Below are 72,089 nucleotides of genomic sequence, written 5' to 3' on the forward strand. Positions count from 1 at the left end.
AATCCTGAACTGGAAACATTTTTTCCCCTAAAAATTAATACCTGTGGTGCCTTTTTTATCCTCACAGAATAATGACTACATTCCTATTTGTGAAGTATCACTTCACTTCATAGCATGTCATATTTGGAAGGGAGGGTGGAGAATATCTACTGAGTCTTGGTTAGGGAAAGCTTTTAAAATACATATGCTAAGCTCATTGTCGATCACTAAGGTTTAGCAGTGGGTATATGTGTGTGTGTGGGGGGAGGGGAAGCGATGTCTTGTGGGGAGGGGTTGGAATCTATTTCTCAGCTTCAGAAAACTTTTTTTTTAAAAATCTAGGATTGAGGAAGGCCTTTCACAGCAAACCATAAACTAAACAATATAAGGAAAATGTATCATTTGGCTCTGTAAAAGTTATTAATTTATATGAACAAAAATATAACTACAGTCAAGAGGGAAAAAAAACAAGCTGGGGAAAATGCTTACCAAGTCATTTCCATAATAGATAAAGAGCACTTACAAATCAAAAAGAGTTTCCACCCAAACTCATTTATAAAAGCTGTACACTAAAACAATAAAATGTTACATAGCTAATCAGCAAAGATTAAAACATTTAGAAGTTTACACACTCTGTCTTGGCAGAGTGCACACTGGTGTTATCACTTCTATGGATAGCTTCCAATATTTATAATGGACAATATTTTTAGGCACAAACTAATGGCAGATTAAAACAGCTCCCCACTCACATCTAACAAAATGAGCAATAACAACTCTCAAAATGATGGTAATATCTATATATTTGTGTGTGTGTGTGATACTTCAAAATGAAATCAATAAAAGAGGGTGCTGCAGCTTTTCATCACTCATCACCATATTTGACTTCCCAGACAGGTAACTGGGGAAAAAGGTAAGAAAACCAATTTTAAAAGCTCATAAATATTCCCCAACTTAGAGAGAAGCACATTGAGGGGGTAGGTAAACAGTCTGGGGAGATGGTAGGAACAAAAAGCTACCATAATGAGGCTGCTCCCCTCCCTTGAAGATCGTCTATCATGGAAAAAGACAGGCATTATCTCAATGAGTAGAACAAACTGGAGCATTAAATTTAATAAAAGACATTTTAAATTCCATGTGGAGAAAAATGAAAGGAAAAGTAGAACCTAATAATAATATGAATTAATTTCAAGGCTGAGATGGGGGGAGATAATAAAGTATACAAAATGAAAAATAAAGGGAACTTACAGAGATAAAGAAATAAACTGAGAACTAAAAAATAGCATACAGATTTAACAGAAATTATAGAAACAGGGGCCTCCTGGTAGTGGAGGGGTTAAGTCTCAGCGTTATTACTGCTCCTGCCTGAGTTTTGAGTTCAATCCTGGCCAAGGATCTGACCCATATATGGCACAGAAGACTTCTCCTATCTCTCTGCTGCTCCTCTTAGTAGTGTATTTCAGTAGATCTGCCTGTTCTGCTCCCCACTCTGTCTCTGGTGAATCCTCTCATCCTCACACCTCTGGCCTACACTCCAACTTTTCTATGCATAAATAAGTAAATCTTTTTTAAAAAGAAATTACAGGAACAACAAGAGAAAAATCTAAATGCTGAAAATCATATTGCTTGAAGAAAAACTGTAGATGCAACTGAGATTAAAGCATTAATGAGAAGAGAGTGTACGTGAAGGGTCAAAAAATGATTCAATATAAAATAATATCAAGTTAGAACATTTTTCAAAGTAAAAGAGGAAAGTACTGTAAAACACAATGTAAGAAAGATTTCCTTGGAATGAAAGGAGAATTTGCAGTTCATAAATGTATACCATAGTCTAAGAAATTCTGACACAGGAGAAAAATTACATCGAGACATACGCAAGTTAAATTTTCAAGTTTTTATTTTTTTTTTTTTTTATAAGTTTTTTTTTTTTTTTTAAGATTTGTTTATTTATTTATTTATACAAGCACTGGGGGTACAGTCAGAAGCATGGGAGGGTGAGAGAATTCACCAGAGCCAGAGCGGGGAGCAGAACAGGCAGAAGGACCGAAGTACACTGCTGAGGGGAGCAGCGGGCGTCAGGAGAGGTCTGCGCGCCATGTGGGACCCTCCTCTGGTGGCCGGGGAGTAGCCGGGGATCGAACCGGCACTGCAGAGGCTGCGGGCAGCTTCGCAACCCAGCGCTCAACCGCTGCGCCACGGAGGAGACCCTAAATTTTCAAGTTTTTAATGTAAAAAAAAAATCTTCAGGCATCTACACAGCTAAAGCAAGTTATTTGCAAGGTGGAAAGTAAAGGGGAAATCAGACAATTTCCATTGCAACTCTCTATTTTAAAAGGCAGTAGTGTCCAGAAAATTCTGAAGGAAAACGGGACCCAAGAATATCATACTGGGCCAATTTGTCCCTTGTCTATAAAAATAGTTGAATCAAGTTCTCAGACATTCAAGCACCTAGAAAAATAGTAATTTGACTCCTTTTTGAAAAACAAATGTCAATTAAATCCAGGTAGTCAAGAAATAAATCAAAATAAAAACTCAAAAATAGGAAAGCTATGGCTTCTTAAAAAATGTAATGACTCCCAATCCACCAAATTCAGAACTATGACTAAAACTGGGGGAATAACTATTGCAGCAAGACTGTAAAGTTTATAGACTCTGACACATAAAATTTTTAACTTCAACAACGGAGGCGAGGGAAGCAAAGTAGAATATTCTGTAAGAGTGGATTCCATCCTCAATATTTTTAGAATCTTTTTTTAATTTTAGAGGGAACCTTTAGAAATAAGTATCTCTGTGGCAATGAAACATTTATCTCCAATTAAGAGATTTCTTCAGCTTTATCTGTTTCTTTTTATTATTAGATCCAAATAAAAATTAAATGTAATATACTTTTTAAATTAGCATGTACCTCATCATCCTGTTTTAATGAAATTTTATCTAGCTAGCTTCTTTCTACATAAGCATTTATATATGTTTGTTATGACATTCACCTAATATAAAAAGTCTTCAAAGTGATGCCGTTTTATAAAATTCAACCGAAAAGTGAGTATAACATTTTCCTACTTAAGTCAATGAAAATAAAAGTTGCATATCACACATAAATACTTACACATCTAGTTGTAGAAGCATAGGAGATGTGTGTCAACAGGCACAGAATCTGTTAATAGCAGTTGTATCTAGAAAGGGCTATGAGACTGGAATGGGAGAATTTTTTTTTATTTTTGGTTATATATATAGATAGATTTTATATATAATATATAATATATATATATTTCCATTACATTCATTATATTTCCCTTTTGGAGAATATAATTTATATTTTCTGGAGCTGAATCCAATGCTTCCTATATCCTGCCTCACACTTATAACAATGTTGTCACTGATATAACAACAACCATGGGCACCATCTTAATACACAATTTATGGTCTCTCATTGGGATGCTTAGAATTTTAATAATTCCAAAAGGGGCAAGTTACGGCTCAATTAAGCAGGACTCCTGTGGAAACTTGTTGCATGTTAGATGGAACCAAATTGCTAGGAATGATAACGAATGTGATCGCATTTGCCATATTGCCACCCAGATTCTAACATGCTTGTGTGTGATGGTAAAGTCACAGATGGTTTCTACCTTGCTTAATCTCACTAGGCTTTAAAGATCAATTTATCTGTGCCTAAAGAGAAAAAAATGAGAGTCCATATCGAAACAGAAGATTTCACAGTGTGGTTTTAAATACATCGCTTTGAAGTTTACCTTCATATTGCAAATTTGAAAGAGATCACAAAGTTATAACATGGAGAGTGTTCAAGTGTCCTGTTCTCAGAAGTGTGGATATACACAAACCCACACACACGTATAAACCAACATGACTTCTGAAAAATACTAACTTTCTAGTCTCCTGTGAAGTTTTTTTAAAATACACAATGAAGTATCTTTTTTTTTAAAAAAAAAAAGATTATTTTGTTTGAATCCTGGTTCTGTCATTTCCTAATTAAATGTTGGTTTCGAGCCATCAGTTTTTTTATCTTTAAAATGAGAATAATAGTTTCAGCTTTTCAGGATTATGAAGAGAATTGAATGAGATAATATGTGACAAGTGTCCCTTAAAAGGTTTTGTCAAAAGGACATACAAAACAAACGCTAATTTCCTCCCCCAACTCTGCCCTGGGTAAAAACAAGCTTAAAGGAATGTAGACATGGATACTTAAAGAAAAGTTATATATAATGAATTGAATTTGAAAGAAATCTGCCTGAAATGGAAATGAACTCAAATTATGAATGTGGTCACTCAGTAAATGGAAACTAAATACACTTCATCTCAGTGAAATCAAAGCTGTCATCAGAAAGAAGGGGAAGATGCATGACTGCCTTGCTCATGTTCTTCTTGTTCTAATATTTGCTACTTTGCTCATAATTATCAAATACTAATGAGGGAAAGTGATTTGGAGTTGTATAATTAAAATGAAAAAAAGGTACTTTTAGGCAAAGTATATGGAAAGTGTTTTGATAATGAGATTGAGAGAAACAAGTATTTTCTAGAGAAAATAATTGAAGCCTCATAATGAGAAACACTAAAGCTAAGGAACCACTGTCTATCCAATACAGGCTACACATATTAGCTCCAATATTCTCATATTATTGTCTTTATCATGAAGCAAGTAATATCCAATAAAATCCCAGGATCTTTTACATTGGATTTTTGTGTATAATACATACATATGGAGCACTAGAGACAGGCATATATTATATATAGGTATATATGGGCATTTATTTATATTGTTAATATGTCATGGTCCATATTCATTTTAGTGACAGGACTTGGGAGGAAATAGAACAATAAAGATATAGAAGCAAAAAAAAAAATAAAATGACATAAGAATTTTAACTTTCAGCCATAAGGAGTGACAGGATCCAGATTTACTTCCTGCCATAAACAACCAAAACACTGAAAAAAATATATAAAACAACTGTCTTCAGATATCAGACAACTGGCAGCACAGGGTTGTAATCTTTGGTGAAAAAAATAAGGTGAGTCTCTCAATTGCACTGACATTCTGTCTAGAAATACTTGAAAAGCTCAAGAACAGAAAATTCAAGCAAAGTTTTATAGCATTACTGAGTTAAAGAGAAAGATAAATAATGGTTCAGAGAGGCAGATGTAGCTAGAACTCATAATGCAGAATTTCAGAGAAGAGAACTAGCTCTAGAAATTTGAACAGGAGTTTTCTTGAGTCTTGGACTATGCAATATAGAATAAAACTCCACAAGTTTGGGTAAGAAAAAGTTCTGAAGAAAAGACAATTACCAGGGAGTTTTTAAAGATTAACATAACAAAACAAAACACAGTATTCACATAAGGCCAGGGATAATTGTATTTCCCGTTGGGTAGAGTAGAAATGCATCATTGGATATATATTTCAGTAGATACTCAAGAAGGGCCCTTCCTTAGAAATGATCCTAAATTAGCCTTAAAGTACAGGTTAATCTAGGCCAGCCCTTAAGAAAGTTGTAAATCCTTGAAACTATCCAACTCACCTGCAAGAAGTTTAGTTATGTGAGAGGGAATACATCTAACAGAATTTAAAATAATACAATAAAATTCAGTACTAAAAGTATCAATCAAATCTAACAACATGTGAAGAAACACGAAAATGAGATTCACATCATAAGAAAAACTAGTCAAAGAAACAGATTTAAAAAATTACAGATTTAATTGATAGGGACATTAACATAGTTATTATTAATGTGCTCAAAAATTTAAAGGGGCACATGTATATCATAAGAAAAGAAACAGAGGCTACAAAGAAAAACAAATGTAACATCTACAAATAAAAAGGACAAATTCTGAAATGAAAAATTTACTGAGGTTGAGAAAAGATTAGATAATATAGAACAAAAACGTTGGTGAAAGTGATGATACAATTTAAACTATTCTAAAGGAAGCACTAAGAAAGGCTGAAAAGAAAAAGAACCAAAAACCTCACTTAGGGGCCTCCCCAGTGGCGCAGCGGTTGAGTGCTGGGTTGCGAAGCTGCCCGCAGCCTCTGCAGCACCAGTTCGATCCCCGGCTGCTCCCCGGCCACCGGAGGAGGGTCCCACATGGCGCGCAGACCTCTCCTGCCGCCCGCTGCTCCCCTCAGCAGTGTACTTCGGTTCTTCTGCCTGCTCTGCTCCCCACTTTGGCTCTGATGAATTCTCTCACCCTCCCCTCCCACGCTTCTGACTGTACCCAGTGCTTGTATAAATAAATAAATAAATCTTTAAAAAAAAAAAAACAAAAAAAACCTCACTTAGTTGAGAAAAAAATATCATTCTATCTAACATAAATATAATTAAAGTCCCAGAAGGTAACTAAAGTGAATCATATTTCCAAATTTGGTGAAAACTCTAACCCCAAGAAGTTAAAAAAATCCCAAGCAGGATAAGTTGGAGGGAGAAAGGAGGAGTCGAGACACATAAGAATCAAATTGCTGAAAAACAGTGAAAAATCTTAAGGGCAATGACAGCAAAAATATCAAATTATGAAAAAAGTCAACATAACATAAAACTTCCAGGAGATTTCTTATCAAAAACAACGTAAGTTAGAAACCACAGGAGGTGGTGGTGGTGGGGAACAACTATCAGCTTAGAATGTTATATCTAGCATAATATATTTTAGAAATAATAGTGAAGTAAAAACTTTAAGAGAAACAAACTCCGAGAGTACTTTACCAGCGGAACACCACTACAAAAATATTAAAGGCAGTTCTTCAAACAAAAGGTAAGATACCAGATGAAAACTGACTTTACTCAAAGGAATGAAGAACAGTGAAATCTACACTTGTGGGGGAATAATAAAAAACTATTATCCTGTTTTTTAAAAATTCTTTAAAATAATGGACTAAGCAGAAACAACAAAAGTTCATTACGGAGCTGCCCGCAACCTCTGCAGCCCCGGTTTGATCCCCAGGCAGACGGCGAGGGTCCCACATGGCGTGCAGACCTCTCCTGCTGCGCCCGCTGCTCCCCTCAGCAGTGTATTTCGTCAGTCTGCCTGTTCTGCTCCCCACTCTGGCTCTGGTGAATCCTCTCACCCTCCCGTGCTTCTGACTGTACCCAGTGCTTGTATAAATAAATACATTTAAAAAAAATTATTGAATGTAGCAAATAAATTTATTATTGGAAATGCATCCTTAAATGAGAATAAGTCTTTGCCTCCCAATTAATATATGTTTCCATGCATGAATATAACTAACAACTAGAATAATATGGAGTTCAGAGTAAAACAAGGGGAAAAAAAGAAAGGATAGGCTACAGGAAGTTCAGAGCTTACAAAAGGTCTATTAATTCCTGTGCTAAATAAATAAATAAATATATGGCAACAATAAATGAAGAGAAAAAATGCTAGTAGCAAGCAAGACATACATGCTTATATTTAAAATAGAAGTTTACGGTATCTAAATGTTCAAGAAAGTATAAACACTAAGTTAATACTAATATATGGTCCATCTTCTAGAAAACATAATATGTTACTATTTTGGGAGTAAACATGGACTATTTCACCTTCTCTTTGAAACTGAAAAAGAGAAGCTGAGATATAGACTGAGGTCTTGGTTTTAGGGGGCTTCAAAGATCCCTTTGTTTGTTGTGCTGGGGAGTCCTAGGCCTTATCTCCTGGATCAGGGCTCTTAAGTAAGCAAGAGATAAAGTTTCCTTTCACAAACTGAAGGAGGGGTTGAGGATAGTGGCCTGGCCAAGCAGAACTAGATACATCCTTAGAACAGTCAGCTTTAGGGAAGAGTGTGCTTGGAAGCTAAGGGTCTGCAAAGCCCCTTTAACACTTGGTGTGCCCCCATTTCAGTGCTCTGTGCCCCACGAGAAACGTTTGCCAGTACCCGGGAGAAGATCTCAAAGTGTGACAAGTTTCATTATATTATTGCCTGAGAAAGGAAAGAAAGGTCACTACTTGGACAAATCCTTCAGATTTACATGGTTCAACTTTACTTAGACATGTTTTCTTTTTCAAAGCTGCTGATCCCAAACAGTCAAAGAATTATGAGACACAGTTAAGAACGCGAAACTAGATCTTTTGTATATTCTAAGGTTGAGTCTACACAATAGCAAAGTGTCGGATGTTTTGTCTCCACTTTGCCAAACATCTGGATTGAATGAAAATGCAACTAAATGGACTGGATGTTCATCTTGTTTGCCTTCTGGAGGGCGGTCTTTTACTCCTTCTGGCTGTGAAGCACCTTTTGATATCAGGAGCAGATCTGAACATGAAATCAACGCACAGAGTGAATAAAAGGAAGCCTTGCTCAATCTTCCCACGAATGTCCTTTCTTTCCTTTCCTTGGGTTCTTTTGGGGACTTTGAGATACAGGCTGTGTCCATCCACCTTCATCTACCAGGTAAGGTAAAATAAGGTTTCCCCTTGTCTGCCACCACCAACATTATTCTCCAGCCTCCATTTGGGGTCTGCACCCTTTCCTGCTCACTCTGCCTCTTCAAGACAGGCAAGTCCTGCTCCCCATGATTTCTCCATCCCTCTGGTCTTGCAGAGACGAAAGGCAGCGGACCCAGCCTATCTCTGAGCACACATTCAACAAAGCAACATAATGAGCTGCCTTTTGTTGAGGGCTCTCCAGGTCCCCCAAATCTTTCTCAAATGTGATTGTTTATAAAATGTTTGATAAAAATAAATGATGCTTTCAATTTAAACAAAATTTCACACTGTTACTGGTTTTAATAACAGTTTTGACAGATGAGATTTTCATCATCTGTTTTTTCTTTGTGAAGGCTTCTTCAATAAACTAAAAATGCTTTAAACTAACAGATGTGACTATAAAGTAAGGCTTGAGTGTGAGACATCAGGAACTAAGGCTTGTCAAATGCTTCAACATAGAAATTTATTCCTAGTGCACGCATCTCCTGGGTACCAGGAAAGTCACCAACCTAATGATTGCCGGCTAACGTGTGAAGCTTGTTTTAGCAGCAAGATGCCATTTGTCCCAAACTGGGAATATGTCTTTGTCTGCCCCTCCTCATTCGCGCTCCAGATCTAGCAATTTCCGCTACCCCAGCTATCAGAAACCTATCGAAAAGTCAACCCAAACTTGTTTGCACTGATGCTGAGGTCTGACAAACTGATGATTCACAATTCTTTTTTCATCAGTTCAAAAATTTGAATTTTCAATGATTGTTTACAATAAAGAAGTTATTTTTGCCTTCTTTAAAGTATGTACATACTTATTTTTTAACAGACTTGAAGGCTTGAAATGAAGATTTCAGTACAGATTTCACAGTAGCTCACTTATCTCCAAAATATAAGTTTGAAGTGTTTTTCCCCCTTTTTTTGGTGGTGTCTGTGTATTTTAAACACTTACTCTTGCACAAAGAAATACAACATTGTGAGGCAAACTGATAAACCAGTTCAGTTTAACAACAAAAGTAATCACGAAGCTTGGTTAAATTAAGGAGTGACATTGTGATTTTGGGTAAATTAAGGAGTGACTTTCTTTAAAACTCTGTCATAGTCCAAATGAAATATCCCCCCATTCCAAAAGGCATATGTCAAAGTTTATTGACATGTTCTCGGGGTTAAAATAAATAATTGAGAAACAATGATTTCCATATGTATATCCTCCATTAACACATAGATATATAGATATTCTTTCAAGGGAATTTCATTCTTTCCTCTAAGTGGGCACAGAATATTTGTTTTTGTGTCACGAAGTTAATTAACAGGTGATAGGTCACTTTTTAATCTCATTAGTCTTCCTCCAGACTTCTCAGTTGAAATCTACAAAGGGTCCCACTTTAGGCCCAAGCTGCTTGGTACAGGAAAAAGTACTCATCCCTTCTTCTAAAGGCATCCGAAGGAAGATTCTGCCAAGGAGGTATAGACAAGGACCAGGTCAGTGCTGGGACTCTGGCAGAGCGAAGTGGGTGGGGCTGTCTTAGATAGACTTTAGCCTGGAATAGGTCAGCTGATTCCAAATAAGGCATTGCATGAAGGAGAGAGGCACAATGAGGAGGGAGGAGAAACCTGGCCTCAATACCAACAACAGCCCTAAATGAGGGTGGTCGGGTGGTCCAAAGTCAGCATGCAAAGGTCATGGCAAGATCAGACATGGTTTAAATATCAGCTAGAACACCATGGTTTGGAGAAGAGGCCAGTTGGGAACATAGAGTCTAGCCACATTGGCCAGGGAAGAAGTAATAGGTGCTTCTGGGAGAGAGACTGGGAAAAATCAAGTTCCAGGGACTCAGAGCTCCAATCCTGGCTAGAGTCTGGGGTTCTAGAGGAGGTCCAAGCTGAGAGCAGTCTTAGTAATGAAGCAGGCAGTCCAGCTGATGCTTTGGGTTGATATGTCAGGGCAGGGAGGGGTCACAAACACTGTGACTCAGGCTTCAGTGCTGTCATAGCACATTAACTCACAGATAGGCATTGAGTGCCTGTCTCCCAGCTAAACTGACAATGAACTTCCTTTGAAAGGAGCCATATCGTGTTCCTTTTTGGATCTTCAACACCCTCATAGCATCACCCACATAACAAGTTTAGTATAAGGCTTAAAAGTATACGAACACATCAAAATTCTGTTTTCAGATCATAAAGAGAATTATCTGATGGTGATAGTGACATTCTTTTCTCAAGGTGAATACTGAAAGACTTAAAATGTAACCCTGTTTCTTCATCTTTTATAGATTCTGGAGCCATTTTGATGATTTCTTACCTGTCATCCCTAGTGGCCAAGTGTTAGGATCAGAAAAGCACTATGCAGAAGACAAATTTTGTGTTAACTATAGTTATTAAAGCACATATAGGGGTTTTTTGGGGTCTTCCCAACATATCAGAGACTCATCATCTATCACTGCGACACTTTTTCCAGGCTCAGAAACTGGGATCTACCCTCTAACCTTTCTTACCCCAGTAACCTCTCAGCTCTATTCAAATAATCATCCTTTCCTCTTCAAACATCTTTAATCCCTCCTCTATCTCTCTCCTTGGCTTCTATTGATTTCTATTTCTAAAAAGCTTATTTATTCATCAGTCGTCACCATTCACTCATTTATTCATTCAAGAAACATTAATTAAGCTCTGTGTCACACACAATCTCAGATACTGAGTATTCAAAGTGAAAAGAAATGATCCTTGTCTTCACGGATAGCCCATAGCGTGGAGGAGAAAAACTCTTAAACACATACAGGAGGGATAGTGCACTCCACTCTTTTTCTCCCATGGAAAATTTCAATCTAGTTCCATCTAATGCTGTTTCAGAAAGAAGGAAGAGCTTCCTTTTCTTGTTATCACTACCCTGGTTTACTGTAAATTAAACAAGGCCTGGACAGGGCTTGGGGATACAGAAACCTAATGCTATATGATATATTAAATGCTATATGACATATTGAATGCTGCCCAAGAATGGGCCTCACCAGTTGGCAATGAGAAGGACAACTGGGTGTTAAGTGGACTTGCACACACAGCCCTGGAGTGGGGACAGAGTGCCTTCCCTGAGGGAGAGCTGTGGTTTCTGTGTCTCCTGCTCTCATTTCTTGTGGTACCTTCTCACCCTCCTCTACCCTGCCCTGGGGGATCTATCTAATCTCTGAAGTAAATTGGTCTCTGGAAGCAGAAAATCTTGCTCAACAAGTATGCATCCAAATCTTTTTGACTTAGACTAAGACCAGAGGATTTTCAAATATGTTCAGCCTTTGTCTGGGGTGATTCACTGTCTAGCTGTCTAGTCCTGGAGGGCAGAAGAACATGGAGGGGGATGAAGAAAGGTATTAGGAAAGAAAGTACTCACATCAGGGGCAGAAAAATATCTATCAACCTACTAAGTATATCGATATTTTAAAATATCACCTCTCCACCTTTTTACTACAAACTCCTGAGCATTAAATGAGAAAGACAGGGAGTTTGGTTGGCACTATGGGACACAGAGGCTGGGCCCCTGACCCAGTCTGCCAGGAAAAAGAACCTTGGTTCTGCCAAAGGTTCTACCTGGTCTTCTTTCCATACCATTACTTCAGAGTTTCTGCACAGCCAACACTTTCTACTTAATCCATTTTTTTCCCTTAATCTCTGCTATCTGGCTTCCATTTTCACTGTGGAACTGAAACCAGGCATTTAAAGGTCACCCATCAAAACCAAGGGATGTTTCTGAGTCCTCACTTACCTCAAACCTCTGAAGTTCTGGTCACTTTATCACACAGTCACAAGCATCACAAGTGCTTACCTACTAAACATCACTCCCTTGGATGGTTTGGTCATGAAAATAACTGGGTACTTAGAATGATTTAAGTATTTTTTTCAAGTCATACTCACCTCCTCTAATGTATGGCAGGCCATCCTGGTGGGGGCAGATGGGATAAAGTTGCCTCCCCTGTCCGATGATTCTTGTTCTGCTGGAAAAACTCCTGGAGCCTGCAGACCTGTATTCTAATCCCAGCTCTACTATCTGCTACTCCACAGTCTTAGCAGTTCACTCAGTGGCTTAAGTGATCAAGTGATTGTAGTGATGAATAGATGGCCCCATGGTGGGAGGGAGCACAGTGGCTAACAGAGCTGATGCCCCAAGACACTGCCCTGGAGCACCAGGACTAATAGAAGACTGCATAGGCATTTCCAGGCCCAGGTCACCCTAGCCCAGAATGAACCAGAAGACTGAACCCAGGGGCCCTAAATGCTGCTGCAAGGACAAATCTCACATTACAAATATGCCTTCAAGGCAAAGGCTGGGAGAGGGAATAAAGGGACAAGCCAGAAGTGAGAAAGTCTGTCTGTGGGCACCAACGGGAAATACCCAGCCTCTATAAAACTGGTAACAGTTCAGGCAGCAGCTTTTGATTCTTTGGTAAACTTGCTCCACCACCACTCCAGAAACAAAAACATGCCCATTTTTTCCCCAGCTCTTTGCTCCTTAATTAAACAGACCCACTCCTCTTGCTCACAGAAGGAAAGACCAGCTTTTAGCTGAATAGAGCTTGCTCACTTTAAAAACTTTTTCAGTATTAATACATCAGAATACAATGAAATAATTCTGCAAAACTCTAAGGCTGACATGTATATATTATTGACCAATGATAGTAATCTCATTTGGTCTTTTATCTTCCATTGCATATAAACTGATGATTTTTTTCTACCTTCTTTCCTTTTGCCTCCTGAGCCTTTATAAAGTCTCATCCAGGAGGCTAACTCAATGCTGGGAGCTTGTCCATCTCTCTGCACTCACCAGCAGCACACTCGAGCTCGGCATCAGCACACCCAACGCAGCTGACAGCGTGCCTGGTACGGTGCTCATTACCTTTGTGCTCCAACCATGCAGCCCAGGACCTTCAGAACATCCTGGCTTCATACAAGTCCAGGTGACCATAGAATTCAAGTCTATAGAAACAAGGAAAATGAAGCATATATGAATATCCTACCCCAAATCACATGTGCTGATTTTCTGATGATCTATAGGTGCTAATCCTCACCACAGTCCATCTGCATGGGCGTCATTTTCCCCATGTTTCAAGTGATAGTACTGAAGCACAGAACAGTGACATTACCAAAGGTTGCCTAGCTAATAAAGCACAGACAACTGGTGTGACCAACTCACTCGCTGTGACCTGACACACACACCAATGAGTTTTTTTTGCCATGCTACTGCCCTCAAAAGTTGAACTTACCGGGGCCTCCCTGGTAGCGCAGCAGGTTGAGCACTGCAGTGTGGAGCTGTCCACAGCCTCTGCAGTGCAGGTTCAATTCCTGGCTGGCAAGGGAGAGTCCCACATGGTGTGGCAGACCTCTCCTGTGTCACCCGCAGCTCCCCACATGGGGCTGACTAACCACAGATGGCTCTGTCCTAAATCACGTTGGGCGCCAAATCTGTTACAGGGCAGGGAGAGGGGCAGCCCAAACCCCGCAAACCTGCTTATTTTAAATGGGTTCTGCCTTCCGCCGCATCAACACAAAACATATGAGACTTTAATGGGAAGGAACTTTAATACAACTAGGAAAAAATACAGGAAAGGCAAAGAATCTAGTTTCTAAATCAGGCACCCAAAGTTACCTGTCCCCTCATGGGTAAAACTCCATCCAAATGATATTGGCCCAGAGCAAGGCCCCAAAGCCTGCCACAAGTCTAAAGCATCTTTCAGTGGAGACCCACAAAAAAGGGTCAAAAACAACCAGACAAGCCCGAAAGAAAAAGAGCAAAATCAAAATCAAAATAAAAGCTGCCATTGTCACCTTCCCAAGAGTCTCACCCATATCTGTGTCACCCAGTCCATGACCAAAAGGCAAACACAGTTTCTTCACGTGTCTCTAGGCTCCATGCACTGCCTTCAGATCTCCTTCTGGTTCCATCCTGCTTCCTTCCTTCCTCAGTCTCCTCTGCAGCTTCTTCTCTCCCTGCTCAGCTCCACCCTCCATTTGGGTAGAACAGGGAACCTAAAACCTCCCCCTTTCCTAGGGACCGCCCTGTTACACCCTCAGCAGTGTGTTTCAGTCAGTCAGTCTGCCTGTTCTGTTCCCTGCTCTGTCTCTGGTTAATCCTCTCACCCTCCCATGCCTCTGGCCTGTACCCCAGTTCTTGTATAAAAATAAGTAATAAATCTTAAAAAAAAAAGTTGAACTTACAAATATTCCTTCGTCTTGGTTTTGATGGAGGACAAGAATAGAAAAAAAAAAAAAAAACAACTAAAAAGGAGGCAAAGGAGGTACCACAAGACCAGAAACCTGGTTCACACAAGGAGGTGGGGGTAGAAGAGATTAGCATAACCATCAACACAGTTGTAGAAACTAGTATCCTTAGGCACTGACAACACTAGTATCCTTGGGCACGGACTATAGATATGGAGATTTAACCCATTTTCATACTAAATAAGCTTTTTCAGGCACCTACTATACCATGATAGGTGACATATACTTGCATTTCCTATGAGAGTAAGATAACTCTAAATTGGAGGAATCAAGTTCAAGTCTTTCTTATGCATGAAACCATCAGTAACTCCTTGATATCTTCTACCCTGAACCTGACCTTCTGCAAAGCACTTACTCAGTGATCAGCTGCCCTTCTCTACTCTACACAACATACTACAACCACCATGCTGCTCAGTTGTTCTAATTGTCTCTTGTGTCTTAATTTTATCGCTGCAATGACACTATAATCTACTTAAGAGCAGGGATCACTGCGTGTAATCATTCTTCTCGGTCACACACAAGACAAGGATTACTTATATGGCTTTGAACCTAAAGAGTGTTTCATCTCATGATTATTTACAGGACTTTAAAAGACTTGTTGATTGATTTCAAGGATTAAATCCAACACTAGAGAATGTTCCTTGTAGTTAAAAATTCTACTTATTTCTTTAATACAAAAGTCATCACTGGATACAACAAAAACTGAGTTTTAAAAAAGATGTTGGGGTAGAAAGAGGATAGAACATCTTGTTAATCATAAGACATCTGAAGTTTAATCTTTGTTCTTCTTACTTATCAACTCCATTTTGATTTTTCTTTCACCCAGTTGCGTCTCTAAACTTGCTAATCAGCCTAAGACTGTATTCCTATTATCTTGCTATTTCAGAGAAATATAAGACCATATCCTTGTGTAATTTGTAACATCTATATAATTACAGGCATATTTATTTTAGCTGTAAAGCTGGGGAAACTGTTTTCTGTGCCTTGCCCATGTTGCCATCTTTACCCCATAGCTGAGCCTAAACCAAGAGCCTAGAGTTAGACAATGCCAACTGAGTGGGTCCAAGACCAGACCTTCATCTGTCTACTGGAGCAGGCAGGCAACCACTGATGAATTTCAGTAGCTAAATTCAATCTGTACTACTGAACAGAGTATCTGATGGGAAGGACAACAGATGTGACCCTGTTAGGAGGAAATAGTATCTACTTTCTAACAGAATAGTCATTGTTATGGGAAACCTAGAAACAAATGAATAGAGGATTCCAGAGAGGTATCTGGGACAAGAGAAGTGGGCCAAAAGGTGGGTAGGCCTGTCCTCAGACTATTTAATTTAAAGACTTGGTAGCATAAGAGAGATCTTCAGGCCTAAGTGGACTAGAAAACCAGTGAATCACCAGCTGAGCCACAGAGACCCGGAGGAACAAGTTAAATGTCCAGTGAAACAAAACAGAGGTAAAATGGTGCTCCAATAATACCTGAGAATTAAATTAGTCTGTCTTGCAGGCAAAGTTAAGGGGCCTTCAGGACATTAGAAATTCAGGCAGATATGGAGTCTATGTTCACTGTCGTATTTCTAATTCACAAAGCAGTATAGATCTTCCTTGACTTAGGATCTTTTCTGACTTACATTCCAATAAACTCATTATAAACTGAAAATATCTTAAATTAAAAATGGATTAAACCTACAAAACATAATACTTTTGCTTTCTACCTTATAAGTGCCGAGAACACTTATATTAGCCAACATTTGGGCAACATCATGTAACACAAAGTCTGTTTTATAATAAAGTGTTGAACAGCTCAGGTAACTTATTGAACACTATACTGAAAGTGAAAAACAGGCAAGAATGGATGTGAAAACACAAACACAATATCTAAAACCACTGTGGCTCCCTGCACTGCTCAGCATCGCTGACATACCTCTAGCCTGGGGAAAGATAAAAATCCAATGTATAGTTTCTACCGAATGCATCTCATTTTTGCACCATTATAAAGTTGAGTCATCCTAAGTCAGGGACCATCTGTCATAAGGGCGACTCATGAGTAAATTCAAGAGCCCAAAATTACAAGTATATTCTAAGTGGAGACTTCCAAAGTCTCCAACAATGATGGTTAGAATCAAATGCCAAGGTAGGTGATAGTCTCTGAGACCCTCAGTCTACACTGCTTTTGCCTACTCAGCAGAAAGGCCTGCTTATTCCAAAATCAAGTGTATCTAGTGGTTTTTCTTGGCCCTGAGGAAGCAGACTGACTAGAATACTGCAGGGATCAGCATGTTACAGCCCAAGAGACGATTCCTACGAACCACCTGTTTTTTATTAAATAAAGCTTTATTGAAAGAGAGTCACACTATTTATTTCCAGGTTATCTATGACTGTGGAGTTGAGTAGTTGCTTGCTTGCTTACAAAAGCTAAACTACTTACTGTCTGGTCCTTGGCCGATAGTGAAGAGTGGAGCTGGGCTGCTGGAGCTCAGTCCCTACTTTCGCTATTTACCAGGCAGGTGTTATGGTCTGATTTTCATGATCCCAAAATTCAAATATTAAAATCTAACCCCCAATCTGATGTTATTAAGAAATGGGACTTTTGGGGGATGATCAGGTTATGAGAGAGGAGCCCTCATAAATGAGATCAGTGCCCTTATAAAGGTCCCCCCAAAAGCTCACTTGCCCACTCCACCGTTTGAATTTATATGAAGGTGCTACCTGCAAACCAGAAAGTGGGGTCTCACCAGAGACAGAACCTGCCAGCACCATGATGCTGAACTTCCCTGCCTCCAGACCTGTGAGAAAAAAAACCTGACCCAAGATACTTTATTATGGCAGTCCAGCAGGTGACTTGGGGCCTATGGCTTTAACGCTGCATGCCATTGAAGTTTTCATCCTTAGAATAGTATATGTATCTTCCTTCATATTGTGTTATAAAATCCCACTGGTATAATACAAGGGCTGTGCCTTGGGTGATATCACTGTTATATAATAAATACTGTGTAAATATTAATGATTTTGCTACCCATCAGGCAAGGGTGGTTTCAGAACTGTATTATTGTAGAATTTGGTTTTAACACAGAGCCTATAAAGTAAAGGCACACACTTGAGAGCGGTACCAACACAGATACTAGCCCAAACCAGTTCAATCTGGATAAGGCACTTGGTTTAATATTGTCAATAAAATTTTTTTTAAGAAGATCACTAATCATTCTTTATTGCTGGGAATCTCTACAATATCTTGTAAATTGCTTTAAACAGGTACTTAGAGTTTTCTGTAGGACTCTGTCAAATGCAGATAAGGGTCGTGAAGAGAAAATTTACATTTCATCAGTATTAACAATTTATTAAAACTCATGAAAATGTACATTATTATGCTTTTTTTTTTGATGTTTTATATTACAATCCCTGGGATGTAGTTTGAAAAAAATCGTTTCACTGTTGCAGCTTAAATCTTAAAACATCTCAAATTCTCTCTTCAACTCAGAATGCCATTCATTAAATTCCTTCTTCTAAGGAACCATAAATGCAGTAATCTAGACCCTGAAAAAGGCTTTAAAGTTGTCCCACAGGATACTCAGGGTGGAGAAAGATGGAACATTAGTGTCAAAGAAGCATATTATTTGATTCTCAATATAATTAATAAACTCTTTCTCTCCCCCACAGGAATCTGCTAAATCTCCAATTCTTATTTGTGTTGAAGCAAAAGATTTAGTTACCTACCTAGCAGAAAAGGGAAAAAAAGATCTGAAAAAGGCTTTAAGTATTTAGTAGTTTAAACCCTGCATAAATTGGAGATTTGAATAAAAAATCAGTCCTGGTATTTTTCTATGAAAATGGTGAACAGAAGGAATATATGTGCTCAGAGGAATAGTGTTTTATGCCAAACATCAATCAACCCGGCTTTAGAAGCCCATTTATAATACTATGGAGGTTCTGGGCAGTTGCACTTCACACTGTGAGGACCCATCCAGGACATTAGATAGTGAACAACTGAAGTCTTTACAAATAATTAAAACTCTGTTTGAAAATGGAGATGTTTTCCACAGCTTTCCCGTGTATGCACGATATCATCGATATTCAAGAGTGTAAATATTGACTAGTTATTGCTGGTAGCCAGAAGGAGCAAAATCCCCTTTGAAATAATAATGTGGAGTGTGTGTATATAACATATACATATGTATGCACACACATATGCATAGAGATGTTAAATATATAGTCATATAGGGAGAGAAAATATAGATTTCACTTTATATGACAGTTGAATAGCTATACTTTAAACAACCAATGTTCACTGCCAGTACAGTTTGAGTGTGAGTGTGTATGTATGTGTGTGTGTCTCTGTGTGATATGCAAAGAAGACGCAAAAATATTTCTGAAATTTTTTATCTGTGACTTTTTTTCTTAACGTGTTAATGAGAGATATTATAAAGCACGCCTTTCACCTTTAAAAAAAACCTCTTCATTGTTTAAATTGGGATCTAGAACTATATGATTTTAGAGCTTGCAGGGACAGAATTAATAATCTTGTCTAGTTTTCATAATATTTTAAGCCCACCTTAAATCCTTTCGGGGTGGTGGCAAAGCACAACTAATACATAAATTAAAATCCTAGAAATGGCTCCTTAACGTGACAACTTTTCATTTAAGAGACATGGGACTTAAAAATTTTTGAGATTAAAAAAATCCCTCAGGATTATTATTTTAATTTACTCACTTAACAGCAAGGTTTACTCACTTAACAGAAGCTCACACTGGTCGTGCGCGAGATACCGGGAAACAAAAGCCATTACCCTTTCTCCACAGAGCTGCTGAGCCACAGCCAGAGCCAGCATGTGCACGTGGCTTTGTCAGTCAGAGTAAACTCCAAGAGTTTACTGTGGGGTACAAACAAGTTCAAAAGGAGTTAGGAAGGGAGTGATTTGTACAGGTGAGAATTGTCAGAAAAGAAGGGGGTATCATGGAGGCGTTGTCGTAAGGCCAGACTCTGGACAGCTGGGGTGGAAGAGAGGAGTCTTGCAGGCCAGAGCAGTGGTGTGAGCAGAGAAGGAAGGGCGTGAGCGTGATGCATGGAAAGAAATAAAAACCCGAGAACAGAATGGATCTGAGATTGTGAAGGAGATTAAGTAAACCATACTGAGGTCTTCCGAGGGGACTGCGGTGTGTTGTGATGAAGGTCAGGGAGACGGACCACACTGGAGATCATGAGAAAAGCAGGATCTTCAGATTCGTTTTTGGTTTTACATGATCCCCACTCAAGCAGGATCACACACGCACACAAAATACTAAATGAAACTAAAGTCCGGCAGTTCCAGTATGAACTGGAAGAAGTATAATAATATTGACCCATCTGCACAGAAACACTAAAGGTTGTCCCTTGGCCCGTCTGACCAGGTGGGCCAGGGTTAACTGTCAAAGATCTTTAAGGTCTCCACGGTGCAGACTGAGAACAGGGTAAACTGTTGAAGGCCACTGCAAAGAATTTACCTGGCATGGAATTTCCTTCACAGTCTTCACAGGTCCCGTGAGTCTACAGAGATCTTTGATCCTGCGTGTTAAAGAGGCCACCAAGAACACAGGCCCTTGTTGGCTCGGACATATGGTTTAGAATTAAAGGCCCCTCTGTCAAGTCTGCTCACGATACCTTTATGACATCTCCATGCACAAAGAGACATGTGCGAAAATTATTCTTTCAAATGGATAAATGTAGAACTAACAAAGAGAACAATTCTGGACAAAAAGTAATCCAATTTGATTCCAAGAGTAATCCCATCCACAGGGCAGTTGCCAAATCCCCACTTCAAATTTTGCTTTGTAAACATGTTCTCTGACAAAGCAAGGATTCCTCCTCCAATGCTTGATGGAAATGACAGGAGCTCCTAAAGCCAGGTCTACACTAACAAGGTGACACCCAGGATCTTGCCCTGATGCATTCTGCTGGTCAGCATGGACGTGGACCTTTCAAAAGGAAATAACCCAGGTAATATTTTCCTTCATGCTGGTGTACAAGTGTTTCCCTGCAATTCCTTTCAGACAGCCTGAATTCAGGAGAGCACCAGGGGGAGCTCACACATCTTCCTTCCCCTTCTCCCCACCACAGAAGGTTGGCTCTTGTATCCCTGAGAAAGGGTGGGTCAAAACAAAAACATATATGAAATGATTCACTAATGTAAGCACAGGTAGCAAAGGTAATTCATTCTGTAAAAATACTCTAGATTCCTTCTGAAGACTCTGCACCACACTCTTCATACTGGGCACACCTACACTCAGCCTGAAGCAAACTCCGGCCTCACCAAGCAGCCTCTTAAAGCTCCTGGATCAAAAAGGAGATAAGAGCTTGTCTCTAAGGTCCCCGTGTCTTCCTAAAATGAAAGCGCGAGATGGGCTCAGCTCCCTTGCAATTTGAAATGAAATTTTCTGAACACTCCAATATTAATCACACTGGAAGGTAATAAAAGAAATTTGAGTCTTTGGTTTTTCGCATTGATAAATACAATTGATTTAAAAAGAAAAAGAGAGAGCGAACCCCCCCCAACCCAATTTTTCCCTTCTGTGCCCCCACCCGCCACTTCCAAGATTGAAAATATGAAGCAAGGAGGAGAAACTCAAAATACATAACTAACTTTGTATTATCAATATTAGTGGAGCAAATCAAGGCCACAAGGATTGAATTGCCACAAAACTAGATAATCCACACAGAGATTTCCTGATTATGGGTTTGTGGCACTGACTTTTAGAGGCCAGTGGCCCTGGGTCTGTCCCAACTGTGAGAGGGCGAGAAAAAGGACCCCCTGCTTCTGATATTTGACTCACAATTAATGCTCTTCACTCACTGCTTTACAGAAATGTTCTATTTCTAATCTTAAATTTCAAATCTACAGATCACAAAGAATCATCCATTTTCTAGCCTGGGAAGATACTTCCTGAGGTCATCTGATCAACTGTTGTAAGGCAGGTGAGACATAACTGTCTGCAATTTTATTTTATAGCTGTAGTTGAGGTTCAGAGAGGCAAAGTCAGAGGTTGGATCATGCAGAGAAATGATGCCCTCCTGTAAATTAAAAACCTATTGAGGAGTCAGTTTCCCAGGCGCACCCACCCTCCTTAAAAGCCTGTGAGCAACGTCTTTTTCAACATTGAAGTCTGAACTTGGAACAATCCTGCAGAGGATGAATCACAAGGGAGAGTGGAATGATGAAAAACTGAAGGAGTAGCTAAGCACTTGGAGGGGGGAGCGCTGGGATTAATCAAATAACCCGTCGGGTGTGGATTTCTCCTGGGCGGAAGGCGGCTGGAAAGCCGCGGGACCAGCCCAGGCGGGGAGGCCATTTGGGTCTCCCGTGCGGCGCTGCCGCGCGATGCGCACAGGCCTGGGGAGGCGGCCGGGGGAGCCTCGCGCGCGGGGCCCGCGGCGACAGCGCCTCGCGGTCGGATCCCGGCGCTTCGGGCAGCGCAGGGGCCCGGAGGGGCGCGCGCCGAGCCCGACTTCGGGGATCGCTTGGCGCTCCGCGGGGCACGAAGTCAGCGCGCCCCAGAAGGGCGCGGGGCGGTCGGGGGTCGCGCCCTGGAAGGGGCCTGGGGTCCCTGCATGGGGACAGCGCCCCGGCCCGCGCCCCGGCCCGCACGGTGCAGGCTCAGCCTCGCCGGGCCGCCCAGGATCGCGCGCGGTGTTAGCAGAGAAGGAGCAAAGCCGAGGCTCAGGGCGCGCGTGCAAAACCAAGCCACCTCGTTGCTGTGAAGGGGCCGGCCAGAGAGCTTCCGAGGAGCTTCGGCCGAGATAACAGCCCTGTGCGTGGTGCAGACTTTTTACCCATAAGGTTGGCGCCCCCGAGGTTCAGATGCCTGGGGCGCGCACTCAGGGCTGCAGTTTCCCTGCAACTGAAGTGGCAGGAGACGGCGCACCCGTGCTTCTGCCTGCCTTAGGGGCAGCAGGGCATGTCCCCATGGCCCTGGGTGTTCCCCTGCGGGGAACAAAATCCGAGCTGTGGAACTGTGGACACCGCACACATTCATTCTCATATCCATCTCCTAGGACAGCACCGTCATGCTCCACTCAGAGATTATTTAGGGAGATGTTCTAGACGGGATGGGTAGACATATTGACAGCCCAAGGAAGATATGTAAAACTTTAAATTGTAGACACTTAAGCACCAACTGTGTGGAGCCCTGAGCAAATTAAAAAAAAAAAAAAAATCAGAAACATCACACTTCCAGGGCCCCTGGCATTTATCAGTGGATGTGTAACAGGAGAGCTGGGGAAGTTTCCTGAACACAGAATTCACATTCCTTAAGCTTAAGTCAGGAAGTGGGTGCTTCAGCTCTCCTCCAACTGCAGGATTCTGCCCCCCACCCCCAATATTAGCAAGAGCATTTCCCTCAAATATTAAAGGGTGGAAAATATACCTTCCTCGAGCCCTCATTGTATCATTTTCACCATAAGCTTTCTGTGGTCCAAGCTGTGAGGTATTGGCCAGGCTTCCACCCGACAGGTGCTAGAAGGGACTTGGTGATGAACAGGAGGTTGGTTAGGAAAAGTTCTCGCCTACCCCTTGACAGTCTTTAACCACTGAAAGAAGATTATCTAATTGGTAACTTTGGGGGCGTTGTTTCTCTGTCACTCTGTGTTCCTTGCTGTTGTTTAAGGGGAGGTTTTTGGGGCGAGGAGAGGGTATCACGGAAAGAGATATGGGAAACCATTTTGCCTTATCCAAAGCTTGTGGGTCTTGTTCTTTAACATAATATGGAATGGAGAGGTTGCAACCAGCACAAGATGGAGAAAAATGGTCTCTTAGGAAGGAATTAAGGAACAGAAATTGTTTAATGTCCTGGAGAAAAAGATCAAACCACCCCTTAGGAAGACAGAGTAATGTTTACATAAAGAAAATACTAAGATGCAAAAGAAACCTGGAGTGAAATAGGGAGAGCACCTTTCTGAACCCCTCCCCCATGTCTCAAGAACTTGACTTGCATCATCTCATTTAATTCTCCCCACAATCGTGGGAGAAGGTAGGGTTTTAAATCCAATTCCCCTTTTACAGAGGAAACCTGTAGCTCAGCGGTCCAAAGTAATTTGCCTAAGGGCGTGCAACTAGTTAGGAGAATTAGAATTGACTAAGGGGTACATACATTCCTTGAGAATTTGTGCTTTTAAGCTGTTAGTTACAGAGGGTAGTTGGGAGGCTCTTTAGATTAGTGGGGAAACGGTGTTAAACTCACAAAAAGACAAGCCAGTGCATTTTCTTATTCTTGATTATGTGGGGTCAGAAAAGGTGTAACAATTTCAAAAACCGAATGATGCCCCGATTCATTTAGTAAGTTTCTTTTCAACTGACAGACCTATTTGATAGAACTGGCGCATGACCTTATTCTTCAGGAAATCTGTATTACTTGAGGAGAAAATGGAAATGCTTTCTACTCTTTGAAAAATAAGAACAATTTCATTTTAGTTGAGAAATAGACAATCTGTTTGATTGCATTTAAGAGGCACAGAGTAGGTTCTGATGGTCCAAAATATTGGCCCCACCCTGTAAGAATAAGCACAGCTTTTGAAGCAGGCAGCTCTGGTTGTGAATTTGAACTGTGCCAGCTATTGCCAGCTGTGTGACCCCAGGCAACTTTTTAACTTCTCTGGGCTTCAGCATCCCTCTGTAAAGCGAGGCAAATAAACCTTTGTTAGGTTATTGTGAGGATAAAATAATACAGTATGGGCAAAAGCCCTGAACAGAATGACTGGTGCATAGTAGATGCTCAAAAGTGTTAGTGTCGCTTAGTGTGATTAAAGCATGTGAGAGCAGATTTTGAGAGGGTGGAAATGCACCAGACGCTGGGCTGGAGAAAGGAAGTGCCACTAACTTCAGCTCTTCCACAATTTTGCCTGGGGCTGGCTCAGGGGAAAGACACGGGTTCTCACTAGTGTGTGAATGTGCTGTGACTCCGTGTACCACTCCTGAGAGGACAGACAGCTCTGAAAGCATTCAGCGAAAGCCTGGGAAGGTGGAGGAGGCGGATTATGACAGCATGGAGGAGTTATCTCCACGCCATAAATCTGCTTGATCTCGAGATCAAACAATACTTTCAGGAACTACAAGAAATTAAGGCTGAAGCAAAATGTCCCCATGTAATTTTTAAACTAGTTAGTAATGATGGCATAAGACAAAAATGTTTTTGTTCTGACTTAAACCTTGAGTTGTTAAGGGGACTGAGAGAATTTTATTCTTCAGTGTTTGCTAGTAGAGGTATTTAGCCATTCTTTCAAACAAAATATTCACAATTTCCCCCTAGTTTTTATCTACTACTCCTTTGCTAAAAAAAAAAAAAAAAGTTATTACTTGGGGCTTGTGTTTAGATAGAACTGTGACATTCTGCTTTAAAAAGTATCACAAAACAATTAGTCAAAATGTTTCCTCTGGTGTTTACTGCAGGGTAAAATTCTAGCTTAATTCAAGATTTTCCTTTAAAATACTGTTTTTTTTTCTGATTATGAATACATCCTCATTATAAACAACTTATCATAAGTAAAAAATGAGAGAATGAACTAGTAAGAAGACAAGTATACCTTTGTTCTCGCCAATACGAGTTAGCTACTTATAGTATTTTGGGGATTTCCTTTCTTACCACCTTTCTTTAGTTAATCTTGGTTTAAACCTACTGTGTATAAAATTTTGTATTCTACTTTTTATACTTATTTCCACCCATGTCACTAATATTATCTGTTCCTTCATTTTTAATGATTGCCTAATGAGCTATCATACCAATACAACATAATTCTCTCTTTTTGGATGCTTATGGATTTTGGTTTTTGCTATTGTAAATTATGCTAAAATGAAAATCTGTGTGTATAAATATTTGAGTTAAACATTATTTTATAGGGTAGACTTCTATAATTAGAACTACTAGCTTTATACACACGCACACACATAATATCTCCTTTTTAAGGCTCTTGACATATATGGTCAAATTGATTTTTAGTAGTTGTAGCAATTTTCAGTCCTAGAAGCAATATTTAGAGAATGTTGCTTTCTCTTCATGTCTGCAGTAATGACTAATATCACTGCCAGAATAAAATCTTTTCTAATTTGATAGGCTAAAAAAAAGAATTTGTTGTTCTATTTGTATTTATTGGGCACTACTGTCATTAAACAACTTTTTCAGATGTTCATTAGCCATTTCCTCTTTTGTGAATTACCTACTAATGGCCTTTGCCCATTTTTCTACTGAGGTCTTAATGCTTTTTTAATTTATTTATATAAACCCTTATATCAGTCCTTTTGTAATTGTCACAAATGTTTTCCCTCATTTTACTCTTTGCCTTTTAATTTTGTTTATGATTTTTTATACATAAAACTTCACATTTTTATTTAGAAAGGCTTATCAAGCATTTGTGATTATTGTGTCTTTTGTTTTCTGTTCCTCTACAGAGAATCATTTCACCTATTTTTTCCTATTTGTATTTAAAAATTTGTTTTATTGAAATAGCACTGATTTAATCTATTATACAGGTTTCAAGTGTACATTGTTATCAGCAACATACATAGTATGTTAAGTCTACCACTAAAAGTCCAGTTTCATTTCTCACCACACAATTCACCCCTTTTAGTCAATTTATCTACCCCATTTTCTCCTTGCCTTCCAGTAACAACTAATTTGGTCCTCTACAATTATTTTTATTTCATTTAGTTGATTTGTTTTGTTTCTTTATGTGGCATATCAATGAAATCTGCATTTGTTTTTATAATGAATTAATTTTTTCCATTTAATTTCATTTCAGTAATTTACTATGCTATATGAGAATATGATTTTCCCCAAAAATAGTTAAGCCCTTTTTCCAATACCATAAATTCAACATCAATCCCTTCCCAATTATTCACTATGTTTCCACAGCAGAGACCCCTTTGGTTGATATAGATGCAGAGATATTCGGCATAAGGTGGGTAGTAAGCTGCCAGTATTAACTGGATATCAGCCAAGCAGAACAGACGCCAATTACCACAAGCATTAGGTTTGCCCAGAGAGTGTATCCCAGATGAGGACCAGCCATACAAACAGGACCTCAGAAATTCCTACACATGCAAAAGAGGTTCCCTATCAAAGAAGGTCTCTTTAATTGAATCAGCATATTTAAAAGGGGACTTTTCCATAGATTCCATTTGGAACGCTTGGAGTTTAAGCAAATCTCACTGTGTTCATTCAACAAATATGCATTAGGTTTCTACTACTGGGAGGCACTACTTTAAGCCTCCCCACCCCTTACTGTCAACAAATGCTGCTGAATGCTGTGAAATTCATTAAATAACAAATATCAATTTCCCGTTTTTTTCATGCCAGATCTTTCTCCCTTTATTTAAAACTACTCCCTATCTTTAAAACATGCTCCTGGTCAGCTTACCTTCTCCTAGCAGGAAACAAAATTAAATCTGTCAGTGATTTTTGGTTCACTTATTTGAAAAGTTAATAAACTTGGTATGCCTTTGGTTTGTCCATCTGTTCCCATACTTTACCTGTTTCTTAAAGAATTTACTTTTTGCCACTTACAAGGTGGCTTTATTTTTCAAGTATTTATGGGTTTTCATTTGCATGATAACAATACCAGAAGGATGTCCCAGTTTAACATTCTACCTTTCCTTTAGTTTTAACAAGATTTGAATCACTTCAAGAGAGATTGATGGAAAAAATCTATTTCTATCAAACTTTTGTGCAATTGTGTTACTGAATTCAAGGGAGGAAACCAGATTTTGTGGTTTTGTTTGTATGGTATAGAATGCCAATACTCCTCTATTGTAGAGAATACGACAGCAGTAGGACAACTACCGCTATGAAGCAAGACCTGTTGATATACTAACACACACTCTAGAGGACAAAGAGGCAGGGGAAGCTGGACCCAGCTGGGCTCTGACATCTGGGATGAGGTGTTTGCCTGGGAGGATTGGCAAAGGGTCTGACTTTGGATAGGCAGCCAGAGCAGAGTATCCCATCATTGGACAGAACAAAGGTTAAGAAATTCAGTGGGCAATTATGACTCCAGAATCTGGCAGGTGAATGCTAAGCACATGGCAGCTAAGGTGCAACACTGAGTGCCTCTGGGAGAAAGACGGGACTGAATGTGGCAGTTCTCACCATGGAGCAAGGGGGAGAAGCAGAGTCCCAAGCTGGCTAAGAATAGAACCAAAATGAGTAAAAAAAATATTGAAGTGATCAGGTAAACAAAAATTAACCAGATTTAGTTGGCAGAATGACAACTCAAGATAAATATCTACTTTAATTTATATCTATCTATCTATCTATCTATCTATCTATCTATCTATCTATCTATCTATCTATCTATACAGAGAGACAGACAGACAGACAGACAGAAGCCAGGGAGTGCTGTTTCTCGCCATCCTAGCTGTGACACTGACACTGGGATGGGTCCTAGGCATAGGCGTGTCTGTGGAGTGTAAACTTCCTGTGTTCCCCAGTATGACTACGGGATTGGACGCCTGCCATTCCCTGAGAACTCAATCCACTCCTGCTAGAAACGGAGCAATGGAGCCCTCTCCCAGCACCTACTCCAAAACAACATTAGCTGCCATCAAGGTGCAGTCACTGCATCTCCATAATCACCTCCTTGAAAGTCAGAATGCCCCATTTTCCCAGACTGCGTTTCTTTGGGACTAGCCTTCATTCAACTGGAGTTGACCATTTCTCCTTCAACAACATGGTGCAGCCTTCTAGTCACTTCCACTGTCCAAAAAGAAAGCTGACATGAACAGGTTAAAACCTTAATGAAAAAAAATTGTCATTGGACACTCACAGCAATGATAGATTTCAGTTGATCTCTATATAGTCAGCCCCTGGGGCCTTTCTAGTAGGCTGGGCCCAGTGATTTGTACCATCTTCAGAGCCCTTTTAACAATATAGTGGCCACTTACCTAAATCACACCATGTCATCTCTCTAGAATACAGTGCAGGACTTTAGTCCCACAGACTTCAACTGTGGAAGGACTATTATTGTGCTCTGTTCTAGACAATGTAATATGGCATTTTATTCTTAAATACCTTTAAAATCTTCTTGACTTTGAACATGTGATTCACTATCACCCCCAGATTTTTCTCACAAGGACAAATGTGAAGCTGTTATTCCTCAGACCTTGAATTTGCACAATTTTTAAATATTCATTCAATTATTGCTACAACTATTATTTTGTTTTTATCAATAAGGTAATATATGTTTACTGTAGAAAAACTGGACAACACTGAAAAGTATAAAGAAACCAAAAAATCTTATTATTTACCTATCCAGGAATATTTTGTTACCATTTTGACATATTATATTTCCTTTCAGCCTCTTCACTTTGCATTCATCTTTTACCATTTGCAAACATACTGTATATATTATTTTATAGTCATGCTTTTACGTAGCAATATATTATGCCACTGAATAATGCCCCAAAGCACAATTGCTTTGGTTTACAAGTTTAAATTAAAAAATTACACTTCTAAGAATTTACTAATAGGCCTTCCCGGTGGCACAGTGGGTTGAGCGCCGCATGGTGAAGCTGTCCCCAGCCTCTGCTGCACCGGTTCGATTCCCTGCTGGCCAGGGAGAAAACCATATGGCGCAGCACACCTCTCCTGCCTCGCCCGCTGCTCCCCTCAGCAGTGTCTTTGGTCCGTCTGCCTGTTCTGCTCCCTACTGTCTCTGGTGAATTCTCTCACCCTCCTGTATCCCAGTTCTTGTATAAATAAATAAATATTTTTTAAAAAGAATTTACCAATAAAGATTTTGATACAAAAAATATATGCTGCAGTTTCATTTACAAGGAAAAGTTGGAATAAATGAAAAATATCTAAAAAGGATATTCACTTACACAGTGACACCACACAGCTATTAAACTATTTTTTCTTATTTTTAAAATAATATTTTATAAGATGAAAAATTTTATTATTGCTAAGAGAGAAAGCACATTATAAGATTTATGTATAGTGTAACTTAATTCTTAATATATTTTAAAACATTAGTTTACAACAGACACTACAACAAAAGTTATAATGGTTATAGCTGGTTATATAAGACTGATTTTGTAATTTTTGTTTCATTTTCAGACTATTTTTCTAAATGCCAATAATGTGTATGTATTTTAAATACAATCATAAAAATAAATTACAATTCATTATTTTAATAAATATTTCACCAATTTAATGTATTAGGACTTATTTAATCAATACCACCAAGCTTGGACATATAGGAAGTCTGTTACTAAATAATGGTGCACCATATTTATAAATTTCTTGTCACCTCTAGAAATAAGGAGGGTTCAGGCAGTATAAATAAAGGATCTTAATTCTTTTGATAACTTATCCCTTGCTAGATGTTGGGTATATGAGTGTTCACTACATTAATTTTCATGCTTTCTCTATCTTTTAAATACCTCATAATGCATTTTAAAAATAATATTCGGGCCTCCCTGGTGGCATAGGCAGTTGAGCGCTGCACTGTGAAGCTGTCCGCAGCCTCTGCAGTGTGGGTTCGATCCTGGCCGGCTGGCGAGAATCCCACATGGCGCGGCAGACCTCTCCTGTCTCACCCGCTGCTCCCCTCCACAGTGCTTTTGGTCCATCTGCCTGTTCTGCCCCCACTCTGTCTCAGGTGAATCCTCTCATCGTCCCGCGCATCTGGCCTATACCCTGGTTCTTGTATAAATAAATAAATCTTTAAAAAAAATACTCTAGCCCTGAATAGCTGAAGCAATCCTGAGAAAAACATGGAGGCATGTTATCTGATTTTTAATTATACTATAAAGCAACAGTAATTGAAACAACATGGCACTGAAGTAAAAACAGACACACAAAGAACAGAATTGAACACCCTGACATAAATGTATACATACGTCAATACCTAATTTATGACATAGGAGACATGACCATACAGAGGAGAAAGAAGAGTCTCCTGAACAAATGGTACTGAAGAAGAACTGGGCAAGTACACTTAAAGAATAAAGTTAAATAAATCCCTAATTCCATACATAAAAAAATCTCAAAATGGATAAAGACTTAGATGTAAGACTCACAACAAAACAATAGATAGAGGACATTGGTGATAACATTTCACAACATCCATGGGAAAAATGCTTTTGGAGATTCAACTCTTATAGCAATGGAAATAAAAGTAAAAATAAATAATTGGGATTGCCTCTAGTTAAAAAGTTTTTGCATAGCTAAAAAAAATACCAGCAGATTAAAAAGCCATCCTACTGAATTCACATATTATACAACTGACCAAGTGTTAATATATAAGAGATATATATGTATATAATATTTAAGCTATATATAAGCTATATATTTAAGATATTTTTTTCTTTTTTTTACATTTTTTAAATTATTTTATGTTTTTTTATTTTTAAACAGTATTTGCTTCCCCCCACCCCCTCAGATTGAGTCCCCATAGAATTTCCTTTCCCAAGACACCCGTGCACCATCACCACAGTCCTCTGTGCTCCTCCCTGCCTCCCTCTGCTCCCTCTCCCTCCTCCTCCCCTGCAGTCTGTCTCTGATTTATAATGGTCTGTTTTTGCTTTGTTGTGTTTTGTACTGTTATTATTTTTTTTACACTGATGTCTTATTTCATTCCCTCATATTCCTGTTATAAATGAAACCATCTGATATTTTTCTTTTTTCCTTCCGGCTTATTTCACTGAGCATAATTCCTTCTAGCTCCATCCACATTGCTTCAAATGACATGAGTTTATAAGATATATATCTTAAATATATATATATTTTAAGTATATATATCTATCTTAAATATATATATAAATTTAAGATATATATATATATAAAACTTTGATTTAACATCAAATAAACGAGCAACCCAATTAATAAGTGGGCAGAACCAAATAGATAATTTGCTAAAGAGGATATCCAGAAGACCAGTAGATGTAAGGGTAACAATACATAGTGAAGAGAATCTGGAGAAAGAGGAACCCAAATACATTGCTGGTGGAATGTAAACTTGGTACAATCATTTTGCAAAGTTATCTGGATTTACCTTAAAATGGAAATACAACATGACCCAACAATTTCCCTTGAGGCATCTATCCAAAGTACATGAAACTATCAACTCAAAAAATTATATGCTCCACATTATTTATTGCAGCATATTTCCAATAGTTAGGGCATGGAAACAACTTAAAGTACCCACTGAAGGAGATTGCATTAAGAAAGGAAATTGCATTAAGAGATTGCAGTATTTCCACACAAAGGAATATTATTTAGCTATAAGGAAAGGCAAAATGTCACCATTTACAACAAAATGGGAGGAGCTTGAGGAAATTATGTGTGGTATATAGCAAGTCAGAAAAATAAAGACACATATTCGACCTTTCAGATTTATGGTTACAACAAGGAGTCATACTGGATGGACTGAGTAAGCAAAATTATAAACTAGTGAACACTCAAACAAAGTGAGGCTTCTGAGCTTAACAGGGAAGTGGGATGGAGAAAGGGTCAAAAGTCTGTAAGGGGTGATGGTGAAAAAGTAATAATAATATAGTAAGCAATTCATCTATATATGAATATATTTTTTTTCATGTGTACACACATTCATAATTATATGTCCTGATATATATTTTATTATTTCTTTGAAATGATTTTTTAAAGTGGAAATGAGAAAATATACTTAAAACTTTTGATATGTATTGCTATATTGTCCTTCAGGAACATTGAGACAATTTATATTGTCACTAGAAGCAAGCTACTGCTTGTTTCACCTTGGTAAAAGTGGTCATTATCATCATTTTATATCTCTACAAAATTAGATAAAAAGTGCTATCTCCTTACTGTATTAATCTGAATTCTAATTAATAGTGAGGAAAACATAAGTGACATCGGTTACTTCTCTTTCTGTTTCCTACTTTGCTTTGACATCTTTTGCCCATTTTTCTCTTGGTAAGGATTCAATTTATTGTTAACCTTTATTTAAAAAACATTTTTCACAGGTGGTAATCTGCTTGTATTTTTGCTATGGTGTTTTGATATCTCAAATTTTAAATTTTTATGCAACACTATATATGACTTCTTTCATCCCTGATTTTGTTTCCTTTACCAGAATGTTTAGAAACACTGTACCTTTTATAGAACCAAACATGTACTCACTGATGAGTTTTGCCAGCTTGTCATCATTTTTGGTGTTTTACATTGAACTCACTAAACAGTCCATGGGTCTGTGCAAAGACCTAACTACATTTTTAGCCAAATAGCTATCTCATAAAATTCCAGTCTGCCATCCTTATTTTATTTTTTGTTTTGTTTTGCTATTTTAAGATTTATTCATTTATGCATACAAGAACTGGGGTACAGGCCAGAGATGTGAGGGGGAGGGATGAAAGGCTTCACCAGTGAAAGAGTGGGGAACAGAACAGGCGGACTGACTGAAATACACTGCTGAGCGGAGCAGCAGGCGAGTCAGGAGAGGTCTGCTGCACCATGTGGGTTCCTCCCTGGCCGGCCAGGGATCAAACTCCTGCTGCAGTGGCTGCAGATAGCTTCATAGGTTGCGTCTTAACCCCTTGAGCCACCAGGGAGGCCCTGTCATCCTTATTTTAAAGTAATGTGTATTTTTCTCACTGATTTGAAATGGCCTTTTATCAATTACTAACTACTAAAGTCCATTTCTTGGTTTTTCTATTCTGTACATTTATGCATCTTTCTGTACAGCCTCACCTTACCCTTTATTTCACCTTTACAAAGTATTTCAATCACGTAAGTCGGGCTTCCTTCATACTGCCTCTAATTTTTAATTCTACTTGTTTAAATTTCACATTTCAAATCTTTCAGACAGAATTTCAAATCATTTTGTAAAGTTCCAAAATAATCTATTGAGCTTTGTTTGGGTGGCATTAAATCTATATATGAATTTAGTAATAATGGGAACATTTGCAGTATTTATTGATCCTGCCAACTTACAAGTATGGCATAACTGAACTGCTGTTCAGTTAACCTTTATATTTTTCTTCATTAAGGTTCTATAAGTCTGGCATAAAATTCATTCCTTGCTATAAATGAAACTTTAACATATTATATAGAGAGTATTTCTATAAGTGGTAGGAAAATATTGAAAAATTGAGGGGCAAAACATGTATCCATCTCACACCATTTTTTTGGTTGGTTGATAGACTAGTTGGTTGGTTGGTCCTGGAGATAGGACAATTGTGCTTATGCAAGAAATTAGTACTTAATTATAGTTTATATAAATATTTCTTTAAAGGGAACTGATTCCTTCCCCAATTTCTTATTTATCCTTTAACTTTTTTTTTTAATGGCTCCTAATCTCTGTCATGTTACCAAGTCTTCCCAGAAGTTCCCATCTTAATGAGGCTTTTTATAATACATGGGTGCTAAACCTGAACAAATGCTTTCTCTACATCTATTGATATTATGTGATTTCTATTTTTATTTTTGCTAAGATGATGTATTACACTAATTTATGTATATTAAACCAGCATTGCAAACCTGGATGAATCCAATTAAATCATAGTGTATAATTCTCATGCTATACTGTTGAATTTGATTTACTAGTATTTTGTTAAAATTGGTTTATCATTTCCTTCCCTTGTTCTGTCTTGGTCTGGTTTCAGTGTTAGATAATGTTGGCATCATAAAATATATTAGGGAACATTCCTTCCTCTTGTATTTCTCAGAACAATTTGAACAAGGTGGGCATTAGTTCCTTAAAAGTTTGATAAAGTTCATTTGTAAAGCTTTCTGGTCCTGGGATTTGGGGTTTTGGGGGAAGATTTTTTATTACTGTTTCAATTTCCATGTTTGTGATTGCTTCGTTCAGTTCATTTATTGCTTCCTGGGTTATTCTTGGTAAATTATGTCAATCCAGAAATTCATCCATTTCTTCAAGATTATTTAATTTATTGACATAAATTATATTTGTATTTATAGTTACTCATAGCAAATTTAATTTTTATTCCTCTGGGTTAACTCATTAATTCATCCATTAATTCATATTCTTTGGATGCAATTATTCAACTAATTATTAATTCAACTAATTACACCATTGTCTAGCCAATATTTTTATATATTTCCAACAACATGGAAATAAAACTTTATCAATTATCTTGCTAAAATAAAGATAGCCTAGGTTTGCTAAATTCTCCTGATCTATCCATGGTTTAGTATAAAATCTGTCCAGTTCTTTTCCCAGGTTCCTACAGAGAGCTGCAAAAAATTCTTGGAATTTTGAGTCATTGTTGTGCTAATGAGGCAACTCTTAGTAAATGCCTAAATAGCTCCAGGATGAGTGCAACTCACAAGAAACACAACCTCAACATTAGAGGGTTATAATTTTCAGCCTCCTCAACCTCCTGGAAAGGAGATGAAGTTCAGTGACATGGCCAATAACTTAACCAATTGTGCTTCAATTTCAATAAAAACTAGAGCTCAGTGGAAAACTTTCTGAATGGTGAACAAATCAATGTGCCTTATTACAAGGGTAGAGAGCATGGAAGTTTTGAGCTACTTTCTAGATCTGGCCTTTATGTATTCTTTACAACAAAACTACAACCATAAATATTATCCCTAAGATCTATAAGTAGTTCTTACAAATTATCAAACTTGGGGTGAGTTAGTTACAGGAATGTCCTGGAAGCATAACCAGTTTGCCAGAAATGTAAGAGTCTTAAGAACCCTGTTTGTAATATGCAACTGAAAGGGAGGCAGCCTTATGCTGGACTAAACCCTCATGGGATTCAATGCTAATTCCAGCTACTTATCAGAATTGCATTGAAGTACAACCAGTTGGTGCTAAGTACTACCCAAATTAGCAATCTATCTAAGAAAAGACAAAGAAATTAGATTGTTTGCTGAGTTCTCATAAACCCATTGTAGTGCCTATGATTATACTTCTTTCCTAAATTAAGTCACCTGTTCAATAACATGCTATGTAATTTTGTTGAGACTGTTCATCAATCCTACTATTCCATAGCTCTTTTCACATTTCACAAAGATTATCATCTGACATGAAGATTTCGTGTGAAATTCAATTCATCTGTAGGAAACTTGGAAAGATTTAAAATGCTTGGATGATCATTTCCAAAATCTTCCTTTTAGTTTCCTGACAGCAATGTTTGCTCAAGTTGGGAAAATGATTGTAGAACAGTTCTATATTTAAAAAAAAAATTATAGTAATTTGTCTAGGACAGTGATTCTCACCAAGCCATTTTGTCCCCCAAGAGACAATTGGTAATGTTTAGAAATATTTTGAGATGTTATAACAGGGAAGAAGGGTGCTACTGGCCTGTAGTGTGCAGAGGTCAAGGAGGCAGCTGAGCATACTGTAACACTCAGATAGCCACTCACAGCAGAGAATTATCTGGCACAATATGTCAGTACTGCCAGGACTGAGAAACCCTCACTGAGGTTACCTCTGGAGTAGGAAACAAAGTAAGGGTACAACCCAGCTCTTCACATCTCCAAAGGTAGATTCTGAAATGACCCCACATTCTGTCTTTAAATTTTATCAATGGTTTCACTTGAAGCCATTTTTAACTTTCTCGTTTGAGATCCACTCTGTTAATAGCCCTTTTTTAGAAACATTATCCAAGGCATAGTATTTATTATTTCTCTACATCTTTGAAATGTTTTATCCTATATGGCTTAAACTTTACTGTAAAGCAAAAGGATTAAAAATAATATGGTATTGGCACCTAAAAGAGATGTGTGGGCCAATGGAATAGAATTGATAGCCCAGAAATAAATCCATGTATATACCAGAAACTAATCCATGATAAAGCATCCACGACCACAGAGTAAGGAAAACACAGTAATTTTTAGTAAGTGGACACAGGAAAAATGGAAAATCACACATAAAAATGAAGTTGGATTACTCACTAGCACCATGCACACACAAAAAATTGATGATATATTCCATGATATCAGCAATAAAGATATTTTTGGTGACTTAACCCCCATGGCAAAGGAATTACAAAAATGAACAACTGGGATTAATTCAAGTTAAAAAAAAAAAAAAAAAAAAACCTTTACACAGTGAAATAAAATACGAGATGATTAAACAGACACCCTACTGAATAGGAGAAAGTATTTACACAACATATAAGTGATAAGGGGTAATAATCCTAGAATACCCTAGAATAGAAAGGTAGAGCCATGCCATCTTGGTCCAAGCATTAATGGCTGTCATGTGAGAGGAAGAGCTATTTCAAAAACAATTGATGGCATTGTCCTTGGCTTCCACCATTCCCACCAAGGACTTCTATCGGACTGCTAAGGAATAAATATGGTAACCAAAAATCTAAATCAATTTTGTAGAAAGCTGATATTTTATGGGGAAAGGTAGCTTGGGCTTTGGTGGAAACACTGAGGCTGACAGAAGAGAGCAGAGACTTAGGGGCTATCTCTTTGTAGCAGGAGACACTGACCCACGTCTCCTGAGCAAGACCCTCAGCTCAGCCCACTTCTGAGCAGTCTGCTGAAGACAAAGAACCACAAGTTCAGACCCAGGTTGCCAGGGAAAAGGAAAAGGCAGGTGTCACATGGAAGTCATTGGTATTACATTTTCAAGCACAAGGTGAACTCTCCTGAGAGGGTAGAGTTTGAAATTACTGAAGGGTCCCTGGGATTCTTCCAGTCACGCTGGAGGAGGATGACCTGGGGAAACAGTGAGCCCAAGGAAACAGGTGATAGTCACGAGGCGTATCGAAAACAGCATGGCTCCTTTCTGTCTGAGCTGCTGTACAAATGAAGCCAGTTAATTCCATCTGAGTTCAGTCAATATGTACCCACAAGAGCTCAAAGGAAGTATTCCCTTTCTGGACATGGAAAGGGCCATGATTATTTTATAATTATTTCAAGGGCTTAACCACATCGATAATCAATTGACTGGCTGATCTTTTATTCCACCTTTTGCAAGGTCTGAAATTTTCTCATTAAGTTCCAAGTTATTAAGTCAAAGCTCTTTAGACATCCAGATACTGATTGCAGAGCCCCCAGGTGAATGTGCTAGCTAACGACATGAACTTGAAGTCAATTTGGAGTCAAACCTGCCTATGAGAAATGATACCCATTGATTACTGGCAGCTGTAAGTCATCTCCGCCCTCTGCATTTCCTTACATACTGTCCTCTCAGCCTTGTGTATGTGGTATTAGAATTATTTATGTGCAAACCTCTTCTTTCTCAGACCTTACTCAGCAAACACACTGAGGGCAGGTTCCAGAGCTGAGTGGTCAATATCCCCTGTTAGGTGACGATTATCTACAACCAACGCATTTGGTTTGCTTGCCATACGTCACCATATGGGCTGTATTTGCATGAGATCAACTGTTTCCTAATATACACAAAAAAATATTCAAATCACTTCATATGGATGACATAGCCAAACCAAATAATGGCTCTTCCGCTCACTTCTCAACTATTTTTTAATGTATTTTATGGACCTTTACTTAAATCAAACATGAAAATGCACACCAGGGAGTTTCTCAGAGAACGGAATCCAATCTGAAAGCTTCTATTGATAGCTATCATTATTTCATTTTTATATAGGATGAAAGATCACTGTAGGGTGGTGCCTTTATGAGGGCACTCACACGGTAACTCCTATTAAATATTATCCCTTAGAGCATCCATTCTAGTTAGACCTAGCCCTCCAAGGTCTCCTAAACTCATTTCAACCTGAATATTTTTGGTCACCCGGATTTTACAGCTTGGCATGCCTTCTCTGTCCCCCGCCCCTTCTTTACACCCTACCTAGCCTCTAAGGCCTATTTCAAGTTCCAACTACATCACACCCTTTCCCTCTCCTCCAGGGCTGCACCAGCTGCCCCTTTTCTGAACCCTTGCTCACACAGTGTATCTCTTAATCGTCCTTTAATTGTTCCATGTTGTGTTGGTGTTGTCTCCCCAAGTTGATCATAAACATTCTGGAACCTATTCCCAAGAAATCCTAGCACAATGTTGGATTTCCTTTCGTGCCAATGAATATTTGTCAATTGAATAACTGGTTCAGAAGCCATCGTAGTAGGCAGTTGGGGCGAGGAAGAACTGAAAGCAATAGGCAGTTCTCAGACATGGTCAGATTTAGATGAAATCTAAACCTATATGTTTCTTTAAAAACGAATATTCCAGTAGTTGGCAATGCAGCTAGCAGATTGGTCCATGGAGTCCCGGATTTCAGGGTGTTATTGTTTATTTGGCTTTCCTGGGATGTAACTTTGAGAAGATGGATTATAGTGTGCTCCTAATACACTACACAGCCTATTGATTTTATATGTCATCAATGTATATTGTATGTCTACACTATTACCAAGAGAAGCAGGAGGTGCATGTAGTTATGCCACTGCCTCAGCCCGTCATCTCATGCTGTGCCCTATGGGAAGCCACTGATTCTTACACTTGGAGCTGGGACAATGCAACTTAATCAGACTGACAGGAAACAGGCAGCAATTACAGTGTGCTGCTACATCTGCTGGGTTCCACTTCACTGAAGGAAGAGTTATCTCAATTTTAATGTACATCCCTTTTTCATGTTTCATTTAACCTCTGCTGTATTATTAAACACATCAAAATATAATGACACTCGTTAAAGAAGAAAAAGAGGACAGTTGGGATATTTTGGACTCTATCTCCTATATTTGTAACTTAATTGTATCATTTTTGCTTCTCTTCAACATCTCCCCCTGGTGAATAACTAATTCAGTATATAGGTATTTAAATAGCGAGTTGGGAACTGGCTGTTTAAACACCTACATCAACACTGAGTTCAGCTACAATGAAATGTCCCTCAATCATTTGTCTGTTTTCACTAGAAGTGTTTCTCTTTTCAAAAACATTCTTTTGCAATGTGTCAAAATAGCTAGTTTACCCATTACTGCTGTGCACATAAACTGCTTCAAAAGCAGCTCAATAAAATTCCCCAGGAATCTATTTGTAATAGGACTCGGAAGACCTTTGGAACTTAAACTAGCAGGTGTCTCTTTTGCTGGCCCACCCTAGAACAGCCAGAGCTCCAACGGCCGGCCAAGCCCACTGAGCTGAGATGTTGGACTCATTAAACCGTTCATTTCTGCAAGATAAATGGGCTGACGCACCAGGCCGAGCCTGTCATCTGCAGGGCTGTCTGATTTGGTTTGGTTTTTTGCTTTACACTTTGATTCTCTGTTTCCTATCTTTCTTTGAACTCCAGTTTTATAATTGCATCTGAAGTATATGATAAACCACACTAAGAATTAAGAGTCTATCGGAGATTAATAATGACCTCCAAATGTAGACTTTCTCCCTGAGCAAGTTTCTAGAGGAACATTACAGACATGACACTAGGCTTCCACTTGAATGCCTAAGATGTTATGGGGTCAGTAGAAATTGCAAGATGTTTGGGAGAATTTGTGCACACTAGGAAAAATTAAGGGCTAAAGCTAAATAGCTAAAGATAGGGTTCTACATGAGCAGATATTCTGGCACCCAATTTTAAAAAAAAAAAAACTTAGATTTTTTTCATTAGAGTAACCTAAAGTATTAGCCATATTTATCATCAATAACAAACAGGTTGCTATGAGCTAGGATGATGCAAAGTAGTACAAGAAAGGGTCTGTATTTTCAAGGAGCTAACCATGTAGTTGTAGAATCAAAATAAATACAGGGAAAGATAAGCTAGAGCCCAAACAGGTTCTTATCAGTATTGGGGAACTAATTATAGGGTAACATTCTAATGACTTCAGTTCATAGTTAGGTGAACAAGAAGGAGCTGAGGCCCCTGAGATCTGCTTTGGGATAGAAGTAACCTGGTGACCAGTCAGCCAGCAGCTAAACGGGCCTCCTGAATATCCATCTTCAGTACTACTTGGCTTTTTCACTCCCCTGCCATGTGGTTGCTAAAAGGCTATATATTATTCCTGGATAAAAGAATCTACAAAAAGCAACAGTGCTTAACTCCTATTCAACTTACATGCTAAATTCAGGATCATAATCAACCTTAAAAAGACAGAATAACTATCATTAAGAGAAAAGAGGCAGATGAGCTTGGAAGAATAAATACAAGTAGCCATGCTGACTGTATTCAAATCTTCAGGCCCAAATGAAATAGATCCCTGGATGCCCAAAATGCATGCAAGTGTTATTACAAAGTGTCAAAAGTCTTTAAAATAATGGAGAGAAGGAACGTACCAGAACAATATAAGGAACTATTGTCTTATCTTTCCAAGAAAAAGGAAGAAGAAAAAATGAAAAATTTCAGGAACTACTAGACCAGTGAGTTTAATGCCTATCATCATTAATATTTCCAATGAATTATTAATAGTTGACTTAAATAACATTGAAAAAGGTGATGTCTGGGAGCTAACAAAAATTCACTAAGAACAAGTAAATCCAACAATAACATAATTCTCTACACCTACTAGTATGGCCCAAGTATGGAATGTTAACAACAGCAAATGCTGGCAAGGATGTAAAGAGAGAGAAACACTCATGCACTGCTGGTAGAGATGCAAAATGGTTCAGTCAGTTTGGAAGACAGTCCAAAGGTTTCTTACAAAAATAAACATACCCTAACCATATGATCCAGCAATCACATTCCTGGGAGTTGAAAACTCCAAAGGAGTCGAAATATTATGTCCAGACAGAAAAATTGCACACTTATATTTATGGCAGATTTGTTCATAATTGCCAAAATTTGTAAGCAAATAAGATTTCCCATGGGCCTCCCCTGGTGGTACAGCAGTTGAGCGCTGGGCTGTGAATGCCCGCAGCCTCTGCAGTGCTGGTTTGATCCCTGGCCGCCGGCGAGGGTCCCACATGGTGCGCAGACCTCTCCTGCCGCCCGCTGCTCCCCTCAGCAGTGTATTTCAGCAGTCTGCCTGCTCTGTTCCCCGCTCTGGCTCTGGTGAATTCTCTCACCCTCCCGCGCTTCTGACTGTACCCCAGTGCATGTATAAATAAATAAATCTTAAAAAAGAAAAAAAGATTTCCCTCAGCAGGAGAATGGGTAAGTTATCTATAGTATATCCAAGCAATGGAATATTATCTAGCACTAAAAAGAAATTAGCTATCAAGCCATGAAAAGACTTGGAGGAACTTTAAATACAAATTACAAAGTGAGAGAAGCCAATCTGAAAAGGTACGATTCCAACCACATGACATTTTGGAAAAATCTTTACTATGATTATAGTAAAGATACTGGTATTTGCCAGGCTTGTGGGAAGGGAAAAAGGATGAACAGGTGGGCACAAAGGAATTTTTAGGGCGGAGAAAACTCTGGATACATTCCTATAATGATGGGTACATGTGATTACACATTTGACCAGACCGATCAAATATACACCAATGTAAACTACATGCGTGGGTGATGATGATGCATTGATAAAGATTCATCAATTATAACAAAAGTACCACTTTGGTGGAGGATGTTGATAACAGGGGAGGCATGGCCTGGGGACCAGGTGTCTGGGAACTCTCTGTATTGTCTGCTCAATTTGCTGTGATCCCAAGAAAGTTTACAAAAGAAAAGGAAGGGGAAGGATGAGGGAGGGTACAGTGGTCTCAGAGGGAAGGAAGGGAAAGGTTAATGAAAAGACAGAAGGAATGATAAGAGGAGAGAATCTTCCCTCGGCCGCCCTCTGTTCTCTGGTCTTCATATTTTCTTCTACTTAATTTTTATTACCTTCAATTTGAAATTTTGCTCTCCTATTTTCAAGCCATGTGCCTCTGCTTTACTTCTCCATTCCCCAGAGAGGCTCTCCATGAGAGTCAATGTTACTTGTCAATGTTACTTGCACTGAGAACCCCCCAGGTCATGTGAGAGCGACTGCCTTTCCAGGGTGAGTCTCTAGGCTCATTTACTTCTTATTTTCCTGCCTACTTTATATACATATATCTATGTTTTTTAAGTAAAAGAAAAAACTCCCTGTGCCCGTAGTCATTCTGCAAAAATGAGAAATGATGTAAAAAAAAATATAAAATAAAATATAATAAAATAATAAAAAAAGAACATACAATAGAGCAAGAAAAGATTATTCAGTAAATGGTATTGGGGAAACTGGACAGCCATGTGCATAAGAATAAGACAACTCTTTAAAAAAAAAAAAGAAAAAACTTGACAGAGGTTGACTTAACTGAGTTCTCATTGGTTGGCAAATATTTGGAATCAGTTTGTGTTTTCCCAGGATGACAGTCACGCTCTCTGCTTTGTGCCTGCTCTTCTTCCACTCTTCCAACTCTGCAATTTCTGTCACACCTTTTATATGTCAGGTGTTTTTTTTTTTTGTTTGTTTGTTTTTCCAAGATTTTTTTTTTATAGAGGCATGTTTTATTTATTTATTTGTTTGTTTGTTTGTTTTTGTTTATACATGCACTGGGTACAGTCAGAAGCGCGGGAGGGTGAGAGAATCCACCAGAGCCAGAGCGGGGAGCAGAGCAGGCAGAAGGACCGAAGTACACTGCTGAGGGGAGCAGCGGGCGGCAGGAGAGGTCTGCGCGCCATGTGGGACCCTCGCCCGGTGGCCGGGGAGCAGCCGGGGATCGAACCGGCGCCGCAGAGGCCGCGGGCAGCTTCGCAACCCAGCGCTCAACCGCTGTGCCACCGGGGAGGCCAATGTCAGGTGTTTTAAACAGATAGTAGTTTCGACTTCCTTTATTTTACCTTGCACTTTAAAAAAGTATATATTTAAAAACATGTATTTTGAGGCCCACCTTACTTTTTTATTTTTTCTTATATAGGTAAATATATATCATTTAATATATATATTACATCATTCTTCTTTTTTGTACAATGCATGCTTTCTCCTCTCAGGTGTAGTCCCCGTGAAATTCCTACCTCCAGTTCACCCGTGTACCATCACCATAGCCCCTTGTGCTCTTCCCACCCATTTTGATCCTTCTCCTTCCTCCTCCCCTGCAGAATATCTCTGATTTACAGTTACCTGTTAATTTTTATTTTTAATTTATTACAATTACTTTTTTTTTCCTGATCCCTTATTTGGTTCCTCTACATACCTCCTATAAGTGAAACCATCCGATATTTTTGTTTTTCTTTCTGGCTTATCTCACTGGGCATGATGTCTTCCAGTTCCATCCATGTTGCTGTGAATAACATGAGTTTATCTTTTTGATTGCTGAGTAATATTCCATTGTGCATATATACCACATCTTCTTGATCCAGTCATCTATTTGGGGGCATCTGGGTTGTTTCCATAGCTTACCTCTTTTACATTTAACTTTCGTCCCATCTACTCTTGCTTGTGTTTCTGATTCTAATCTCCTTAAAATTTTGCCATTTTCTTTACAATCCTAAATTCTGTCATTAAAGAGCAGCGCACCCAGTCAATTACCAATATATGTCCTCCACGCGATACCAACCTTCCCTTTGCAAGCCTCCTTCCCTGTGAACTCTGCTCTTGCCCTTGGTCCCAAAGCTCCCCTTCTGCTATCACAAGCTGCTGCATTCTCATTCCCACTGCTACCTCCTCTCTCACCCAACAGTCACAGGCAGTCGACCTGGCTGCAAGAACAGTCTCTATCCCTGTATACGATGAACAAGGAAGAGGGGGGCGAGGCACCATAAAAGTGTGAGTCACAACTTGCATCTCTTTAAATGACAAAATAAAATACAGTGTAAATGAAAAGAAATAAAAAAGAAAACACAGCCATCACCGAAAGTAACTATTGCTCTATGATACTTTTGTTTTAGTTATTTATGTGTGGGTTGTATGGTATGCCTTAATTGGGTCCCTGTATAGAAATATATTTCTTAATAGAGACCACAGGCAGAAATGTTTGAAAACATTATTCAACCCCAGACTCTTCTGTGACTTAAGCTGTTCTCCTTCTCTTCTAATTCCAGATTTCTCATTTTAAGGGAAGCCAGCCCAGCGAATTCACCTTCAATGCTTTTTCACTCCTTCCCAGCTACGTATTCCCCACGAGTGCTGGGGCTCAAAGTTCGCAGCGACAGCACAGAACCTGGCATTTAGCAGATGCTCAGTAAGTGCAGAAAGCAATGAATGAGTGAGTGGAAGAAGCAGTGAGTTTACAGAAAGTCAATGAAACAAGCGTCAAGGTCTCTCCCTTGCAATGACTCTTTTTCAGGCCCTGTAGTTAGGTTACACTTGTAATTTATAGTATTTTTCTAAAAGAAAGTCCTCCCAAATTTGTGTAAATTTCAGATCCTTTAAAACCTGTTTCTACAGCCAAGTGGATAAAGAGACCTTATAAAAACCCCCAAATATTCTAAACTTCAATCTACAAGATAATTGTCCCCAAGGGCATTTCAATCACCTGGACAAAGTGCAGCCATAACACCACTGTTAGGAGGGTGTGCTCAGAGCTACTTGGCAACCTTTATTCCCATTTTCAAATATCTCCTCTCTTTTCCTTTTTTACCCAGTGCTCGCTTGGCACGACTCCCCAGGGTCTCAGGGGAGGGCTGAATTAGGAGGTCCCCCAGTGGGCCTTGGTGGCCACCATCACCTTGTGCTCTGATTCCTCTGCCTATAAGTCAAGTACAGGCCAGGACTCCTGTGCCTGGGAGGTGCGAAGTCTGCAGGCACCAGAGTTCTCACCTCTGTGCTTCCAGGGCACCTGGCTTGAAGAAAAGCCTCTTCTGGACCCCCAAAGACAGCAGCTGTGCCTGTGAATAAAGTGAGGGTCACCATTGCCTCACCCAGGAGGCCACACTGGTTCCCACCTATTCCCTGACAGACTCCAGGCATGTGGTGTGAATAACTGAGAATTGGAATTGGAAGGAATGTGAGCTGGAGGGAATTTTGGAGTCTCTCCAGAATACCCCACTGTGGAGAAGTGAATTGCTGAGAAGACTGAGGTCCAGGACATTTAAGAAACTTGCTCATAATCTCACGTGCTTGGGAGACCAAGATAGACCAGAACCAGTAACTCCTCTGGCCAATCCACTGTTCTTTCTGCTATAGGATCAGTTCTCAAAGTGGGCCCCAGACCTGCAACATACGCTTAGCCCAGGCGGTCGTTAGAAATGCAAATTCTCCTTTCCCATCCCAGACTCCTGCATTAGAAATTTTAGGGGTGCCGCTAAAGAGTCGTTATGATGCTTCCTCAACTTTGAAAATGAACACATTACACAGGTTCCTTCTCAGTAAAGGAAACAACTGCCTGATGACAAAATTTCTGTTACTGTAGCAGATCAAATCAGGGTGATTTTTTTTTTTTTTTTTTTTTTTTTTTTTAGGTTAAGCAGCTCATTCATTATCACCACTATATAAAATTGTTCTGCAATTTTAACTTCTTCAACCTGGGATTTCTACCCCTGGAGATGCATTTTTTTCATTAAATGTATTTTAATTCTAAGAAAAAGACTCCTGTTAAAGGGCATATGATAGGTATAGCAATAATAAATGCTAAAAATGTACATTTTGTGAATCAATAAAATAATATTAACAATTCTTACTGAATTCCTATTAAAAGCCAGCAACAAGACAATAAGACATATTATTAAAGGTTTATTTTACTTATTTATGCATATAAGAGCTGGGGTATAGGCCAGAGGTGTATGGGAGGTGGGGTGAGAGGATTCACCAGAGGCAGAGTGGGGAGCAGAACAGGCAGACTGACTGAAGTACACTGCTGAGGGGAGCAGTGGATGAGACAGAAGAGGTCTGCTGTGCTATGTGGGTTAGCTCCCTGGCCGGGGATCGAGAAAACCAATGTTATCTCAATAAAAATAAATTATGATTGAATAAGTAGGGGGAGGGAAAGAGACCAGGTGAGGTTGGGAAGAACACAAGGGACTATGGTGATGGTGCACAAGTGAACTGGTGGTGGAAATTCTTTGGGGACAACACTTGAGAAAAGAAAGCAAGCACTGTAAAAAATTAATTAATTAAAAATATGTAAAAAATAAATAATAAAAAATAAAATTCAATAGCATTCATCAAGAAAATAGAGAAAACATTACTGCAATTCACCACAAAAAAACCCTCTGAGTTGCCAAACCACTTCTGACAAAAAAGAACTGAGGTTTATGCTACCAGATTTTAAATCCTACTACAAAAGCAATAGTAATCAAAACTGCATAGTATTGGAATAAAATAGACACACAAATCAATGGAATAGAACTGAGAACCCAGAAATAAACCTGCACTTACAAACATATTTAATCTATAACAAAGAGGCCAAGAACATACAATGAAGAATGGAAACTATTCAAAAAATGTTGTTGGAAAAACCAGATAGCACATGTAAAATAATGAAACTAGACCGTATCTCATGCCATAAACAAAAATTAATTCAAAATGGATCAAAGACTTGGATGTAAAAATTGAAGCCATAAAATACACAGAATAATACACAGGAAAAACACTGATTCACTGATTTCAGGGGTGTCTTTGGGGACTTGACTACACTCAAGGGAAACAAAAGCCAAAATAAACAAATGGGACTACATCAAACTGAAAAGCTTCTGCACAGAGAAAGAAACTATGGTTGGAGGGAAAAGACACTACCAAATGGGAGAAAATATTTGTAAATCATACATATGACAAGGGTCTTTTAATACCCGAGATTTACAAAGAACTCGCATACCTCTCTCAACAAGAAGAAAACAATGATACAGTAAAACAAATAAATAAATAAACAGGCAAAAGATCTGAATAGACACTTTTGCAAAGACGACATACAGCTGATGGACAGGTATATGACAAAATGTTCATTATCACTCATTATCAAGGAGATGCAAATCAATATCACAATGAGGTATCACTGCACTCCTATGAGAATGGTTCATATCAAAAAGACCAGACACAACAAGTGCTGGCAAGGGTGTGGATAAAATATGCACCCTTGTACACTGTGGGTGGGAATGTAGACTAATCCAGCCTGTATGGAAGACAGTAGGGGAGTTTAAGAAACAGATTTACCATATAATCCAGCAATCCCACATCTACATGTCTACCCAAAGAATGCAAAAACACTGTTTCAAAGGAGTACATGTTTTCCTGTGTTCACTGAAGCACCATTACAAGTGTAACTTAAGTATTCCCTTAAGGACAGATGAGTGGATTAAGATGTGATGTATATATTTAGAAATAGATATAAATAGAGTGATGTAGATAGATGTAGATGGATATATATATATATAGAGAGAGAGAGAGATATACACACACATATATAGATACACACACAGGAATACAACTCAGCTATAAAAAAAAAAGACAAAATCTTGCCATTTGCAAAAACATGCATGGAACTGAAGAGGACTATACTAGGCAAAATAAGTCACGAGGAGAAAACTACTCGATGATTTCACTTAAATGTGGAATGTAAGTAAACAAAACAAAAGAACAGACAAAACCAAACCAAAACAAACCTTTGAAATCTGACTGCAGAACTGAGGCTACCGGAGTAGGAGAGGGATAGGCAGCAAAGGGGGAAAGGAGTTCATTGGACTATAGTGGATTATTGGTGCTTTGACGGTGCCCATGGTGTGCTGACATACCCTTGAAGGCTGATACGTCCACCCTTCTGCCCCTGAGTCCTGCTACTTGCACAACTTGAAGTACTATGAAATGGTAATATAATTTTTTTTGCTTGTTTCATTTTGTAAGTTAATTTAAACTGAATTCATTTATAGAATAACTGATAATTTCTCTGAAAAAAAAAACACACATAAGCTCTCTTGGTAAATAGAAATAATGTGGATCTCAAAGATCAAGTCTAGTAATTGCCATGGACTAAGACAGAACATCACTTACCCTTGGATGTGGGTACCATCAAATTGAAACCGAAAATGGTAAATGTATTTTATCTTAGGCCTATAATTTCCTTATGTTGGTGTCATCTCCCTATAAGTTAGAAACACAGAGGATTCCATTCATTAAAATAGGCTCAGACGAAAAAAACACTAGAAACAACAGGGCATTCTGCAGGCCCCAGATCAAATTCTTGTGCTGGAGGTTAGAGATGGAAAAACATAAACAGCTCAAGATTCAGAAGAAAGAAAGCAATGCACCAAAGTTCCAAAAAGACATATGAAGAAGCAAAGGTGAAAAAGTCAGGAAAATTTTAAGAGAATTTGGGAAGAATAGATAGCAAAGGAAATCACATATTAAATTAAGAAAAGAGACTCCGCAAATGATGGGCTACCACTGGGGGCTGGTGAATGCCTTTGCATCCCCACTAGAACTTACTTTGTTATCCAGAGCTGCTTATCTAATTTATTATTACTACTATTCATAATAGTGATAACTTAGGGATTTACTTTCATCTCCAGTCTCTTTGATGCCACAATAGTAACAACAGCTACCAGTTATACAACATTCATCGCATGCCAGGCACTGCTTGACACATATTAATGAAGTCAATCGTCACAACTACCTCATGAGTTAGGCGCTCCTGACTCCAGGGACTGTGCTTGTAACCACAGCTGCACTGGCCACACCCTGCCATCGTGCACGAGAGAACGAGCAACACATGTCCTTGAACCCTTCACAGACAGAGGGAATGACATCTACTTTGCCAGTGTAGAGCAGCTCGCTGCTGTGACAATGACTGGTCAAGAAAAGATCCCAACAATGCTCTCTGTGTCTTAAAATGAAAAAATATCTACATGTAATAATTGATTAAAATCCATTCCATATCAATCAACGTCCTAAGAGTACTGGAGATTAAGGATGTAGTGGTTCCTTAGGGCTGCCTGAACAAAGTACTAGAGGATGAATGACTCAGACAACAGAAGTTTATCTCCTCTGAGTTCTGGAGGTTGGGAGTCTGAGATCAAGGTGTCAGTAGGGTTGGTTTCTTCCGAGGTCTCTTTCTCTGGCGTGTCGATGCTGTCTTCCCCTGTGTCTTCAAATGGCCTCTTCTCTGTGCATGCTTGTGTCCTAATTGCCCCATCTTATAAGGGCACTGGACATACTGAATTAGAAACCATCTCAACAGTCTCAATTTCATTTAATTAATTACTGTTTAAAAGACCCAATGTCCAAACATAGTCATACTCTGAACTACTAGAAATTAGGACTTTGACATATGGGAGGTGGGGGGCGAAATTCAACCCATATAAGGAATATTATAATAAGGGTCTCGGGGTGAATATATTCATTTTCTCTTCCTTGAAACAGAATCAATGAGCCTGCCTTATCTACAGCTGTGGACTTTTTCTAGAATCAGCATTTGTCATTTTCATCACCTTCAATGATAAAATGCCCTGGTTTCCTGCCTGGTATTGGGTAAGGAGTACCCTATGTTTCCCAAAGTGGATCATATTGTAAATGCCTATTGCTATATGGTTTCATTTTAGAATCTTCTAATTTAATGCTAAATATTAGCTCTAACCAGATCTCAACTTCTGTCAATATGAAGTCACACGTTGGAAGCCAACTCTAAAGGCAATTTCTTTGGAACTGGAATTAAAATAATTCATTTTAATTTGCTTTTTTATTGATTTATTTTCATACTGTCCTGGGTTAGTCACTAACTGAAACTCATTTCCACACAGGACACTATCTAAGAATAACACACCGCTTATTCAGATTGCAGCGGTCTAACAGGCCATGTTTAAGTAACTATATTCAGACGAGTCTCATTTAAAGAAAGGCACAGTGCTGTATACCTACTTGCAATTTTTACCAAAAATGTTTATTAAAAAACAGATTTGGAGGAAATTCCTAGGATGGTCATTAACTTTTAACTAATGCAGGTACCCAAAAGTCAAATAAGCTATTTTATGAAGTATTGTATGCTAGATTGACTTTGGTACTTTTTAAAAAGCTACACTTTTAAAAATATGCTTAACGAAATGAATATTTTGCATGTGTTTCTAGCATTTGAGAGATGACCAGTGTCTGAAATTTGAATCACACTTGAAAAGGACATTCAGCTAAGCTCTTCTGACAAAAGCACTTAGAAAAATGCTTGCACTGAACCTCAACTAAATCCAAAATAAAGCAAATTAAACCTAGAGAAATTATCAAGACATCCCCACCAATTCCTATGAACAGTAAGCTTTATATAATTCTTGAATTTTATTAAATACAAAAAATTTTGCTTTTTCAGTAAGGAGCATTTGGGATAACGGACTCACTAAGAACTTGTAAGGAGATATAACTTGAAGAGTAAATCTGTTCAAAGGAATTGAAGACTGCTTGACAGGATTACTATAACGACTCAGATGTTAATACTTCAAATTTTGATATATACTGACTGTGGAACTATTTTTAAAAAGGATTAAAAATAATTTGATTTAAAATCCAAAGAGTGATAAAGGATGGACAAAAGTAAAAAGCAAACTAACAAGGCCATGGGATACACTATTTGAAATATTGACAAGAGAAACCTAAAAAATACAAAAACTGGCAAAGTAGAAAATTATTTTTAAGGATCTGAAAGGAGTCAATATGAACTGAATGAATATATATTTGAAATACAAAATCCTCTCTCCTAATGATGAAATATACTTTCTGAATATTAAGTATTACATAAGAAAATTAAACCACCCTATGTCTATTAGCAATCTGCATGCAGAATACGCATTAAAACATTTCTTTGGAGATGGACTAAAAGTCAGTCAACTAAAATTTCACAGACTCTGTTAATCAGTCTGTTAATACCATCCCATTCAATATGAATTGGCAGAGGTAACAGGTAATATAAACATGTTTTTGGTAAATTCCTATTTTCAGCAATTCGATCATCGAGCAAATTGGAGTTTTTTGATCTAAAATTAACAAAGAGACCTTCCTCTCTAGTTCACACTGACATCTCTCAAGGTCACCTCCTTCCTAAACTAGACTCTGACTCTTTCAATCTCAACACAACTTTGAAGCCCCAAGAATTACAGAGTTTGAATTTCATCCCAACGCTGAAGGACAGTCTTGGTTTTGAATTTGTGCTGTTTTAAAAAATAATTACAGGGCCTCCCCAGTGGCACAGCGGTTGAGCGCTGGGTTGCGAAGCTGCCCACAGCCTCTGCAGCGCCGGTTCGATCCCTGGCTGCTCCCCGGCCACCAGAAGAGGGTCCCGCATGGCGCACAGACCTCTCCTGCCGCCCGCTGCTCCCCTCAGCAGTGTATTTCTCATCAGTCTGCCTGTTCTGCTCCCCACTCTGGCTCTGGTGAATTCTCTCACCCTCCCGTGCTTCTGACTGTACCCAGTGCTTGTATAAATAAATAAATTAAAAAAAAAATAAAAAATAATAACATATAACCACATCACACCCACTTAGAATGGCTATAAAACAAAACAAAACAAAACACAATAGCAACTGCAGAGGACGCGGAGAAATCGGAGCCCTCGTTCATTGTTGGTAAGAAATATAAAATAGAGCAGCCACTTTGTAAACGAGATTGGAAGTTCCTCACCATCTTAGAGTTAACATTTGCTCCAACAACTTCACTCCTAGATAGATACCCAAGAGAACTGAAAGCCTATCCATAGAAAAACTTGCACATGCATTTTCAAAACAACATTATTCATAATAGCCCCAAAGTGTGAACAACTCAAATGTCCAACTAACAAATTGATTAACAAAATGTGTATTTCCCTATAATAAAATATTATTCTGCCATAAGAGAAATGAAGTATTGATTCATGCTGCAGTGTAGAGGAAATCTGAAAACATTATGCTAATAAAAGAAGTCAGTCACATTACATAATTCCATTACAAAAAATGCCCAGGATCGGCAAATCCATAGAGATAAAAAATAGGCTAATGGATGCCAGAGACAGGGTAGGGAGAATAGGAAGTACCTACTAATGGGCACAGGGTTTCCTCTGGGGGTCATTTAGTAATTGTTCTAAAATTAGAGAGTGGAGGTGATTATACAACTTTATGAATATACTAGAAACCAATGAATTAAACATTTTATTTATTTTTTAAAGATTTATTTATTTATTTATACAAGCACTGGGTACAGTCAGAAGCGCGGGTGAGTGAGAGAATTCACCAGAGCCAGAGGGGAGAGCAGAGCAGGAAGACTGACGAAGTACACTGCTGAGGGCAGCAGCGGGGGCAGGAGAGGTCTGCGCGTCATGTGGGACCCTTGCCGGTGGCCAGGGATTGAACCGGTGCTGCAGAGGCTGCGGGCAGCTTCGCAACCCAGAGCTCAACCACTGTGCCACCGTGGAGGCCCAAATTAAACATTTTAAAGTGATGAATCTTATAAGTAATTTATTCCTCAATAATTATGATATACTTACATATATATATATGTATATATATATATACACCCGATTATTTCATTCATAGTTGAGTTTAAGGACCAATATATCTTTAATATATAAATTTCAGGAAAATGAAGGTGTATTCTTCATGGTGTTTTGTAACATGGCCTTCCACTCAAGAAATGTCTATATAACTTCTTGTCACTGGCAATAGCCAAATACAGGCTACAGCAGAGACACTGTAAGAGGTCATTCAAACACCAGAAAGGTGGGTGGACTAGATGACTTTTATGATCTCTCGCAAGCCTAAGAGAGTAGGAGTGTGTAACTGGGACAAACATTTAACTTCATGCAAGGCAAGCCACCACACCTGTGATAACAAATGTGAAATTGATTCCTATCGCATGCACAAGCGTGTGCGCACACACAAATGCACACGCACACCCTCTTGGGGAGAGAAAATGAACTCAGATGCCAACAAAAAGGTAAGAGTGTGCAATTATATGTGTGTGTACGTGAGGGAGGGTGATACAATGGAGGAAAGTGGATGAACGATGAAATAATTACATTTCAGTGTGAAGTTAAACTTTCTCAATGTAAAGAGCATTCTAGGGTAGAAAGTAAAAAGAAAAACAAACTTCTGTTCCTGGCAAACAGTGCCTGGCAAAGCAGAAAGGGAAATAGTAGATGCATTTCCAGAAAAAGAAAGAGCAAAGGAAAGAACAAACAAAACAACCAGGCAAGCAAACACTCCTCTCTTATCTTACAGCTTTCCCCTATCTTCCATATGCTTATTTTTTTAATAATCTGAGTAACTGTTTAACTCTTCTTTGCCTTGTTTCAGAGAGGAAGCATTAATGCAAATAAAATGCTTAATCACCTTAACATAGAGTGGAAATCGATCCCAGTGTACACACTTCTTATTTATCCAACTCCTTGAAATAGATACTATCATTAATCCCATTTACAGACTAGGAGTGAAGGCACAGAGAAGTTAAGTAATGTACCCAAAGGCACACAGCCAGTAAGTGCCAGAGCCAAGATTCAAATTTGGGTAACCAGTTTCCAAAACCCAGCATCCAAACCAGGCAGTACTACCTCTTACGTAGCACAATGGGCATGCTGGTCATTGGAGCTCACAGTTAACTTGGCTTCAAATTCATAGTCCAGCATTTCAAAGCTGTGACTTTTTTTTAAAAAAGATTTATTTACTTATTTATCCAAGCACTGGGTACAGTCAGAAGCACGGGAGGGTGAGAGAATTCACCAGAGCCGGGGTGGAGAACAGAACAGGCAGACTGACGAAGTACACTGCTGAGGGGAGCAGCGGGTGGCAAGAGAGGTCTGCGTGCCATGTGGGACCCTTGCCTGCAGCCGGGGATGGAACCAGCACTGCAGAGGCTGTGGGCAGCTTCACAGCCCAGCGCTCAACCGCTGCGCCACCAGGGAGGCCCAAAGCTCTGTGACTTTGTAGGAATCATTCCCTGCCTTGAGCTTCAGTGACAAGAAGGCACTGGTATCTTTGTCACAGGTAGTTGTGAGATGAAATACCACCAGGTTGGACTCTGAAACATATGAAACACTTACTAAATCACAGTGATTATTACTTCCTTAATTCAGAATAAAATAATGTATAAATATGAGGCAAGAAATTTCCTAAAGACCATTAAACTATGTTGTAAAGTCAGGCATTTTAGAAAAGTTGAAAGCATTTCAGTGAAAATACCAGGGTGGGAATGAGTGTCTCCCCAACCCTTCAAGTGCTGTGAGGGTGATAAGACCTCTTGCAACCAGAAGGGTCTTGTTATCCTCCACACAGATCCCTAAAGCCCTGTAGAACCGGGTAATCTTAGGTGATAAGAGAGATGTAAGGAATTACAACTCCTGATAAAGCACTGTGGTTTTGTTTGCCCAGGCTTTGTGGAGATATGGGTGACACAGATAAAGTGCTGGCAAAAACCCCAGGTGGGCTTAAAATGCCTCCTCTTGCCTGGGAGGGCTGGAGGGCTGCTGACATTGGGGCTGACCTGCTACTGTATTTGTTCTGCTTATCTCAGAGCTTGCTGGGAGCAGGGAGGGCGAGGTTAGGTGGTGGCTCCCTAGGAAGAGTGCAGTGAGAGCTTGGGGGCTGGGCAGTTGAAGGCCTTCTCTGAAGGGAGAAAGTGCTCCTCCATCTGGAAATGCCAGACTATCTCCTCATCTGAAGACACATTCAAATGTGGGTTCTTCCATACAAGGGCCACGCAGTCACACGGAGGGCTCAGGTGAGCCTTCATGGGTGGGATGGTAAGGGAGGCTGAATTGGCCCAGAAGGGTCACGGTGATTTGCTACAGGAACACTGAGGAGGGGTGTCTAATTCTGACTACCTGGGGGCAGGTCCTTGAATAAAGAATGAATAGGATGCGGATAGGCTGAGGAGGGGTGAAGAATTCTCCAAACTGAGGGCACAGGCAGCGCATGGGTGTGCAGCAGTAAAGGCCGACCCATGCAGCAGTTAGTTCACCAGGAATTCTAGAGCAAGGAAGCTTACAATTGTGCCAGACCTTTCCACACCCTTTGTCACCTTCTTCCCAAACTTCATACAACAGACCACATGCAGCATACACATACAACAACCCTGCATATTAATATACCCTGGACTTAAAGATATGCAAATACAGCAATTTGCTGAAGATTGAAAGGTATTTCTGAATATTGATGTTGAGCAGAGTGAGGGGACACAGGACTGGCAGCGGGAATGTAAATTGGTACAAGGTTTGGTAAAGCAATTTGCTCCTATCTAGCAAAAAACTTAATGCAAGGAGGCTTTAATTTTGCATGACTACATCTCTAGCTCCACACTACCGGAAAATATATGTAAGGGTTTTCCTCATTCTTTTTTTTTTAAAAGATTTATTTATTTTTGTACAAGAGCTGGGGTACAGGCCAGAGGCGCGGGAGGGTGTGAGGGTTCACCAGAGACAGAGCAGGGAGCAGAACAGGCAGAAGGACCAAAATACACTGCTGAGGGGAGCAGCAGGCAGGACAGGAGAGGTCTGCGGTGCCATCTGGGAATCTCCCTGGCCAGCTGGGAATTGAACCCGCACGGCAGAGGCTGCAGACAGCTTCACAGCGCTGTGCTCAACCCGCTGCGCCACCGGGGAGGCCTGGTTTTCCTCATTTTTTAAACAAATATTTCTCAAGTCCCATATGTGACAATGAGTGAGTCTCTACTAGGGATATGACAGTGAATAAAACATATGAAATCTTGCCCTCAGACAACTTATATAAACAAATAAGCAAATATTGTCCTTTCATTCCAGATAGCAAGATGTGCTCTGAAGTTAACCAAGAAGAAGATAGACAGAGGAAGGTCTTCTGTGAGAAGGTGACATTTGAACAAGAATCCAAAGTACAGGAAGAGAATATCATATAAAGACTGAGAGAGAGCACGTTAGGCAAAGAACATACTTTGTTTAACAGTGGAAGTGCATAGTAAACCAACCAACAAAAAACAATGGAAATAATGGATTGTTCATCTTTTCAGATTTGGTTAACCAGATTTATGCATGGACAGTACACAGTACTCTTTTTTTTTTTTTAAAGATTTATTTTTATTTATTTATACAAGCACTGGGTACAGTCAGAAGCGCGGGAGGGTGAGAGAATTCACCAGAGCCAGAGCGGGGAGCAGAGCAGGCAGAAGGACCGAAGTACACTGCTGAGGGGAGCAGCGGGCGGCAGGAGAGGTCTGCGCGCCATGTGGGACCCTCCTCTGGTGGCCGGGGAGCAGCCGGGGATCGAACCGGTGCTACAGAGGCTGCGGGCAGCCTCGCAACCCAGCGCTCAACCGCTGCACCACCAGGGAGGCCCAGTACACAGTACTCTTAAGAGATGAAAACGATTGTCATGCATTGATAAGAGAATGTTCTGTAAGTTTCCTTAAAAACTTCTTTTAAAGTTCAGGTGTTAAGTATAGTGTGATCTCATCTGTGTTAAATGAGCACATGTGGAACATTTCTAGGATATGTTAAAAATGATCATAACAAGGATATGTAAGAAGCAACTTGGCAAAATAAAAACAAACTCTTAGAAGAGACTGGTCATTATCAGAGAAGGGAGTTAGGGGAGGGGGTGAGTGAAACAGGTGAAGGGGGGTCAATTTTATGGTGGTGGGTAGAAATTAGACTTCTAGTGGTGCTCATGATGTAGTTTATACAGATGTTAAATTATAATGCTGTACACCTGAAACTTATATAATGTTATAAATGAAATTTATAATTTAAAAAAAAAAGCAATTCCAATGTGAGTCTAAAGCTGTGAGAGAAGAGAAAGATTTTAGTTTTCCATTTATATGCTTTATACCACTGAATTTTTACCATATATATGCAGTAATCTATAACTTTTTAAATATTTTTCAATAAAATTAATTTAAATTTTCTATGAAAAAAAAAACGAGAAAGGTCTGCAGGATAGCTCTGCTTTGTTACTTGAATGTTGTAAGAATTTATTTGCTCATTGAAGTCCTTCTGGGCTATTAATCCTTTCAGAATGCACGTCTATCTTTAAGAAAAACCACTGAACACATACATAGCAAAACCAAAGGCAGGCGCTGGAGCCATGGCCCTTCCCGTATCCAGACTGGCTTCCTGCCGTCACTTAGCTCCGCACCACTCTATGGTGATCATCTTGAAATTTTTAATAATTTTTGAATGGGAGACTCCATATTTGCATTTTGCACTGGGGCCTGCAATGATCTCAGTGGTTTTGCTTAGAGCACAGGATCATCTTTGGAGACAGGAGATCTGGAACAAAGCATAGTGATTATCCCTGTCCACTGGGTGAGCGGGTGACATCTGCAGACACGAAAGTCACCTGGGAGACTCTGCCCTACCTGAGCAGTTCTGTACTCCCTCCCCCCGCCCCCGCCCCACGCACAGCTGCATTAACAGATCCTAGACTTAGGCATCTATAATTTTTCAAGAAAAGCTGGAAATCCAATTTTTAATGTGGAAGTTCCAACTTTTAAATGCTGCCAACTAATTTATATACAATATCTAAAGAGAATATGCTCAGGCACCTAACATGGTTTCAATTCAGCCTCTGTTTTCTTTCCTTAAAAGTACCTGTCAACAGCTGTAAGCAGGAATTCCTCCTATAGGCCTTGCATTTTCACAGGAGAGTCAGGCACAGGGTTAGCCCCCACAAAAGATGGGGGAACAGAACTAGTGAATACAGACAGTTGCTACAGTTCACATCAGGCCCCTGTCTGGTTGTTTTGAAGGTCCAAAGAGCATGCGGTTGACCACCAGAAACTCAACTTCTTTCACTGATTATGTAATATGTTTTTGTGGTGAATGTTTTAGCACTATTGTTACAGGGAACCTGGAGAGATTTATAATTGTTTCATATTTTTTGATTTCTTTTCTATCATGATGTGAAAAACAAACAACAAAAACGCACTCTGGGGTTTGTCTGAAAGGCTGCGTCTGTGGGCAGCACTATGAGAATTCACGAAACAAGGACCAGCCTTGGATGCTTTCCTATCGCATAAGGCTCTTTGAAACTCTGAACATGCAGACAGTCTTTTAGAATCCATGGTTGGAAAATGGGATAAAAGTAATGCTAAAATTAAGATCCATGCAGCACAAATAATTTAATATGTCCTCAATTCCTGAGCTTTTAAATGAGCTACACATTTCAATGAAACACACATTTAAACAGTCTTTTAAGGGATGTGTCCTCCCAGATCCAGGTTCTTTGTTTCAAATCAGACCTTTTCTGGATTTGAGGTCATTTTAATTTTTTCAGGGTAACAAAAGAAGGGGGAGCAGGGGGCTTCAATATCTTAAGAATAAAAACAATAGTTGAAAGGGCCAAGGAGATACTCTTGGTCCATAAACTCCTACCTCTCAGTGGTAGATAATTTGCACATACCTAGTACATTTCCCCTGTCCCTTCCCAACCCCGATGTTCCATGACCACCTTTCCAGGGGGCTTGTAAAAATGGCCTGAGCCCCCGTGGTTGGCAATATTGTAATGGGGTACTGGAGATAAGCCCCTTACTCACCACTACCCTCTGTCTCAGCAAGTCCTCGGTGGGCCTTATGAACTTTAACTCTTTACGACCAGCAGTTCAAGTCCATCAGTTTCCAACGATTTAACTACTGGGGATTCTAACTACTGCGTTGAGAGGATTCAGAAAACCAACTAAGGAAATTAGCTGGAGGTTTGTTGAGTTTCCTTTGCATTTAAAGAGGAAATGCTAGAGGGGCGGGGGCCTTCTCTTCATTTGCTCCCACATTATTGGGTAATGTTGCCTGTCTCATGGCTGGGAACAAGTTCAATGGGCAGGCTTATTACATTGATTCTAGACACTGAGATTTTCCCAGATGCTTAGAGTATATGAATGAAGAATCTTGCTTTCCTCCCATTTTCTAGGGCAACATTTTACTGTTTGCAATAAAAGTGAGCGGTTCTTAGATCTTTTTCTCTGCCCCCAGATCTGCTCATACTTTTCATTTCATGCAAGTCAGATTGCTTATGAGTTCCTATACCTGAAATATTGGTAGTCACCGCCAACATAAGACTTGATTGCTATAAACAACTTCTTTAGCTTCTTATCAGCATTATATAAAGGCTGAGTTGTTAGACAAGAATGTGTACTTTCATATTTTCCTACTATGCATATATACACATGAGTAATCATTTTAGAGTCAACACCATTATCTTGATTTTCCAGAGCAAAATAACCTTGCATGCAAAGAGCCAAAATCCAAATACAACACAAACCTAACTTTCCTGAAGCAATCACGGCTCTTTACACATTTGTTATTCTCTTTGACATACACAATAAATCGTAATAGTTACCAAATTACTGTTCGGTTTCAAATGATGTGCACACATCTATAATCTTAGTTAGCTGCTTGCTGGCCTGCTTCAGGAATGTCATTGCATCCTCCAGGGTAATTCTATATCAATGACTTTTCCAAATAAATCTAGTTGCTGGTTTATATTAATGAACTGTCACAGTTGCTATTGTTTTCCCATGGCCTTGCAGCTGTATTCCTTCACAGGTGCTTGGCAAATTAAAATGATGCTGGTTTGGGGTTTCAGCCTGATACAAAATCACTCCTTCAGCAGATTGTTCGGAAGTTATTCATGCAAGAAACACATCTTTACTCTAGACACTCAGCTTTTTCGCTTATCCAGTACCCACGCTTTTATTGACACGTTGCATTTCTGTTTTCCTCACCAAAGTACAAAGAGAGATTGTCTTTCTTACTTAGAGCATTTCTATTAAAGAATCGCAAGCATCGGAAGCATTTTTTTTAAATGTGTTCTTTTCAGTCAATCCTAACACTGTGTTCACAGATCACAAACATTAATTACTGATGTTTGCAGGTTATATATCTTTCGGAGTTGTTTTTGTTAAAACCCATTACCCAAGGGATCAACAGACAGGAAGAAAATTATTACATGCTAACTATCCAAAGCCACATTAAATATTCCCTTTTGGATCTATTATAGCCATTATTTAAAAATACTTTGCTCATGACTAACTTTTACCAGTGAAAATGAGAATGCTTAAAATGCAAGTAGCTAGTACCCAAATTATCCAGGATTCCTTTTAGATTGCACTTCCTTCCTGCAGGAAGTCCTCAATTCCTTTCATCACCCTGAAACACACTCTTGACCTCTGGGCGGTTTCTTTCTATCAGTGCATCTTAGCTCTGACTACTGGGTGTCCTATGTTAAGCCTTGAGAACTCTGTCAGTTCTCTCTGCGGCTCCAGCTCTGCATTCCACACACTCATACCCTTTCTAGGGAGATTCTATGTGTATATTTACTTTTACCTTTGTCCTCAGTGTATGGCCTGACGCCAAGTTGATTGAATTTATGCATTCATTTTATCTATGAACTATCAGTTTCCATATTTACAAATTGTGATAGAGATGCAAATTTTAATGTTTTGGGGATAAGGCAAACACATCTTTCTTTATAACCTACCTCATAAATACATTTGGCCTATACTGCTGGCAATCTACCCAAAATCCAATCTCCATTCTATTCATCTTCCAACTCAGACAGAGAGAGAACGACACTTCCTAATCCCCCTTGCAAATGTGGTGGTCAGGAGTTACAAATGAAAATGAATACATACAAGCCTGCTTTTAACATTTGGAGGGAGAGTACATAGTAAAAAGGAAGACCCATGAATAGGTGCAAAACTACATTAAAATTACAAATTGAGTTACCAAATTGTTCAATAAAATACCTTCTGTACAGCTACTGTGCTCAACATCTGAAATGCCTGAAATTCTTGGCCTCTTTCAAGTTCCAAGCCATGGGGGTATCTATCCAGGTGAACTGCTTGCTTTCTCTTTCCATCCTCAGCTCCCACCAGCCCAGGAAGGGAATTGTCCACAGCAAGTTAAATGCATGTGGCCATTCCAGTCTTACCACAGCTAAGCATCCCTACCCACTCACCCCCACCTACCTGCTCTTACAAAGCCTCTTGACAACCTCTCAGGCATATGGGTGTGTGCCCCAGGGGCACACTGTGCCCACAAGAGGATAATCTAAGCATGGGCTCAGGTATTCCAGAGTACTTAGAACTTTCTAGAGGAAGCAGTTGGGTTCTTAATGGGCACTTTCTTTTTGCCTATTGGGTTAAGGAATTCTCAATGTGGGGTACACGGGGCCAATGCAAGCCCTGTGAATCTGGTCCTAAGATCAACTCTGTCACTTGGGGTTTCTCAGAAACTTCAAAGGGGGTTGACTCAGCTGGTAGCCTCTCTTGAACTTTTCTCCCACTTTCTTTATGCATAGAAATTCCAGCATGATGGCTGGAACTATACAGCAATAAAGTCTTTCCTTTAATACTATAGACAAAGAAGGAGAATGAGCCAAGGTTTCTGTTCACCACGCCAGCTGTGTACTGCCAACCTTTGGATTTCTTTTTGTGTGAAAGAAAAAAAAAAGAAGTCAAATCTTGTTTCAGCCACCACTTGTCAGCCTCGTTATTTGCATCCAAACACAATACCTCGTTGGCATAGATGTGTACAAGTTTAATGTAAATATCGACTACCTTTATTATCATTAATCTATCTTTGAGGAGCACCTCAGTACAAAAATATGTACCTGCTAGTGTGGGCTTAACAACCATGTATTGATGAAAATGAATGACAAAGTCAGGAGTGGCAGAAGGGGGCATTATCAGCAGAGGATAATACATACATATTCAATAGGTGAGTGAGACATATTTGAAAAATGAGGAGTAAAACAATGAGATTTGGGGTCAGGAGTTGGGGGTAGATAATTGAGATTTTAGTTAAGCTGGATAAACTGGAACTCAAATGGAGAAGTAGGGCCAGGCAAACCTATCACTCGCACTCAGCTGCAAGCAGGTCTTCTAGGTAAGCACTTAATTAAATGGCTCCTTTTTGAAGTATTCCTTCCCCAGGGGAAATTAATTATGTGTGTACATATACATACACACACACTCACATACATACATGCTCATGCATGCTAGCAAACACGCACATAGCATGCCATAAAATTTCAGCACTAACCATTGTATAACAATCACTTGCTTGCTCACTTTGAGAACCAAAGCTTGTCTTAGTATCTTTGTACACTCAGTGCCTAGTCTGAGCTTAGCACACCATGCACTAAACAAACCTTCATAATAAGTTGTCATTAATTATTAGTAATAATCAATAACAATTACTTGGAGGGCCTCCCCTGGTGACGCAGTGGTTGAGCGCTGGGCTGCGAAGCTGCCCACAGCCTCTGCAGCGCTGGTTCAATCCCTGGCCACCAGCAAGGGTCCCAAATGGCGTGACAGACCTCTCCTGCCGTGCCTGCTGCTCCCCTCAGCAGTGTATTTCATCAGTCTGCCTGTTCTGTTCCCCGCTCTGGCTCTGGTGAATTCTCTCACCCTCCTGTGCTTCTGACTATATCCGGTGCTTGTATAAATAAATAAATAAATTTTTAAAAAATAATAATGATAACAATTACTTGGAGAAACAATGTTACTAATTATTGGTAGTAATTCATAATAACTCATTGCTTGTGGAGAAATGGGAAACTATTGGGAGGAAATAATATCATCAGATGGATTTGTTACTAGATCAATATGCTACAACTAAGCAGGATGTCTTGGAGAAAGGAAAACATAAATGGGGCCATTCAAAAGTCCAGGTTTAAAGAAACTCCTGATATTAGAAAGAGAGTACCAGGAATACAAAGTGAAGATGCAATGATTATTGGAGACAACACCAAAAAGGCAGCCATCAGATTGGAGCTGCAATGAGTAAGAAGAATTTTACAGAGGCTAAATGACCATAAGAAGAGGATACTAGAGGGAAAATATGAAAATCAAGCCGAGGTATTGCCTCAATCTTGTTGAGATCACTGAGTAGTCGGTAAGACATTGAAGTAATGTCTACCTTGGGGTTAGAGGCTAACAAGAGATTGGAAACTTGATAAAATATTAGAGCACTTTCGAACATTTAATAATTGATGAATGTTCATTCACTGATCTCACTGTACTTTTTAAATGTAATAAATGAAACTTAAATTTATTTTCTATTTTATGGATGAGGAAGCTGAAGCACGTTGGGATTTAGTAAGTTGCCCAAGGACATAGTCAAGCTAATAAGTGGCAGAGTTGGGATTACATTCTGGCAGCCCAGCTAAATCTCTCTCCAAACCCATCAACTTGGAGGGGCAGGTCTTGCCTGGTCTGCCTGTCCTGGGACCCAGAATCTTTACTTCAGCAGAGCATGGAGTCCACTCATTCTGTAATTTTATACTTGTAAGTAAATTTCGCACAAGTGATTTTCAAAAAACACTGGTTCTACACGACAATATATATTGCTCAAAAAAGATGTGAAGAAGGTTGGGAAGCACTCAATTGGGTGCAATTCAATTTTGTAGGACTTCTCAGTCCTCAATAGGCTGATAAGCATTGTGAAATATCAACAGTAGAGTATAGAGATTTCCCAGACAACTTGACTCAAGAGACTAATTTTTGTCCAACAACTCAAAGGGCTGGGGCTCCATGGGCCCCACTTTGGAAAGGGTTGCACAACTCAGTCCTTTATGAAAAGAACAGAAGTTTTATTAAAGAGGTCAGAACCCATGATGTGAAATAAAAATTGGAGTGGTGGTTTTCATTCTTCACTATAGCACCTATAAACTTCTTTAAAATGGAAGGTTAGGCAACATTGCCCGATACTCTGATTTCATTGTTCCGAGGCATGGAAGACCCGGGCATCCAGAGCTTCGTTGAGTGTCTCTGAAGAACAGGCCAGTGTGTGATATCAGCTATAGAACAATCTTAAACACAAGTATATATATAACTACAAGTGACCGGGGCCTCCCCCGGTGGCGCAGCAGTTGAATGCTGGGTTGCGAGGCTGCCCACAGCCTCTGCAGCACCGGTTCGATTCCCGGCCACTGGCGAGGGTCCCACAAAAAAAAAAAAAAAAAATCACACACAAACTATAAGTGACCAAGATTGAGACTCTAATATCAATTTCTAATTTCAGATTGATAAGGAATTATTAGCAACTACTAAAGAATCATCACTGTTCTCCTTAGGACCTGAATCTTTTGACTGACTTGGGTTCTTCTATGTACTCCACTTGTTTTTTTTTTTCCTGTCACATGTTAGTTCATGCTGGGATGCCATTTCCACCCACCAGGTTCCTTGTTGCATTGTAGTAGATTACATGGCATTTTCCGTTTATTCAATCACCCTATGTTGACACAAATACAGCTTGTATCAATGGCATTGAAAGAGTTGGCTTCTTCCAACACATATTGTGTTAAAAGCTTGACATCAGTCGTTTATACTTGCAGAGGCTGCAGCTCTGCTATGTCTCTTTCTTCCCTCACTCACTCTCACGGGCATCACTGGCTGCCTCTTTGTTCTGCCCCTGTGTGATGTGTCATGCCTACAACAGAAGAGGTAAGATGGGGTATCTTTACAGTTCATTTTTATTTGGGGCAAGAAACTTGGCTTTCAGACTGAGCTTGTGATGGAGATGTATTCTTTATTTCAAGGAAAAAATCATCAACCCCAGATGTATCCCTTATGTATTTATAAAACATTTCTCTTAACTTCAGCAGTTTGGCAGATCATTCTATCAATAGTTCACTCTCACTTCCAGGTGGGTGACTAGGAGGGTCCCGAAGGCCAGCTCCTACCATTCCTTAGCTCCTCTAGATGATCAGCCCAGGGCCTCCCTGGTGGCGCAAGAGTTAGACACAACCTATGAAGAAATCCGCAGCCACTACAGCACAAGTTCGATCCCTGGCCAGGGAGCTACCCACATGGCGCAGCAGACCTCTCCTGACTTACCCGCTGCTCCCCTCATCAGTGTGTTTCAGTAGATCTGCCTGATCTATTCCCCACTCTGTCTCTGGTGAATCCTCTCACCCCCCCATACCTCTGGCTTGTACCCCACTTGTATGCATAAATAAATAAATCTTAAAAAAAAAAAACAACAATAAGTAGATGTTCGGCCCAACCCCAAAAAAAGTAGTCCAGAAAACAAGTCCAAAGACTTCTCTGGCCCCAGCAGCAGCTGACTCCCGCTGCACGAGGAGGTTCAGCACCACTGAAAGTTACATCTGGTCCTGAGCGATGCCAGACACACAGAGATGCCTGCAGCCAGAGCCTGCTAGGCAGCTGGGGAGGGGAAGGAGTAGAAGACTGAAGAAAATTGCGAGGAAAGTGGGGTAAGATAAGAAAGAGAAGAAAGGGAGGAAAGCAGGAAAATAGGGGTGGGGAAGGCAAGGAGTGGAAAAGGGGGGGCAGGGAGGAGAAAACCAGGCTTTTACAAGATACCCTCCACCAGCCTCAGGTGCCACTTAACTTCATACTTTGATTAACCCTTCCCTAAACTTGAAAAAGGTCCTATCAGCAAAACTCACCCCTGCTCTCTCTAAAAGATAACAGCTGTATGAACACCAGCGATATGTACCTAAGTGTGCGCAGTAACACTTGATTAGACTTTAGAGAATTAGTTACCTAGCCACCTAATTATTTGGGGAAAAGCAAAGCTCAAGCTTTAATTTTAATAATAGAATATCTTATGGACTTGTTAGGAAGACTCTAAGGTTACCAGTTCAAGTATAGCCTGCCTTTGTTAATTGGTCAAATGGAAAGATATCTTCTATCTGCAATGTCTTTATGACTTGGATTAAGCCTCTCCCATGGACTTAATTGCTGGGGCTCTTTCATCAAGCGTCTCGTTAATATTCCTTGTAATATTCCCACCTGTTCTGATGTCAGTCTGGCTCATCCATCACCCCTGCAGGGATATTGTCGCAAACAGGGCCACTGGCTCATTCTGCAGTGTGGCAAACTCTCTAACGCAGCTGGAGATTTATGACCTACCTCTGATTCTATCGTCTCAGCCTGGCTGGTCCAGGCCTTGACTCACTCACTGTACATCTTGATAGTGTAATTGTGTTTAAAAGTTTCCTTCCACCACTGGCAGAGTCTGACTCCAAACAATGGAGGCGGGAACTATTTTCCATGAGACCTGGAACAGGTTCATTTACTATGGATTCCCCTAAGCAACTGAGACTCCAAGCAAATATGGAACGAATTTTGGGCACAGATGGGGGGCATGCAAACACAGTATCTCTGTCTCTCATGCGCTCTGTCTCTCTCAATGTTCTCTCTCCACACCCCGCTTACTTAGCCTAGTTAGAACAATGAATTCTATTTTTCCTTCCTTTTTCCACATCACCTGAATTCTCAGATGGTATGAATTCATATTTCTCATGACTTTTCCACAAGCGACTAAGTCACTATGTTGGTGTTTCATTTAGGATTAATTCCTTACAAATATGTCCACACAAGCCATGCAGTCTTCCTGCATGTAAGGCTTGGCCTCCTCCAAATGCTATGAATTTTTATGTTCTTCATGAAGAGATGGGAATGGGCTGCTCTTTGAGAGGCTCCTACTTGTTCTGTGGGTAGGAGAGGTGTGAGATTCAATTATTCCTTGGAAAAATAGAAACGGGGCTCACTTACATTCTAGCTGGAACTCAGTTCAGCAGTGATTTCTTCACCAACATAACCACGCAGTACTCACCTGCTGCGTAGAACCCAGGCTTTTGAGTCTGAGCAGGCAGGCAGGAGTGCCGATGTACACAGGCCCTCTGTACATTTTGTTTTGATGTAGCACCTCGAGGAACGGGTTCTATCGGGGTGGATGTTCTGCTGGTTGTTGATTTGGTCTCAGCTTCCTCCAGTGACAGCCTGTCTCAACACTGTCAATACCTCTTCAGCGCTGACAATAAGCAGACATGATGGCAGGCTGTTCTTGTCTGCTCACTTAATGACTTCACTGATGACATGCAGGTGTGCACGGGTGTTGTACCTAGTCTTGAAGCTTTCGTGTTCTCCTGGGTAGTTGGAGGGCTGGCTCCATTAGCTTCTAGCCTTGTGAGAATATATAAAACTGTTCTGGGTGTTTGCCAGCTCAAGATGAGCAATGTATGATCATAATGAATCCCTGACTCATAATTTTCAAGACAGCATTAAGGAAATATTAGGTCACTGCATCTAACAGACTGAAATGCATCAAGACCATGCTTTCAGTTAGAAGCACTTGAGGAAGCTGTTCTCCACCTGACAAACGACAATTGCAACCTTATTCAGTCTTTAAAAGCAAGAAAGCCAAACTCGATTACCAACATTCAGTCACACATTTGCTTCACCATTTTGTGAACAGTTTCGCTCACCTTCCTGGAGCATGAGAGACAATGAAGCTTAGTGTTTACGCCCAAGAAGTCTGCAACTGTGCTGTTCTAATTTGCATCGCAGTTTTGGACAAGGTACCTAGCTGATCTGTGACTCAGTTTCCTCATATGTAACAAAGAAATAATTAATAGTGCCGACCTTCTCGGATTATGGTTAAAGTCAAGCACTGTGTGGCACATAGTTGGTGCTCAGTAACAGTGAGCAGGTATTAATGGAACTGAAAGCAAAAAGGAGGTGATGTGATTTTTCTTAAGGCCAGAGAAAGGACCTGAGACAGGGCAAAGAATCCAAAGCAGGTCGCGCGATCACCTTTCCACAGCTGCATCCAGCAGATAATATCCTCCCAGCTGGTGCAGACTATCAGTGGTGATTGAGTGATTGATCCCTTTATATCTGCTTGCTTGTTTACCCTGCTGCTCACCACTTTTAAGGACACCTTTCCTCTGGAGCTGTTTGTTCTTTTTCCCTAATCGTCATCTTGGGTGTCTACTGCTGACACTGCTGCTAACACTTGTGCAGACTGTGCATCTGTCAACACAGAGTTTGACTTCACCTCTGATGCACCAGTTTCCAGTTCCTCCAGAACAGAAGGTGAAGAAGGGACACTGGTGAATACATTAATGTGCTTGACTAGGCACATTTACATAGGACTAGACTTAACTTAGCCAATCAAATACTTGTAGGATAGCTATTATGTGCAGGGAGGAGAATGGGGGAGGGTAGAGGGACAACTAAAGAGAGAAAACAGACATTATCCAGGGCTGTGGGTGTGCTAAGCACTTCCAATGAATTCTTTTATTCAATTTTCATCACATTTTACAGATGAAGAAATGGAGTTCAGAGAGGCTGTGCCAGAAACAAACAATCCAGGATGGGTGTCTCCAGGTTGGGAGAAGAACACCTATATGAACGGACACGATTAGCACCTAAGTGAGAAGAATGAACATCACTTGGGTTCTTAAGAGACAATGAGACCCATTTTTACTCCCACCCATGTCCTGTCCCTTTTCACGCTACAGTTAATCCCTTCATCTGTACCTTGAATCTCATTCTTTCTAGGGCCATGAGATCCTATCATTACCAGGTGGCATCATCCTGCCCTAATATCTCTCTGGAAGTTCTATTTCTGCACACTGTTGTTTGCAGGTGCTGCTAGCCATCCCCAGCCATGACCAGTCCTCCGAAGAACATGCATGAAAGCTAGGGACAAGATGCATATGGACAGGCAATATCACAGAGTCATCAAGAGCTCAGGCCATGGGCCCAGATTTCCAGTGTTAGTATCCTGGTTTCACCATTTACCAGTCCTGCCTTAGTTTCCTAATGTATGAAAAGATGGAAGTAGTTGTACCTAAGTCATAAAGGAGTAGTGAGAATTACATGAGTTAATACAGCTGTGCTATCTAGAACAGTGCCTACACAGCAGGTGGTAGGTGGATGTAACCATCCCAAGTATAGATTGAAGCTCTGCTTTATGTTCCTGCTCTCATTTTCAGCTTCCCGCTTCTGGATCTCCAACTATTCTTCAAAACACTAATGTAAGCTCTGCTTGAGCTTATCAACTTCAACTCCCCAACTTTCCAATGCATACACAATCCCAGGTCCAGTAATAGTCACAGATCTGGTGAGTGTTTGTTAATGGATGTGTGGATGACGGTGGTGGTGGTGGTGGTGGTCTCTGTCCCATCGTGCTGCTTTGGCCAGCCCTCAGCCAAGACAGAGAATCATATTCAAGGCCTTAGTTCTAAAATTCCTTCTCCCAGCAGCCATATAGCCAGTGCTGTGGGGTAGAAATGATAGCGAGCAAACGACCAGGAGTCAGGCTCACAAACTTCACAGTCCAGTCAGTAGAAATAACCATTTAGTTTTTCAAATGCTCTTACTGTGCTGTTCCCTCACACTCCATATACCTGATAAGAGGAGAAACCCTATCAGACTACCCAGCACCCCGCTTGTATGGCTGCTCTCATAGGAACACACTGATCATAGTTCAGGGTGAAATCCCGCCGGGTATGAGGATAGCTGTGTGAGGTTGGTCTGTTGTCCTAACTGCTGTACAGAATGTATGTTACACCCTGTGTAACAAATTCTGTCCACTCTTAATGACCAGACACCCCAAACCTGCTCCTCCCTTTGAAATTTTCTATAAAACAAGGTGTGGTACTTATTCATACCTCCTGGCATCTTTCCTGGAAGACAGTGAGGAGGAGAAACACATGCAGCCAACTTCTCTACTCTGCCTCCTGTTGGCGGTCTGAGAGACTCTTCATCCTTTGTGGCACCTAATCATGGAGAAGTAGCCACATAATGCTTGGGAATCACACACCACCAAACCCCAACTAGAAAAAGCCACAATCTACTAGTGTAAGATGAACTGACTAACCTCACACACACTGCACTGCCTTCTGCCTCCACTCCCAGAGTACCCCATGCCCAGTTACCAAGAGTGATTCTACACCATGTGAAATGAGCAGCAGTAAGCCTTTGCTTTTGTATCAAACCATAATAAACTAAAGTAGCTTTGTAAAACAGGTCTTGAAATCCCAATAAAAAATGTCTACCCAACTGAAGCATACTCCACAGTGAGTACACAGTCCTGGATACCACTATGTAGAAGAATGAAATCACCAAATCAAGCTATACCAAGAGCTGTCTATATCCTTAATCATTGCTCACAGGCCCTTTGCCAGCTCTGTATCTATAATGCTTCTGTTTCCTGGGCTATCCATGCCCTGTATTCTTACAGTGCTATTACCAACAGCATTCACAGCATATGTCAATAACATCATACATATACCCCACAGATCTCTGTTCTACTCACCCCAGGCAACCCAAACAAGTAATTCATTAACAAGGCGACTTAGATCAAGATTTCTCTCTGGTGTCCCATGATTGAGAAAATCCAGGCAAATAGCCAGAGGATACACCCCTATTAGCAAGAATGTTGGTTCTGTGAATCAAAACTGAGTTCCTCTGCTAACCTGTAGACACCAAATTCTTAGCCAGAGCTTATCTGTCCCTGTATCTCCTACTAAGGAAGCGTGCATTCTTCTTTAGAAAGAAGAATGAATCACTCTGTAATGATGGGATTAACGTAACTACAATTTTTTAAAAAAGATTTATTTACACATAGAAGCACTGGGGTATAGGCCAGAGGTGTGGGGGGGGGTGAGAGGATTCAAGAGAGATGGGGGGTGGGGCAGAACAGGTGGATCTACTAAAATACACTGCTGAAGGGAGCAGTGGGCAAGACAGGAGAGGTCTGCTGCACCATGTGGGTTAGTTTCAGGGATCGAACTCATGTTGCAGCGGCTGGTGATAGCTTGATAGTGTTGAGACTTAACACCTGCACCACCAGGAAGGCCCTAATGTAACTATACTTTGAATAACATTCAAGGTTTGCTACTTCTCTGTCTCACATCAATTCTGTGAAGGTCAAGTTTTTATCAGAAACTCTAGATTTTCGCTGATAGTATAGTAGTCACTAACATTTTAGAATGACATCCAGAACAGTAAAGGGCCTCTGAAAATCTGTTCCTTTCACAGAAAGCAATGAAAACACTAGCATAATGGTAAAAATTAACATCTTTAGAAGTCTGGAAATTAGCTAAAGGCTTGCAATAACATGAGGGATATTTGCTGACTCTTGGTAAGGATACCTAATTTTGTGGCATTTGAACATACCCGATTCCTGTCCCTCTCTTTTCATGTTTGCAGTAGCCTTGAAAATTAATAGCTTCCCAACCATAGTAACTTTGAAATCAACTGCCTAGTAGCCAATAGATGGAAAAAAACCAGTTTGTAGCTCCCCAAAACACCATTCTCAGAGAAATGTCATTATCTGACCTGTCTGGCAGCTCCCTGGAAAGCTCTTCTTGCACAGTTTGCTTTTATTTGACCAGACTCACAACTTGATCAGTGGAAATGGGACATTTGTTGAAAACAATCAGTGGCAATTGTTTAATAGCACACCTGCCTGAGGCTATATTAACAATTAGTGACTAAATGTTCACCAAAAAAAATTTAAAGTAGAAGCTAAAAAATAATATATCCATAGAGTGCTTTGTAAACCTCTTAATATATTCTTGGGGAACTCTAGCCTACCTGCCTGGATAAGGTTGTGCACATGCCCAAGGCTTTGTGCATGCCCAGGGAAGACTTGAGAAAAAGTCTTAAATTCTCATGTTTTGCTGACCTTGATGTTCTGTGCAAGCAGGAAGTAAAGGGTAAAGGCAACATTGTAAAGTGCCTGCCTGAATGTTAGAAGGCATGCCCCAACAACCACACAGCACCTCACACTATAATCTGGAAGACTTATAGGTTCCAGACACTTAGGAATCTCTGCAAACATTAACTGAGCACTAATTTAATTAAGCTGAGACTTCAGTAGTCACCATGTCAATGAATACAGACTTACGCAATGAATTTAGGAAAACCACTGAACATGCAAAAAGCAGAACAAATAGAGTTAATAACAACAAATCCTGTAGTAGATGAAAATCTGATTTACAGAGTTCCACAGTATTTAAAATGTACAATTTTCAACCAAAATATTATGCAAAGAAATAGGAAAG

Source organism: Talpa occidentalis, unplaced genomic scaffold, assembly GCF_014898055.3.
Source record: "Talpa occidentalis isolate TD23 unplaced genomic scaffold, MPIMG_talOcc4v2.1 talOcc4.13, whole genome shotgun sequence".
In the NCBI taxonomy this organism is placed as follows: domain Eukaryota; kingdom Metazoa; phylum Chordata; class Mammalia; order Eulipotyphla; family Talpidae; genus Talpa; species Talpa occidentalis.